This window comes from Adiantum capillus-veneris, chromosome 13 (genome assembly GCF_014529385.1).
Source record: "Adiantum capillus-veneris isolate H3 chromosome 13, ASM1452938v2, whole genome shotgun sequence".
NCBI classification, from domain to species: domain Eukaryota; kingdom Viridiplantae; phylum Streptophyta; class Polypodiopsida; order Polypodiales; family Pteridaceae; genus Adiantum; species Adiantum capillus-veneris.
Window position 1 is genome coordinate 128,990,960 of NC_140943.1, and position 72,089 is coordinate 129,063,048.

The 72,089-nt window shown below is 41.7% G+C and overlaps 2 protein-coding genes across 2 annotated transcripts; both read right to left on the reverse strand.

Annotated features, from left to right (window-relative positions):
- Positions 1-27,890: 27,890 nt before the first annotated feature.
- LOC147444859 (uncharacterized) lies at positions 27,891-35,012 on the reverse strand. Its single transcript, XM_086527950.1, has 2 exons — positions 34,651-35,012; positions 27,891-28,002 (listed from the first exon to the last, which is right to left on the reverse strand). The coding sequence occupies exons 1-2, from the start codon at positions 35,010-35,012 to the stop codon at positions 27,891-27,893; spliced, it is 474 nt and encodes a 157-aa protein (XP_086384076.1).
- A 14,286-nt stretch (positions 35,013-49,298) lies between these two features.
- LOC147444860 (putative inorganic phosphate transporter 1-3) lies at positions 49,299-51,324 on the reverse strand. The gene has a single exon (XM_086527951.1). The coding sequence runs from the start codon at positions 51,094-51,096 to the stop codon at positions 49,462-49,464; it is 1,635 nt and encodes a 544-aa protein (XP_086384077.1). The 5' UTR covers positions 51,097-51,324; the 3' UTR covers positions 49,299-49,461.
- Between the last annotated feature and the right edge of the window lie 20,765 nt (positions 51,325-72,089).

Here is a 72,089-nt window from a genome sequence, read left to right on the forward strand (position 1 = left end):
ATTACCTTGTCTCTCAAGGAAGGTCAAGAGTGGAGAAAAAATGTACCGTCAACAAGCGTCAAAATTGGCCCTACTCAAGACACTTGGAGCATTAACCTTGTAAGAAATCCACCTTTTCTTACCTCTTAAGAGTTTTTCTTCCTTATTTGTATCCTACATGGATACTCCCATTGTAAATATCCAATTCCATTTGTAAATTAATACTAACTCTACTAACACTAATCTATCACCTCCATTTCTCTCCTCTCTCTTTCCCCACCAACTTCTTGATAATTCCAAGCAAAAGAAATTAGATAAATTGCTGAAAATCTAACCCAACCATGGTTAGAGGAGTAACCCTAGCCTTCAAAATTTCTATAAAAGGAGGGTGTAGCTAGCACAAAAAGGGGGGAGCCATAAGCAAGAGCACTATGCTATAGCTTGAGAAGCCAAGCTCAACCTCTCTAGAAGGAGCTCTTGAGTGGAAGCTCATTGTCTTATGCATGTGCATGTGTTGTAATAGGGGATTAGCAAAGGAACTCTATGCCATTGTAAGAGAGAGAGTGATCATTCAATTGAGAGTAGGAAATCTATCGTTTCTCCTACTAGTGTAAGCCCAACATTTGCTGAATCAAGGAGGGTGGATTTGGACTAAGCTTGGATACTTTGTCTCCCTTCCAACGTGAAGTAATGGACAACAATGATGCGTAAGTGTCTTGGTGTTTTTTGTTAAGTTCTTGATAGCTTGTCTCTGGTGTTGTCATCAATCTAGCCATAAATCCCACATACTGTAAGAGGGCGACAGGGTGGAGAGGACTCCCCTGGCCTTAAGACAGTGATTGGGGTGGCTTTTCTTGTGATGTGCTGTGGTGAAATTAACGCAAGCTATGTTGAACAAATACTAATCTCACTTTGATTTGTCATGACAGATTTGTAAGAAGGTATTAATGCAACAAGCACCCCCTCCCCCTTTCTCTCTCTTTCTTAAATATATAGTTGTGTTTGCTTGATCATTGCCGATACGTTTCAAAGCAGCCCGAGCACTATCTCTCTCTCTCTCTCTCTCTCTCTCTCTCTACGCGTCCTAGTTCGCATCCAAAACTAGGTGGTGCCCCTTGTGTAGTTGGGATTTGGATGTGGGTTTGTTGTTTTGGTTTGTGTTGTGTTGTGCCCCAGCCCCATTGAGCAGCACAGGAGCCTTGAAGGGTGTCTAGAGGTTGCTCTTCTTGTTGCCCGCCCCGGACCGCTTCACTAGATACAGCCAAAGCATAACAATCTGATGCATAAGATGCATGGCGAGAGCCTGAACGAGTACGACTAGACAAAGGTGCATCCAATTTACTGTCACGCAAAGTGTGCACCAGCCATTTTGGCATACCTCTAGCCTGCTCATTTTCAGCCCTTTCCTCATCAAGTACATCATGTACATCTACATCAATAATAGGCTGATCTAGAGCATTTACAAAAAACCCCATAGGCTATACATTTGCCTCATTGGAACTTACATTCGTATTTCCACCACTGAAAAGAGGCAACAGAGTGTCATAAATGTCCTGTGAGCTTACATTACTGTCTCTAGTACATGACAGCAAGGGCTGACAGGAATCTTCCACAAACACTACATCCCGAGAAACCAGAATACGTTTTGTTTGCGGATGATACAACCTGTAAACTTTTCTTTCAGCACTATAACCAACAAAAATACATTTGACAGCCTTATCATCCAATTTTCTACACTGCACTTGTGGCACCAAAGCATATGCCAAACAGCCAAAAACACGCATGTGCTCAATAAAAGGTTTTTTATCATGCCATGCTTCATATGGAGTAATAGAATGGAAAGCTTTCGTAGGACACCTGCTAAGTACATAAGTGGCACACATAATGGCCTCAAGACAAAAAGAATGCGGCAAAGCTTGACTTCGTGCCATTTCCGTCAGCGACCTGTTTTTCCTCTAAGCAACACCATTTTGTTGAGGTGTATAAGGCATTGTACATTGGTGTTTTATCCCACGACTAGCCAGAAATGCATTAAATTCATGAGACATATACTCCCCCCCTCGATCGGAACGGAGGGTGCCCATAGTACATTTCGAGACATTTTCAGCCATAGCGAGAAATTGTTTGAAGCACATAAAAACTTCGGACTTCGCTTTAAGCGGAAATACCCATGCATGCCTGGAGTAACCATCAATGAAAGTCATGAAGTATAGGTAATTGCCCAAGGACGGAGTTTGCATGGGCCCACAAACATCACTATGCACAAGCTGCAACCTGCATGTGGCCCAAACTGAACCATCCTTTGGAAATTTAGAACGCTGCATCTTACCCAAAATACAGCCTTCACAAACATGTTTGAGAGGTGCTTCAAGAGGCGGCAAAGAAGCAACCATATCAGATTTCTGCAAACGCAGCAAACTGGCAAAATTCAGATGACCAAAACGTGCATGCCAAAGTTTTGCATTTGAAATAGCCCATGAATCTGCAACAACATTTGCAAAATTTTGTCCACACTTGTCATACAAAGTGAGGTTATATAGCCCACGGCACAAAAGCCCAGATGCAACAATTTCATCACCAAAACTGAGATCATGAACTGTACATCTGTCATCCACAAATTTGACTACAAGTCCAAGTCTAGCAAGTGCGGATACAGACAAGAGATTCTTCTTGATCCCAGGTACATAAAGTGCATCAACAAGTGTGAAGGAACTGCCATTAGCAGCAGTGAGCACAATCTTTCCAACTCCTTGAACTGGATAAGAGGCGTTGTTGGCACAAGTGACTAAATTCCCATGAGGAACTGACTCGAGAGAGGTAAACAATTCACGATGTGAGGTAATGTGCTTTGTAGCACCACTGTCAAAATACCACACATGTGAATCTGCAGCAACTGACAAGCATGCATCATAGACAGCAAGATTGTAAGTGCACTCTGCGCTAAAAGCCCATTCTGCATCAACATCAACAACATAGTCTCCTTTCACAGAAGACTCAACAATGGATGCATTTGTTGTGGAACCAGCATTTGCAGTGGAACCACCCTCTTTCTTCTTAGCCTCTTTCGACTTCAACTTAGGACACGACTTGATCAAGTGATCATTGGCTTTACAATAATGGCAACGCATCTTCTTTTTTCCCTTATCACTAGAATTGCTAGATGAAGTACTGCCAGGAGAAGCATTAGGAACATAATTTTTGCCACTCACAACAGAACCATAAGAAGTGGTTGCATTACTGTTACCACCCTTTCTTTGAGAAGCAATAAAAGCCTATTCAACTGCACGCTACCTAGTCCTGTTTTTTCTGGAAAGTGACTCTTGCAACAGTATTGTGCATAATGCATCAAACTTGACAACTTCAGGATTTCCTTGGGTCATAAGTCTCCAAGTACTAGCAAAAGTCTGGTAAGAATCTGGTAAGGCATCAAGAACAGTCTGCACAAGGGAACTGTCTGAAATGACTTCACCTGCAGAAATAAGTTGCTCATTGATATCCTTGACACTAGCAAGGAAAGTGTCCATGTCATCTTTCTCATGCATAATCTTCGACTCCAGCTCTTTACGCAGCAAAGAAATTTTAGCCTCATTGCGGCTTGCATAAAGACCTGCTAAAATATCCCAAGCCTGTTTTGCTGATTTTGCTGAACGGATGTGAGGAACAATGGTGCGATTCACAGACAACTCAATCAATGCATGAGCCTGCGCATCCTTAACATCCCAACGAGCTTGTTCTGCCATAGGCAAAACAACTCTTACAGCTGCAATCCTTGCAGCAAGACCTGCAACATCCTCAACATCACCTACATCCTCAGAACCAGGACGTACATCAATGCCTTGCACAATGTTCCAGACACCCTTTGACACAAGAACATGTTGCATCATATAAGCCCACATAGGGTAGTTATCCCCATCCAACCTGTCCTCAACAGCAAACATCTTGAACACATCTGTGTTGTTGTTGTCAGCCATGGTAAATGTTGCACCTGATGTGAAAACTGCCTGAAAATACGAGAAACGGAGCGGGAACAACCTGTGCTATATAGCACAAACCGTAGAAGACTATAAGGCACCTGTAATGCAGAAAACGGCACTAACAGAAATTCTGCACAAAATGACGAAATAGCATGTGCAGTACTGTCTCTAGTGGAAACGGAGGCCGAAATGAGCCCAAATCAAAATTCTGAGCAGACCGAGCTCTTTGAGGTTGCCCAGAATATTTGTCGACCTGCAAACGCTCGCCAAAGCTCGCTGAAGTCGGAGAAAGTGAGCAGGCGTGTGCAGGAGCAGCTGGCGACTAAGCCCGGGAGGATGTGACCTGCTCTGATACCAATTGTTGGAATTAGTGTTGCAAAGAAACACACACAGCTTGGAGAAGACGAAGGAAGCTCAAGGCACACAATAGAGAGTGTGTTACTTAGTGTGCAATGGAAAGATAGATAGCCCTAGAGTGATGGGCGTATATACAATGCACGGGGGAAAAAACCTCCTAAAGAGGGAAAAAATGCTCCGACAGTCCTAGTGTATTCACACACATCACTACCACATGTATATGGTAACACATTTGCATTGTCTTTATTTCCCTCCTTGAGGACTGGAAAAGAAATCTTTGCATCATTAGAGCGTTCATGATGACTGGTTCTAGTTTTTTGAACTGGTTTTCTATCCTTGGACCGTCTCTTACTATAATGATTTGTGTCAGCTTCCCAATGGCTGTTGTCATCAATCTTAATCATTGTATCAATTTTATGCTTCTTCATTGTCTTATGTCTTGCTGATCTATTTCTCTTGCTACCCTCACTGTATCAGTATGCTTCTTCCTTCAACAAGATTCGTTAGATCAAGATGGTTGCACTACAAAAGGTTCTTTATATTAGAGATGCTAGCAGTGCGATGCTCAAATGTTAAAATCCATGGCGTCCCTATGCTCATCTCTATACTATTTGTTGCATAACGACGCCGACAGGGGTAAAAAATAAATCGAGCGTGCCAGAAACTTAGATCCCAGGTCTGAGTTTCGGCGCTCTAGCGAAACAGGAAAACCCGTGCTCTCCCTCTCTCTCTCTCTCTCTCTCCCCCCCCCCCCCCCCCCCCCTTACACACACACACACACACACACACACACACACACACACACACACACACACACACACACATTGTGTCTGAGAGAGAGAGAGAGAGAGAGAGAGAGAGAGAGAGAGAGAGAGAGAGAGAGAGAGAGAGAGAGAGAGAGAGAGAGAGAGAGAGAGAGAGAGAGAGAGAGAAGACGAAAAGAGAGAGGTAAGGGGAGAAAATAATGTTAGACAAGGGAAACCAGAACCTAGGAGTCCAGATCCCAACCACCCACTATATAGCATGGCTCCTAGCCCTTTGCCCTAGTTGGACTCCCTTTCCACACTGCCTAGCTCGGCCTTGCCCTGTGTCTAGTCCATCCTTGCCATTGTCCTGACATTACTCCCCCCTTAAGAAGAGTTTTTGTCCTTGAAAACAAAAGTGGGAAACTTCTTCTTAAGAACACTAATGTTTTCCCAAGTGGCACCTTCCTCAGGTCGATCTTTCCACTTGATTAAGGCTTGTTGATGTACATGATGATGAGTACGTAACTCATGATAATCGAGAACACGTTCAGGTTCATGCGGTAAGGTAGGAGGTTCAATGAAATCTACCAAAATCTATTGGTCAATGACATTGTTGTCCCCATGTAACCGCTTACGTAAACGGCTTACATCAAACATCGGATGAATACGAAAATGTGTAGGTAGCAATAATTTGTAGGCACGATCACCTACTCGCTTGAGTATTCTGAAAGGCCCACAATATCGGGGAGATAATTTAGGTGTTGGCCCAATTTTCAGACTTTCTGAATGTTCTGGCACATGTAAAAATACTTCCTCCCCTTCCTCCAAGGTAACTTGCCGACGTTTCTCATCAGCATACTTCTTATACCAATCCTGCGTTTGTCGGACATTCTGACGAGCGAGTTTCAGCATATCCATGTGGTCTTGGAGAAAATCCTTAACCTGTTGGAGCTTTTTGGTTGCCAAACCCACTGTAACAGGTGACCTAGGTTGAAACCCATACATGAGCATGAAAGGACTAAATCCAGTTGTGAAATGCCTAGCACTGTTGTAGGCAAACTTGAGAATAGGTAAGTATTCTTCCTAGTCTGACTGTCTTTCGCTGATGTATGCTCTTAACATATCCTCTAGCACTTGGCTAACTCGTTCAGTCTAACCATGTATTCTTGGATGATCGGCTGCATTGAGCCTTCATTTGTGTACCCAATCGTTTAAACACAACACTCCAAAAGTGACTATTAAACTTGGGATCACGATCATTGACAATGTTACTTGGCAAACCATACAACTTATATAGATTGTCCATAAATAACTTGACTAATTCTGTGTCTTAACCGTTGATTTGGTTGGAATAAACTTACATAGTTTAGTCAACCTGTCTAGGACCACCCATGCTGAGTCATGACCTCGTACAGTGGTTGGTAAACCCACAATAAAGTCCATAGAGATACTTTCCCATTTTCCATTGGGAATCTCCAAAGGATGTAAGAGTCCTCCTGCTTTCAGGCACTTTGCTTTGTTATCTTGACATTTTTGGCAATGCAAGACATAAGCTTGAACAAAGTCATGTATACCTAGCGAGTAAAACTATCGTCGTACGAGAGCATAAATTTTTCTAATACCCGAGTGCCCTACACTTGGACTATCATGACATTCATTAAGAATTTGATGCCGGATGTCTGTGTCTGTCAGTACACAAACACTCCCCTTATGGAGTAGGTACCCATTGTCGATGGTGAAATGCTTCCATCGCTACAGTTCATCACTCGATAGAGGAGAACTAGGTGTGGAGGTTAATGTTACACTACCATCATTGGAGTGAGAAGGATCCCTCATTTGTACATGGCTTCATCATGCTCATATTTGCCTTTGAGAGAATCCAAAAATTCACTACGAAGTTCCGTGAACAAGAGAGAATTGATCTCCGGCATACGACTTAGAGCGCCAGCCACCACATTGTATCAACCTTTACGATACCTGAGCTTGGCGTCAAAGTTCCTGAAGAATCTCAGCCCACCTGGCTTTCTGACCCTTCAAATCCGTTTGTTGTGTAAACCATTTGATGCTTTCATGGTCAAACACAATCTCAAACTGATCACCATACAGATAATGCCGCCATGTTTTTAAGGCAGACACTATTGCATAGAGTTTGTGCTCATAAGCAGAGTAGTTCTGTTGAGCTGCATCAAGCTTCTTGCTTTCAAATGCAATTGACCATCCGTCTTGTAACAGGACTGCTCCAATAGCACGGTCATTGGCATCCGTTTCCAAAAAGAATGGTTTCAAAGGATCTACAATAGCTAGTATGGGAGCTGTAGCTAATGCATCCTTGAGCGTATCAAAACTGTGCTATTCAGCGGATCCACACTAAAAAGCTTCGCCTTTTCCTTTCAGTTGATCCGTCATGGGAACAACAATATTAGCATAGTTTTTAACGAACCTTCGATAAAAACCTACAAATCCCAAAAAAATCTGTAACTCTTTCAAATTTTTAGGAGAAGGCCATTTCCGAATGGTATCCACTTTGGATTGATCCATATATAGCCCATTATTTGAAATAACATGCCCTAGATAGTGAATTTATTCTTTCAAAAAATCACACTTAGATTCCTTGGCATATAATTTATTTGTTCATAACAACTCGAACACCTGCCTGAGATGTTGTAAGTGTTCTTCTTCAGAAGCACTGTAGACTAGAATTTCATAGAGAAAAACGATGACAAATTTGCCCAAGTACGGCTTCAAGACACTATCCATAAGTGTCATGAATGTTGCGGGTGCATTGGTTAACCCAAAGGGCATCACCAAAAACTCGTAGTGTCCAAACCTTGTTCAAAATGCAGTTTTGGGTATATCACCAAGTCAAATATGGACTTGGTGATAACCTGACCGAAAGTCTATTTTCATAAAAATACGAGCATGACTGAGTTTGTTGAACAACTCATCCATTCGTGGCAATGGGTACTTGTTCTTAACCGTAACCGCATTTAAGCCACGGTAGTCTACGCACATGCTCATACTACCATCTTTTTTCTTAACCAATAGGATAGGAGAAGCCCATGGTGAAGAACTAGGTTGTATAAACCCTCTGCTAAGGTAGTCAGCAAGCTGACGTTCCACCTCAGCAGCTTCAGAGTAACTCATACGGTAGAGCGGTTTACTGACAGGTTTACAGCCTGCAACCACATCGATGCTAGGTTGCACCAATCGTGTTGGCAGTAATCCTGGTAGCAAATCACTAGGAAAAACATCTTGGAAGTCCTTTAATAATTTCTGTAACTCACTAGCAACTTTTGCTTGTTTGAAAGTAGCCATTGGTCCAAGAGATGAGAGAGAAGCATGCGGCGTTGAGGAATGTTCAACAGATTCAATGTTAGAGAGAAAATGAGACAGAGAGTAACACAAGAAAACTTGAGTATCCCAGATTTTGGTATCATGTCCATTCATCATTGCTACCTTGTAGAGGTGGGTACTCGGAGTGTGAGGCAATTTGAGTTTTTTCACCAATCCATAATTGATGAAATTGTGAGTAGCACCGTCATCTACCAAGATGCGCACCTTGTGTCCTTGCAGAGATCCGTGCATACGTACTAACTCATGTGGTCCAAAGGTTTGTTGCCACATAAAAATTTGTGAGACAACATTCATGCACCACCTCGATGGGTGTTACTTCCACTGTAGAGAATCGTAAGGAAGACTCAAGAGGAAGCAGTTGCACCTTGTGCACTGCTTTCTCCTTGCCATGAGTACCAGATTTCCACTTGGGACAATCCTTTTTTCCATGACCGCTTCCTAAACATTGAAAATATAATTTCTCCTGATTAGCTTTATCAAAGTCCTCATGAGAAACAGGACCTCTGGACCCCTTGGGTTTTTTAGATACTTCTGAATTGGCTACTATAAATTTCCTTTTATTGTTCCCATACTGTGTGCGTGTATTACCATGTGTATTAGCAGGCATGTGAATATTATGTGCTTTCTTTTCATTTGGATCATCGTGAATATGTGCTTTCACTATGGCTTCCTCAAGTGTTTTAGGGTCTTGGGTCTTGACGTGCTTCTTAAGCTCTGGTGTCAGACTACGTAAAAATCCCCCCTGTACTTGTTGAAAGTTATCTAAGACTTCAAACTTGAGGATAACATCCCGATAGTGAGATATATATTCAAGTAATGATGGGTATTGGCACATGGAACACGTGTCCCAAGCCGTCCAATTCCGATCTGCCTCATTACTAGGCAAAAATTCTTTGCAAAACATAGCTTCAAAAGCTGCCCAACTCTGTGGTATGATATTCTTCTCCTTGAGAGACATCCACCATTTGTAGGCCTTGCCTTTCAGAGTTAAGGTCATTTATAGAGCTCTGATTGCGTTCGGAGTATGCCGTAAGACGTGAATCCCATCCCACTTGCTGAGAAAGATATTCACTGCATCATTATTGCGGTCTCGGTCTTCTCTCTTAAAAGTTGGTGGTTTGGTGTTTTTCAACATCTCATCCACCTCTTTTGCAGTTACAGTGTGCAAAGTATCAACAATTGGGCCTTGCCCTTGATTAGAAGGGCCTTGCCCTTGTGTAGCAACGTGCTCATGCATGTGTATGTCAGCAGGACCCTTGGACTGTTGTTGCATTAATTGAATCACTAATGTGGATAGTTTAGTGACATTTTCATTTAAAGCCTTAAAATTTTCATCCATGACTGACATGCGTGTCTGAAGTGCACAAAATTCTTGAATGCCAATCAATTCATAAGTTTCATCACCTGCCGTAGCGTGGCAGGCACTCTCCGTGAGAGCATCCAGCCGTGAGCCATCATTGGCAGGATAAGGCGTATTTTGCTCGAAATCAAAAGTCATATTGATATCGGAATCCATGGCAACACAGTGCGGTGTAAGGAATAGTCATAAAAATACCTGAGATTGAGCACTTGCAAAGTGTAATTAGCCTTGCTAATCCCGTCGAAGTCGATATCATCCAAGTGTTAATCAATCCAAAATGTCCGCAGTGTAGGGAATTCCTTAATCCCTTGTAGCCGAATCGATTATGCGTTCGACCGTAATCGATTTTGAATAATAACGTCACTTGAGATGGTTTTATTAAATTTTCGGTTTGCTGCAGCTCATACATAGAGAATTGGTGTGGGTGTGTGTGTTTGTCGGCCCTGCCTTTGATTCTCTTGGATAGATGCTTAGTGCTTACCAACTCCCGAAATCGGAGCTCCTTGCTTGAGGCGGGGTGTGTATCACCCCTTGTATTAATAAAGTCCTAAGGCCAAAGGCCTTTTAAAAAAAAAAAATGTGAACTCAACACCTCACAGGCGCCATGGCCGACTGCAGTAGCGTGCGAGGAGATTGTGAGTGATATGGCGGTCGCTGTAGGGTGAATTGGGCTTCGGCCCTGGGTCGAGTTGTGCTCCCTAGCCCGGCGCGATGCCGTAGAGCCCGCAAGGGTGCCGTTTGGTGCAGGTCCAACCTCGGCAGCTTCTCCTTGCAAGGGCAGTTGCCCACGCCTTCGGGCCTGTCGTCCTCCTCACAGGAGGTGAGTTCCACGCTCCCTTGATCCCGACATGCAAAAAAGCATGCAAATTTGTGTGGCTCCCCTCCTCCACGGCTGTGCCTTTCCCAAAAAAGGAACCTTGCTCTTGATACCAATGTTAGACAAGGGGAACTAGAACGTAGGAGTCCACCTCCCAACCACCCAGTATATAGCATGGCTCCTAGCCCTTTGCCCTTGCCCTTGTCTAGTCCGGCCTTGCCGTTGTCCTGACAAACAAAGAGAGAGAGAGAGAGAGAGAGAGAGAGAGAGAGAGAGAGAGAGAGAGAGAGAGAGAGAGAGAGAGAGAGAGAGAGAGATAAAGTAGAGAAAATATAAAATGAAATGTTATATTAAGATTAGGGTTAGGTAAGATTTAAAATTACATTTAAGATTAGGTTAGATTAAGATCTAAGATTAGGTTAGATTACATTTAACTTATTTAAAATTAGGTTAGACTTAAAATTAGGTTAAGATTTAAATTAGACTTAAGACTAGGTTAGATTACATTTAAGCTAGATTACATTTAGGTTTAGGTTAGATTTAAGATTAGATTAGATTTAGGTTTATGTTTAGTTTAAGATTGGCTTAAATTTAGATTTATGTTAGATTTAAGATTAGCTAGGTTAGATTTAAGATTAGATTAGATTTAGATTTAGGTAAGATTTTAGGGCATGTCAATGAAGGGGGAGTTCCAGCTAAAGCTCAAGGCTTTGCCCAAAGAGCAAACACTAGGTACACAACAATATGCATATTCCCATGAGAATTTGACACCTATTAACTCACCCACTAACCATGTTCATTTAGCTCAGAATCACCATGTGTTCAATCAGGTTAGTTTTGGATTTAATTTTTATATTAAAGTCTACCTTCGAGATTACAAAAAAAAATTAGAGTTAGGCGAACAGTGATCCCTCTCTTCCTCTAAACGGATGCAACCTTAAGTTGGAAAGCTTTCAATGACATGATACTCAGATTGGAGGCCAACATGTAATGTGCTAAGTAATCCCTCGAACAAGGATCTGTTGTGAAGAGATGTTAAGATGCTGTGAATTGCTTTAGCTAAAGTAGAGGTAAATGGGTTTTGTCCACTACATGCACTGTCATGTAGACGTGGGTGTGTAGATTTCTCATACCCACAAATATAGGAATTGAACGATAAAGAGGAGATTATAACCCGGTGGTTCTGATCTTCGTGCAGCTCTAGACCGAGGTGTGCGGGGATCGGACATGACTAGAGAATGTGAGGTAGTTTACAGTGTGATCAGAGAGAGAGAGAGAGAGAGAGAGAGAGAGAGAGAGAGAGAGAGAGAGAGAGAGAGAGAGAGAGAGAGAGAGAGAGAGAGAGAGAGAGAGAGAGAGAGAGAGAGAGAGAGAGAGATGTCCAGGCTATAAGGTTTTTACATTCATTACGAGTAGTGACGACAATTGGGGGCCATCAAACCGAAACACCTACCTCTCAACAAGGATCTTATGTCCTTATAATCAATGCAAACATGCTGTGCGACGAACAAGACATGTTTCTTTGCAGCACGTTCACAAATTTGGTGAGTTTGATCCATCTATTAGACATCGAGTTGTTGCCAATTATAACTCGCGGACTCTAACGCTGCCCAACAGGCAGCAATCTTGCAACCCAATAGACATGTTTGCAAGCGCTTTGGTCAAGCAGCACGTGAGGCCACAAGATGTAGCCTCTGAGAGCCTGGAGGATGATCATGCAGACCATATTCCCAACGAGGCTATGTTTGAGCTTAAGATTGATGAAATGATCAAGACGATCATGGATTCAGAAAGGCTTATCTATGACGACATGAAAAGTGAAACCGATACGCCATTGTATGATGGAGCACGTGTGTCTAGATTGAAGGCGCTCCTAGTTCTCCTCAACATGCAGACAAAAGTTTGGATGGAGTGACACTAGCGTCACAATGCTTTTCAGGTGATCTATTACAATGTGTTTACTTCAATAAAAAACACTAGATGTATAATGATATAATAGATTACTTACACAAGTGTACCGCATTTGTTTTGCTGTGTAGATTGCTCAAAGAGCACATACTGCCAGCTGATAATGTGATGCCAGATTCCAGAGAGGAAGTAAGAAAGATGTTGTCAAACTTGGGGATGGATTACAATTCGATTCACGCTTGTCCTAATGACTGTATTCTTTTGAAAGGGAATACATAGACATGGAGAAGTGTCTAAAATGTGATTCCGAGAGATATTGAGTAGATCTGCACAGACAAAAAGTTCCACAAAAGGTTTTGCAATATTTTCCTCTGCTTCCTCGCATCAAGCATTTCTTCGAATGTAAGTCCATGGCCACCCTAGCATCATGGCATGAGGAGAATATATCTTTGGATTGTATGCTATGGATTCTTGCAAATTGCGCAGTCTGGATTTTGCCAGGGAAGCTCAAAATTTGCACATAAGACTGTCTATGGATGGCGTAAATCCATTTGGTTAGAGTTCAACATCTTACAGTGTATGGCCCGTTGTCATCGTCAACTACAACATTCCCCCGTGGTTGACTAAGAAGAAGGGGCACCTATTTCTAAGCTTGATTGTGCCGGGGCGGTATAAAGTGAAGAATATGGATGTGTATCTTCGTCCACTATTGGAAGAGCTACAACAATTGTGGATTGACATAGAAGTGGTGGATATGAGCCGACACACAGGTCGATGGAATGCTTTGATCAGAGGCATTCTAATGTGGACCATGCATGACTATCCTAGACTAACAGAATGTTCAGGTGATTTATACTCAAACTCAAACACTATAAATCTTGTTTTTTCTCAAGCTTATCTATTGTCATGTGTATACATGCAGGGCTTCAAACAAGCGGATATAGAGCATGTGCCACATGTGGACCTAGACTTAATGCACGTCGGGCACCCTCACTGAAGAAGAAAATCTATGAAGGTCACCAAGCACATCTTCCAGAGAATCATGAGTTATGTGATGCTTTTTTGGGAAGAGAGCCACCAAGGATGTCTACACAACCATGGTTAGAGCAGAAGGAGATGTGTGAGAATAGTTTGCTCCCAGGGATGAAGAGACTCTCTCTATGGTACGAGTTATCATATTGGCCCAGACTCATGATCAATCACTTGCTCAATCCAATGCACATATTCAAGGATGTCGTTAATGTGTTGTGGGACTATCTGACCGGCAAGAAAGATACTTTGGGAACCAGATTTGACCTTAGAAATGTGGATCGTATGGAGTAAAAATGGCCGCAGACAGCACTCGATGGATCGATAAAACTCCCTAAAGCACCATGGATTTTGATAGGAGGCCAAGAATGCAAAGTAAAAGAGACCATTCGATCTGTGCGGACCCCCACTAGCGTAATGCACTCACTCCGAATGTGTTTCACTAAAGAAGGGAAGCTTACTGGTTTGAAGTCACACAGCTGGCATAAAATGTGTCAGGTATGTTTGAAGTGGAACATATCATAGTGGGAATTATGTAACAAATTCGTGTGTGGACTTTAATATCATTGCTATACGTGTTTTGCAGTTTATTTTACCGGTGGTCATTGAGGGATGTTTGTCTCCTGACTCCGTACCACAATCTACAAACTTGCGAAGTTGGTGCATCTCACAAAAGGAGATCAATGTAGACTCCATACCATTCACCAAACTAAACACTGCGGAGGTTGTGTGCATGTTTGAGAAACAATTTCCTACTACCATGCTAACCATTCAAGTGTATCTTCTTGTTCACATAGTTGATGAGGTGGAAATAGCTGGCACAGTACATTCCAGATGGATGTTCTTTTTAGAACGTTTCATGAAAACGCTCAAGGGATATGTGCATCAGAAGGCACGTCCGAAGGGTAGCATGGCAGAAGGTTGGCTGGTATTAGAGTCCCTAGTTTACATTGGAGAGTGGCTAGACGGTTTTGATAAAGCCTGATACATGCTATGGCAAACCATAGATGATGAGCGCATATCTGGGATTGTCATGTGCAATCTCGGTGTTGAGAAGAAGATGACGGAATATCTAGAGGCTAAAACCAATCGATTTTTCATGCTTCACAATCCAGTGATGCAAAAGTGGATTTCACAATACGAGGATACAAAGCAAGAGCAACAAAGGGCACGAATCGAGTGGATACGGGGAAGATGACCACCGATGCATTATCGGGCGGGTCTGGAGAGCCTACAAACATTCATGAGCTTAAGATGGTTGCACAACCAATTGAAATGCACACAACAGTGCGGTGAAGAAGTGACTGAGGAGGAGTGGAAGTACTCTCGAGGTTGCGCGACCAAGGTAAGTTTTCAATGTACGACTCGCGACTTTCTAGATGTTTGAATAGACACTCATAATCTTTGTTAGTTGTAGTATAAGTCATACATAGCAACATGGTGTAAAGGTTGACATTTTAGGATGGAACGGATCGACAAAAAGCATTTTACACAAGATTGTGGAATCATGGAAAAATGTGAACATCCTAGTCGAGACGACGGTCCTCTGATGCAGATCCTGTGATTGCGGAACTCACTTACTTTGGCACTCTACAAGAGATTTTGAGGATCAATTATAGAGGATTTTTTTTGGACATGTTCGACGTGAAATGGTTCAAGATAAACATGGAGGGTCACAATGCTACTGTGCACAGGGGAGAGTCTGGTTTCCTTGAGGTGGATTCAACTAAAAAATGGACCGACCTAAGAGACACTTTCGTACTATCCGAGCATTGCGAACAAGTAAGTCTGTAAATATTTAACATCCAATTTCAGAAGTTATGTGCCTGGAAGCACTCTTGTAAGCTATGTGGCTCTGGTAGGTGACATTTCATCCTACAAAGTCTGCATCAAACTAGTGGTACGTCATAGAGGTAGCCCCTCATAGTGCATGGATGCATGAGGGCTACCATGTGCCAATCACATCGACATCAATGGAGGAGATCGAAGAGGATGCTTAGTCAGAATCCGCTGAGGTGGTGCCAGACGAGCATCAAGCTGCTACTCATTAGGAAATTTTGGAGGTCATTTGGAGGGCCTTCTAAGAAAAATAGAATTTTGAATTTCTCTCTCTAGAAAATAGGTGTGGTAAAAGAAAATGTAAAGATGGAATAACCATTCAAAAAGTGTACTTACAAGTAGATTCTTGCCACAATGTCATAACGGCCGTAACGATTGAAGAATAAATCGTTTTCAGTTGCATTTAGTGAACGTCCTAGAATTGGAGGGAGTTTCCTGTACATGAAATGTATGATTAAAGGAAATATCCTTCCAAACCTCCTCTCTCCTTACTCTCGCAATGTTTGTGCACTGACCTTAAAGAAATCCTCCCTTTCTTGCCCTATTGCACACATGGCTTATTCTTCCAGCCCGAAAATGTCCTCCTTAAGAGACCCTTCTATCATCTACACATTGACCTGGATCCCCAATATACGCCACTGTGTAAGCGAGGCAAAACTAACATCAAAGTAACATAGATCATCACAGAGAGACTCAAAGCAGAGGGAGCAAAACACTTAGATATTTGTACAAAATTCTCCTCTATCCATTGAATCCCATGACAAATGCTTTCCCAGCATTTTCAAATCCCACTAACTTATTGAGCTTTGCAGGTAATGGAGAGAATGGATTGCTTGGCTACTGTAAAGCTCTAAACAACAAATCAGAAACTTATAAAGACATGGTGAAGCACCAAGCAAATGAGATTCAAAGACTTTCAAACTTGCATCATGAGGACCAAAAGACTGTAATGCAGCACACACAAGAATCACAGGTCTTGTGAACAAAGGTACGGTCATTACAAAACAAAGAGACAATGTTAGGCACTCATGTGCGAAAGAAGAAACTACGGAATCTTGAAACGTTGAAGGTAGTCTCTGGCAGCCTTAAGAAAAGAATCCAAGCATTGAGGTGAGCATTGTAAACTGTCTAATTAATATAAAATAATCTAAGTGTTTGTTTATGTTAGTTATGCTTTCTTTGTAGAGATTCCATCTATCCAGGCAAAGAAAACATAGACCCGAAGGCCAATGTAGGAAAGCACTTAAAGCCATTGATAACTAGTGATCTTGAAAAGGATATCATGCATGAAAAAAAGTTTAAGGTTTTGCAACAAGATGTCGTTGATAGATTCATTTGAAAGAATGCAATGCCTGCCAAGCATATATAGGGTACATTGGACTCCCTTGGAGTTAGTAAAAGAGGTTAATCAACTATTCAATAGTCTATCTCTTCCATGTTTGTGAAGAACGGAATAAAGTCTAAGCTTTTACCAACAATTGCAAGTGTTTGGAAGGAAAGACTACAACTCAATAATGAAGAGACGGTCTTCATTGGATGTCCATTTCATATTCAAGATATTTATAGCTCACAGGGAACTATTGTCACTTATGATGAGTACAACAATATCTTCATGGACCTCACTTTGCTGCAAACTAGAATGGTAGAGTTCTACAATATCACATTTGAAGAGACAGGTGGCGTTCTAGATTTTGTTTTGAAGCTAGATGAGTGTGAGATTCTTAAAGAGAAGAAGCTAGAGCGAGTTACAATCACATTAATGAATAGGGCCCTTTCCAAATGTCCCACTGATGACCCTTCATACTTTAGTGTTTAATCAGAAACAAACATATGGTGGCTTGGTACATTTCAGGTAATCCAGTTATCTCCAATTTTGCAGCTCTAGCAAGCCGTCTATTGTACCTAAATTTTATACTTAATTTTTGTATCTCATAAGGATTGATCTTGCAGGTAAAGAAAGAAGACCATGACATTTTATTTTGGGTGTTCCATCAAACCCCTATTCCAGATATCATCGATAGGCAAATGAATCGAGGAGAGGTATTGACTGTAGATGGGAGAGGAGACTTTCAAGTTCAATGGCATTTTGCAGGTGACCTCAAAACACTAAAGTGTATGCATAATTGTGGAATGGGTGCCATGGAAAAGTCTCCATGCTTGTATTGCATGGAACCTGCAAAAAGTGATGGACCCAAAGTGGTGGTGAAAGGCTCCTACTCATCACAATCAAGACTCTAATTTACGACCAGTTCTGAATATACCACTTGTTAATGTCTATATTTGTACAATGTATGCTCTCTGCCGAATTGTAGAGAAGTTGGTATATCAGTACATTGGGTTTGCTTGGAAAATCAAAAAGTCATCTGAACGACAAGTCGCTCCAGAGGCTTTGGAACTAGTTTTGTCAGATATTGGTCTACATGGGGGCAATGTGAAAATATAGCGGGACGAAGAAAGGTCAACTAATGAGAAAGATGTACCTTGCAAACCATCCATAGGTGGGGTCAAGGCACGCCGTTTTCTATCTAAACCTCAAGGTATGAAAGATGTGAGCTAACAAAGCGAGGGTGAGTATATCACTCTACCTACATTAGCAAAGTTGAGTATATGCACTGGAAAAAACTTCATTTAGCAGTGAAAGACCAAGAGCCAACAACTCGCAACGCAAAGGGTGATGTGTGGCCTTCCATTAAAATATTATTTCAAATGTGTGAGAATGATGATTGGTCGCAGGATAATCTCAACAAGTTTAATTACAAACTTTAGCTACTGAAAAAATCCTTCAAAAAGCATGGACTGACACTCAAATCACTCATTACATGGTAAATTCAAAGTGCCTCATATAGTCTTAGTACTAAGTGTGTATTTAAATTTCTAAATAAATTTCTTCTTTTGCAACACATTATTTTTAATCATTGGCCATACTTCATCCAAAAGTATGGGAATTTAGGTATATGGAACACCCAGGGCCTGGAGAAGTCTCATTACATGGCTAGAAATGCCTACTTCAGACACACACAACATGGAGGCTCTCAAAATAAGGCAAACAGTCTAAAGGAGTTATTTCAGTGGTTTTATTGCAGAATCATTCATCGCATGCAACAAAAGAAAGAATTGGGCTCTTTAGCAACCGTACAGGCAATCAAACATTTGCAAATTCAAAAAAGAAAGCGAATAGACGCATTCAACAACTCAAGTGCTCTTGAAAGTCAAATCTGGTGGAGAGAGACAATGCAATATGCCAATGATCGGTGGAACAAGAGAGTTAGAGTTTAGACGATCGATGTACCCCAAATTCCTGTAGAATTAAATTCAATATGTACCACAATTATTTCAACATTTTGATGATTTGAAAATATCATTTGGAACCTCGCCCTTGTATTTGATCATTAAATGTTTGCCATACTCTAAGAGTTTAGTAGGGTTTTATTTCCCTAAAGATAATGCCATTGCCGCGTATGTGTAGTAATATGCTGCACGGCCCCCAATATATCCTGACAAGTAACCAAAACATTCTCTCCTAAAAACCTTGTCGACGAGGATTACTTTGTCAGCATTTTGTGGCAGCATTGGACCACCTAAGAAGCGAGATAATGTCTTGAAAGCATAGGTTGAAATATTCCCCTTTTGTGACATTCCGTTGTGGAAGATTAGGATGGGTGCCTCGCATAAACTAGGAAGATATTGTCCTAGAGCTGCATCCCTACCACGGAACTCTCTTCTTCGATGACGAATAAAGTCATCCTTTTCAGCAATCCATGACTGTAAACAAAAGAAGTGTTTGTGTATGTGAGAAAGAGAGAGACAGACATAGATGGGGGGGGGGGGGGGGGGGGGGGGGGGGCAGGAATTTATACCATTAAACTCTAATCTTGCAAAAAAAGATCATCCTTCCATAGGTTAATTGATCCGGTTGACTCCTGCACTGGTCGCTTAAACCAATCTTCCATATCATGTTTACTAGTTGATGGCTTAAGATTATTTTGAATAGCTTGAAATGTGGCTTCATCAGGAAGGGTTTCTTTATACTTTTTTGCCTTTTCAAAGCAGAGTTTAAGGCAGTCCAGTGGGTTATTGGAGATCTCCATTGCCTCGTCATCACTACTGTCATCTGAAACAAATCCATTCCTCTCCTCCTGATACTTGGAAATAATGGCCAGTGCAAAGTCCTCCCGCAAACAAAAAATACTTTGTATATCATGGAGGAAAATGTATGACCTATCTCCAAATTTAAACTCTGGCACTCCTGGTAGCATTAAGGTGGCTTACCGCTCATTGAAACCTGACGCATCTAGAGGTAGCTTGATATCTGAGGTTTTCACTGAGAGAAGATTGCTGCATTTCACCTCTTTTGCTTCTTCTTCAAGATCAATGGACTCCTCTATCTCCGTCACTTCAATATATTCCTCATTCTTTTCCTCTTTTCCTCTGCTGCTGGTAAATCTTGTTCCTCCATGACCTCCTTAGGATCTTTCATAAGACTTGTAAATAATCCATTTAAAAATATTAGAAATCCAAAGGACTGTTGAATCAGCTTGCACTCCCGATCATGTAAGTTGCACCAATGGGGCCTGTACATAAGAGGCAACTGATTATACTTCTTGTAAGACTGTCTTTTAGGATCACATTCCTTTAAATGGACTACCACCATTTCACCAACAATAACCCTGCCCTCTTGAGTGTGAAGATCAAACTTTTCTCGTTCCAACTTCAAGTGTTCACTCTGTTCAGCTATAAAAACATCAAGATTAAATGGATCATTAAACATGCAGGAGACCAAATCAAACTTATAACCAGCCCCAGAAGTAACTGCAAAATCTAAAAGCCTTTTATCAATCACTATAGGGTCTTCATAAATAACTGTCTCTTTTTTCTTTTGGATTGTTGCAATACATTGGGCACTCTGCAAAGTAGGTGTTGAAAAATCCACTTCTCTCTTAAGTGAGTTGGGTACAGTAAATTTTGGAGTAGAAGGGGACTCCAATTCTACAGACAGGTCAGTATCAGGCTCCTCCAAACCTAGAGCTGGCTCCTCCAAACTACTGGCAGGCTCTACAGCAGTTATATCAATGGGTTTTGTGAAGTCTACATTCCTCTTCATTGATGTTTTTAACAGCTCCGACAGTCTTCTTGGAAAGTTTCCTTGGCCAGCAATGCAATCGGGATCAATTTTCTGCCTCTTCCTCCTATGTGATCTTAAACTTGCCATTTATTTCATAATCACAAATATAAGTTTCAGTGAGTATATAGAAAAAGAAGAGCACCAAATGATCATATAAGTTTTGAACAAACTATAATTAGGTTTCTCACAATTGTTACCAACTATTCATGTAGTCAATAAAATAAGATGATTACTATGGATTAAATGCCAAAACTAAGCAAAACTGGGTTATATATGTGAGGAGTAAAAGCCATACAAGTGGATCACGGCGCGAAGAGTACATAAAAAAATATCCATAGATCTATAGGCGCTCCATGATCCACTTAGTTGGCTTTCATAAAATAGAATAGCTACAAATACATCAAAGCAATCGTACTTTCAGAAGATTACTATGTACAAAGTCAAAAGAGGATCACGGTACGCGGAGTATGTAAATTAATGCTAAAAACACTGTTGGCACGCCGTGATCCACTTTGCAGGTGTTGATGCATTGAAATACCTACAATATTATTATACAAAAAATCCCTTTGTAAATATTAGAAAAAGATAACGGTGCGCGGAGTATGTAAACTCATCTTCATAACGTAACTGGCGCGCCGTGATTCAATTATGGAATTTGAAAGGTGAAATGATCTTTTACATTTTGAAGCACACTCACAGAACACAACTAAACTAAGGACATAGTAAAACTGAAGGGATTGGCTTTATCTTTGCTAGGACTAGATATTGTTGTTGCAGTAGAGGTTTTGGACTGGGAATGTAGTTTGGAGTCTTCAAGCTTCTGATTTCTGCACCTTGAAGGAGGCAGAGGCCTTCTTAGGTGTCTCTTTTTCCCTTCCTCACTTTCTCTCTCTGTCTCTCAAGGCTTTATCTCCGTCTCTTTTAAGGTCTGTAATTAGCTTGTCCACACCAGTTAATCTCTCTTTCTCTCCCTCCTTCTCTCTATCTCTCCCTCTCTCTCTCTCTCTCTCTCTCTCTCGTTATTCTCTCTCTCTCTCTCTCTCTCTCTCTCTCTCTCTCCTCTTTCTTTTTCATGAAATAAAAGATATTACCGTTGGCGTTTTTAACAATGCGAGCCGCATATATTGAACACGTGTTACAAGGACATGCATTTAATGGGCGGTACGACCAAAAAAGTGATTTTCAACTACCCGAAAATACGTGTACATTGATAGTAACAAATGCACACTTGATTTCATGATAAGAGAGAGAGAGAGAGAGAGAGAGAGAGAGAGAGAGAGAGAGAGAGAGAGAGAGAGAGAGAGAGAGAGAGAGAGAAAGCTTGCATAGACGACCTCTGCGAGAAGGAGAAGGAGATAGCTAACTGAAAAGTCGACCTCTGCGAGAGATAGAAAGAGACAGAGAGACACCTGCAGCCGAGATATCCTCTGCAACCAAGTTGCAAGGCTCCTACACGCATTTTCTTCCATTATAATTCCACATAGAAAGGTATTTCCATAGTGATTTTTGTAGATGAAGAGTCAAAAAGATATATATATATATATATATATATATATATATATATATATATATATATATATATATATATATATATATATACTCTCTTATATATATATATATATAAAGAGAGAGAGAGAGAGAGAGAGAGAGAGAGAGAGAGAGAGCTAGATTTGCTGATAGTATGTTAGGTTTGGAAGCTAAAGACTGAGAGAAATCGATGGAGAGAGTGTTAGAGAAGTATGTTTGAAATTTTGCTTGGTTTGAAAGAAGAAGAGGCAAAGACAGAGAAAGACAAAGAGAGGGATTTCATAAAGTGGATCACGGCACGCGGTAGAGTGTTCTCTTTGCTTGCATTTGTGTACGCACGCCATGATCCATACAAAGAGAGAGAGAGTATCCTACAAATTTTTCTCGATCCTCTTGTGGATCATGACACGTGGACAGCTACAAGCCTGGCTTAAAGACGAACCCGCGCGCAGTGATCCACAAAAAAGGGGTGTTGGGGGGAGGGAGAGAGAGAGAGAGAGAGAGAGAGAGAGAGAGAGAGAGAGAGAGAGAGAGAGAGAGAGAGAGAGAGAGAGAGAGATTCTCTGCATTTTTCTCTTTCAATGTAATGGCAAGAACCAAGGCAACAGCAAGGAAGGTAGAGAAAGGACTAGGGCTTGCAAAGAAAGCATGTGGAAGGTCTGCTAGTAAGAAGAAAACTTCAGGTAAACCAATGAAGATATTGAAGGGCCCAAGAATGAAGAATATTCAAAGAAACATGGGTTTATGTAGGGAGATTAGGAAAGCTCAGAAATGTATTGAGCTATGTGTCCCTAAACTTCCTTTTCAAAGAGCAGTGAGACAAATCTGTGAGGAAGCATGTGTTGGTACAATGAGGTGGAAGGCAGTTGCCCTGCTGTGTCTTCAAGAAGCAACATAAGACTTTTTCGGAGTATTTTAATGATATTACTATTGTTGTTGCTCATGCTCACCGTTTGACAATAATGGACAAGGACAGTGAGACTCTTAAGAGAGTGTGCTGGAGATACAATAAGCTCCTTATCCCTAATGAGTTTATTGATCCCAAAATGAAAGATATATTGCTAATACCACCAGGCCGCCGAGTTCGAGGGGTTAAGATTCATGAGGTTACTCATGAGGTGAACACAAGAGCCAGAGTTGAGCAAGAAGAAAGACGACACTTTGAAGCAGAGAAGTTAAAGAGTATACAGTCTGCTGAAGAGGCCTAGAGGAGAACTTATGGGCAAGTTACCACAGAGCCAAATGAAAGAAACAATGATGTATTACACTCCATGACAGAGGGAATTTAGCAAGAATTCCCCTTGCTGATGGCAGTAGGAAATTAGCATTGGACTGTGCTGATATTGGGATATTGAAAGATCCAAATGCACAAATTACCGACTCTATTGTTTATGTATGCCTAAAGTAAGTGCTCATCTCTACCTTTAAGATCTTTCTTTGTTGGTACTTGGCCTCTAATTAAATTCTTGTTTGTGATTCTAGCTTAATAAAGAGCCAGCTCCCTCAAGAAACCCAAAATGATATTTATATTTTAGATCCACAAATGTCTGTGCCACTCCGAATAAAGAACACCCCACATGGCACATTAGAGAGATGGTACACTGTCCAATGCTCTAGGTGACAACACTGGTGTTGCCATATGAATCAACAAATCATTGGAGCCTTGTATGTATAGAATTGGACAAACAAGTGGTATGGACTATAAACTCCATACAAGCAACACATTCAGAGATAAGAATGTAAGTGTTGATAAAACCTTTAGTGTTTATTTGGGGAATGGTTGATGACATGAATATTGTTAATAATAAATAACCTTCATTGTTTACAGATGTACAAAAAGATTACTTCATGTCTATGGAAAACTGTGTGGAAATCATGAACTGTACAAGTCCACCTTTAAAGGTGTCAAAGTGCCTAATCAGATAGATCCAAATTCCCGGTTGGAGATGTCTTCTCCATGTAGAGTATATACTCCAGAGTTTTTTTGCTCTTCATCCATTTATGTCAAAGGTATTTCCTTGTAATGGTATGATCCAACATTAGTGCTATTATTAATTAAAGTATTGGCCACAAGTTAACCTAATTTTGTAGAATGCTCTGGAAAATTATACATTAGAATATCTACAAAGGTACCACACTTCAATGATTCAACATCTACTATCTCTTTCAACCCCAAGAATTTTAGATGTAGAAGACAGTTTTGTCGACGACCATATTATTGCTTTAACAATGACCGATGAAGAGATAGTCAAGCCAGTTTCCAACACCCTAAACCAAATTCCTCAAACTGATCCCATAATAGAGGAAAAGACACCGGTAAACTTTGCAGTTGGAGCGGCTGAATTTGAAGTTGGGGTTGAGCAATGTGAAGTAGACCAAGCCCCTGAAAATACAGATGTAAAATGCTCCTCAGAGACGAAGAATGCAACAGAGGTTCTAGGCGAAGCAGAGGAGGATAAGGGAGTGCTAGGGGAGGAGGCCAATATTGCAGATCAAGGCCAGGAACAAACCACAGAACAGGTTAACCATTCGGCCATGGAAACACAAGAGTCATGTACTGCACAAGCACAAGAGGTGGATACCCTTGGCAATACACAAAGAAACATTGACACTCAACAACAAAATGTCAACATTAGAAATGACCAATATAGACTCTTGCTTCAAGTAGATATGGTTGTTCCGGTAATATCCATTGTACTTAAATAATAAATGATTTTTTTTTCTAACTACTTATATGTATGCACACAATGATTGCAGTGGATCTCAATGGATTCCTACTGCTACGACAGCCGTACAGTGTACATACAGAGTTCTCCAATTTATGTAGTTTCCGCTTGGGAAATGTCAGAGTATTAATTCAACTAGGCACAAAGGAATTTTTGAATTTTTTGATTCCAAGGTTTAGGGTGGCTATCTGGTATTCAATGCAGGCCCATAACCTGAATTTCCTTGTTTCCATAGTTTGTAATTTGGCTGAATTCAGCACAATCGGCTTTTTATTTTGTGTATAGTCAAAGAAATTGTAATACCATTGCGGGACATTTCCACCCAACTAAAGCTAATGTACCACTTTTCTACCAGCCCTTTGAGAAGATCAATGTACCTTATGATGCTTTCAACATTTTGTTGATTGATGCCACACCACATAAGGGTTTACTTAATCCATCCGGCACTACTATATCCCCACCTTTGTTTGAAGGGAATCTTCACGATTTTTACCTAGAGGACATTTTGGTCCCATACCTGCAAGCAATGTACTTAAGCCCATTGAGCACATCAGAATTTGTACTTACAAATGTACTTAGTAATTGGGTGATAGCATAAAAAGGTGGTCAGTTTTTGAGGAGAAAATGGTGGATCACTTTGGTACTTTCACGTTGGGTGAGGGTCTAGATTAACTTGATTAAGTGTACCAAGATTTGGGAGGTTCATTTCAAGAATTCATCATTTTTTGAAATGCAAGCATACTGGCACTTGGGAAGTCCAGTGTGACCGTCGAGGAGTCTTCCATGCAAAGAGTCCGTGAGCTTCGTACAACTTGTTGGAACAAATTCAGCGCTACTCTCTGTTGTGCAACACTGCCACGATATTCTTCATCCAGTAGGCAAGCCATTTACTACTCAAGGCTGGTCAAAAAAGTGTGTGTGTGTGTGTGTGCGTGAGAGAGAGAGAGAAAGAGAGAGATGCTGCTTGATGGCTGCCCAGGTTTCTTTGTGCATGCCTCTCTCTCTAGTCCTTGTGTGTGTGTGTGTGTGTGTGTGTGTGTGTGTGAGAGAGAGAGAGAGAGAGAGAGAGAGAGAGAGAGAGAGAGAGAGAGAGAGAGAGAGAGAGAGAGAGAGAGAGAGAGAGAGAGAGAGAGAGAGAGAAATGTTGCTTGTCAACTGCCCAATGTTGGGCCATATTTCTTTGTGTGTGTGTGAAATGTTTCTTGATGGCTGCCCAAGTTTCTATGCACATGCCTCTCTCCCTCCCCGTGTGTGTGTGTGTGTGTGTTTGAGAGAGAGAGAGAGAGATTGAGAGAGATGCTGCTTTTCAGCTGCAACAATGCTACGTCATTGCAAATTATGCTCTCTCTCTCTCTCTCTCTCTTGAATGGTGTTGCATACATTTTTGAAGATTTGATGTTTTTTAATGGGTACACCAGAAATGAAGACGCCCCCACAAAAATTCACCTTACCAAACAAATCGCCTGCTGAGGTGTCATCCACCAACTTGCATTCTAGCAGCAACAAGCCCAAGAGTGGGGCAAGTATGTCGTCAAAGGACACCTTTCTTGTCTCTCATAAGAGCAATGGTAATCACCCGTTTCCTTCTCATAAATGGCTCACCCTGTCATGATAGTACTTTGTGGTAAAAATTGTGCCTGGTTGTTTTACATGCACGTTTGTTGTTTTTCTAATCCAATGGTAGCATCTTGGAAGGTGCAATATCCCAAGCAGGCCAGATTCTGCTTTACACGACATTACCTACATGAGGAGTACGGTTTGAGCTTGGAAGGCAAGCTATACCAGCATTTGTCTGACAAGGATGTGACAGATGAGGATTGGCTGTTAGTCTTCACAAAGAAAAGGGAGAAAGGTGGCAGGCTCTTCTTGCATCAAGTGTGGCCAGAATATGCAGAAGAATGCAAGTGTATCAAGCCATTCCAACCAACAAAGAAATCACGCACAAGTTTTCAACCCTTTTTGTATATGAGAGATGTCCAGCTGCCTGCAGAGTCCAAAGGGTCAGCGGAAGGTTGCATGGGCTGTTTTTGGTGAGCAGGTCCTAGACCATTGTAAGAAGCTCTCGGGTGGGATGGAAAAAAAGCTCAAGAATTGGGCTGATTGCAATGAGGGCAGTGAGCAGGTGACTCAAACCACACAGTTCACTCCAAAGTCTCGCATTGACCATGGGAGGATGATAGGGAAAGGCTCTATTTCTTGCAGTTTGGGCCCTCAGTCTAATCTGAATTGCAGCTTTGTTAACCTCCAGACTTTGGAAGAACTGGAGCAGCTGTTGACTGCAAGAAAGACAGAACTAGAGTGTGTGAAAAGCACAATAGGTGCAGCCCAAGTCCAACTACAAGAGAAAAGCCAAAGCATGTGGAAGATAGAGGGAACATTATCAACTGCAGCCGTGCTTCAAGGGCAATTGAGTGAGCTGCAAACACTACAGGCAAACATGAAGGGAGCAGGTGGTAACTCTGATTCTTGTATTTTAAAGGATAGTGTAAGTACCATGTTGACAAGATCAACTCTCAATATTCACCACTTGACTGGGATTGTGGTTCACATGGTACTTTCTACAAGTGCCAATGGAGTCTTATTGGTACTTAACAAGGCACTATAAGTAGATAGAACTACTTAAAATCCACCATTTCACAAGGGTTAAATATGACATGGTACTTTATATAAGTACAAATGGATCCTTATAGATGTTTCACTCAAGCTTAGGGATGGTAAAAAAGAGGTAGAACTATCAAATTTCACCGCGTGAATGCGATAATATACACCATGGTACTTTTTGTAGTACCCAATGAGACATTATTGGTGCTTTGTAGAGCTTAGGTGTGGTAGCAAATAGGTCATGCTCTGAAAATTTACCATTTGACAATGATTGAATAGATCATGGTACTTTTTGTATGCACCAATGGAAGTTTACTGTCCACTGCTTCACAAAGCTGAGGGATACTGGTGGAAATCACAAAGTCCATGTATGTGACTATGATTTAAGGTACTTTTTGGAGCTAATTAATACGGAAGATTTTTGTATGGTAGTTCAAATTGAAGGTGCAACCATGAGTAACACATAGGCACTTGTACATATTGTTGTATTACTTGGTAGAATTTACAGTACCTGTCATAGGTCTATTTAAGAAATCATATGCATTTATCTTTCAAAGTACATATTTCTTGGGCCCAAAGCACATATGCCTCTTTTTCAAAGTACCATGCATGTGTTTGTACATTGTGAAATTACATATGACTTTTTTCAAAGTACCATCCATGTGTCTGTACATTTTGAAAGTACATATATGCCTTTTTGCAAAGCACCATGCATGTACACTATCAAAGTACCTATTCCTTTTTTGCAAGTTCCATGAGTTCCACATAGGTTCTTTGTACATAATGTTGTATTACTTGGTAGATTTTAAAGTACTTGTCATAGTTTTATTGATAAATCATATGCATTTATCTTTCAAAGTACATATTTATTGTTTCCAAAGTACCATGCATGTGGTTGTACATTGTGAAAGTACATATACCTTTTTCCAAAGTACCATGCATGTTTTTGTACATTGTGAAAGTACATATGCCTTTTTTCCAAAGTACCATGCATGTGTTTGTACATTGTAAAAGTACATATCTTCCTTTTTTGCAAAGCACCATGCATGTGTTGTACATTGTGAAAGTACCTATTACTTTTTTGCAAAGTACCTTCAATGGTAAGTTCTTTTGATTGGTACTTTGAGCCTATCCTTGGTACTGTCATAAGTCCCTACAGTGTATCCTTGCTACTTTTTTGACAATAGTTGCAATTGGTGGTTTCAACATACTCTTGCTATCCCTTGGTACTATATGTATAAGTAATCATGACTTCATTTAATCTTGGACAGATGGACTAATATTTACTTCCCCTTCGTGGTGTAGAAAGAACTGCTTGACCTGGTAGAATCAGAAGCCACATGTGCTACTCAAGTCATATTTTGTGAGAGCTTGCTAGTGCAAGTGAAGAGAGGTGATTCAATGTTGCTATGTCCCACAGCTGGCGAGCATGGGAGTCAACTGCAAGCCAAAGTGACTGTTGCAAGAGCTTGTGCTCCATGTGGTTTAGATTTTGTGGGTTACGACGTCCTGTGTGTGTATACACTAGCATGTGGTGATACATACCATGCTTTGTGTTTTGTTGGATGGGCTGCGTCAGAGAAAGTATGTGCCAACCCCTCCTGTAAGCAGAGTGTTCCGGAATCGGCAAAGTCAATGCTTGTGCATAATGGTTGGTTTTTTATTCTCCATGTCTGCCTTGATTACTAGAGTTGTTAACACTAGGTTGGTAATGGGACACTTTTATGTCCTGTGAAGTGACCATTTTTCTTGAATTATGTCAAGAGTTTCAAAATGGATTTTGAGGTTCTATCTATCTAGAAAGTTGTCTCATGAGTTGAAAAAAACTTGACATTTTTTTGGAATATCAATTCCATCTTTAACATTGTCCTTGCACAACATTTCACAACCTAAACTGTGTGAAAAAACGGGTCCTATTTTTGGCTTTTTTTCAACTTTTTGCAACTATACCACTCTAGAATTCATGTTTGTGAGGTCTATAATGCTAGAGAACTATCTTTAGTAGTCCTCAACATGTCCTGATGCTTCTAGGGAGAAATAAATATTAAAGTTGAAGTTACGACCAAATTACAAAAATTGTCAAATCTTGTTTTTTAGCCAATTTTAGCTCTTCTATGATTTTTTTGGTGGATTTCATGATATCCAAATTCATTTTTGATTTTCTATGTCGCATATTGTAACATAAAGCTAACATTCCTTGAGTTTTAGGGCACCTAATACCCTATTTTTCATAGTACACAACGATGGTTGATTTTTTCAATTATGGAAGAAAACGAAACATTCTAGTATATCAAGTATTGCTTTTTCAATATTATTAGTTTCTTGTGACAACTACATGCATTTTGTAGGTAGTATTCATATCTAGTCATAAGGATCAAATTTGGCTAGATATTGAATAATTTCTATGGGATTCTACAACTCATAATGTTCAAACCAGTTTTTTCATGTTTGCTGTATTTAACACTTCATCTTTGTCCCCAAGATTCCCCTTGGTAAGAGATGTATTATTATTTTGACATGCTCCATGGCTCCTTATGAACCTAAAGGACAATAGGGAACTAAGAAAACATGCAAATATTATTTGTATTGAGCGTGGCTATAGAAACTTTGATGATAGGTTTGCAGAATGGTAAAAATTCAACTTTTTTGTACCTATTTATTTTGGCAAAACGAAAAATAGTGAGTGAGAAGAAATCATATGTTCTGATCACCAACCCATTGAAGTTAACTAGGGAATTTATCTCAAGTCCTATAAAAATCCCTAATCTTATTTTTATGCAACAAAACGTAAGAAATGACTGTTTTGATGAAAATTCACTGGTCCATCAACTTTGGAGGCTTGGTGTGACCAAAAGATGAGAAATTTTACAAGTTTCTTATTTTTTCCATGTTTAGTAGGCCTTGAACTATAACCTCATGAAAGGATTTTACAAAATGAGTGGATCTAGTATGGTTTTGGAGGTTTGTTTCAAAAAACTGAAAGGACACTTTTATGTTCTGTTAGGTTACCAACCTAGTGTTAAGAATGCTTTTAACTTATTTTGCACACTTTTGTGGTGCAGTGGTAGGTTCCAGTCATATGCCTTATGCAACAACATTACCAAGTGAGGTGCCAATACGGAATGTTGATGCAACTCCCGACGCCCCCACTGTGGACACAGACATGCAGTTTGTTGATCAGTCAACTCCAGCTGGCAGGGAAGGCTCATCCTTGGTAGGTGACAAAACTCTGGCTGGCGAGGAAGGCTCGCATGTGGCAAGTGACAAGATCCCAGCTGTTAAGGTGGAGCCCTCTGAACAGATAGAAGGTGAACCAGAACAAAAGGTAAATGAACCAATGGAAAATGCTGATGGTACTTTGACGGATGTTGTAGCGCAAGAGGGAGTGGAAGCCGTGCAAAAAATGGTTCACGGTGATGCAAATCCATATTCCCTTGTCTTCCTTAGTGATATGGTGAAGATCTCAAAGAAGCAAAAGAAACATGATGATGGTAAGTTGTTTTGGCCAGAGGACTTGGATCCCTATAGGCATTGAATGATTTTTATTGTCCCCCCTTTATGGTGCAGCTGGACAGTCCAAAAAGGCGCGAGCAGCAGATATCACCCATTCACAGCAGGAATCTAACAAAGCAGAGGATGAGAGTGATGGTGAGACCTCCTTTACGCATGAATTGTTCAGGAAAATAATCTTAGCACATAGAGGAAGTTTGTAGGTTCAAGCTCATTGATAGTGTCATTTCTGTAACTTATGTTCATGCTCAACTGCGTGCGAGTGGGTCTTGGTTTCAGATGGAGATGGAAAAGTGACGAGCAAGGAAGTTCCGGAGTCACTACCTCCCCTGAAGAAGTCCCCCATGAAAAGTAATCCCCTCCAACATCCCAATAATATTTCCCACCCCCCAAAGCCTCGTGTTTGCAAGAAACTGTGACATTTGTCACTTAGTGTCTTCACTCTCTTGTAATGTCAAGAATCTTTGATTCTTGCTTTTGGAATACAAATGAGAATTTTATGTTGGCCTCCATTTGTCTTTTTTGCTTTATTGCAACGGTCACGTTTGTACAGTGTTCGAAAGGTGCTTAGTCTATTCCTTTTCAATTTGCAACCATGTCTTTTACAGAGATACCAAAAGAAAAGGGGACTCTCAAACTGCCTGTCGAGGAAATAATAATCATTAGAGATCCACCGCCCTATGTTCCAAGCACAATCACATCGTTTCCATTCGATAACCCTACACGACCAGCATTAGTGTTTGATCTTAATGATGTTCTCTGCGCTTCATGGTTTAAATCTAACCCTCCTGATCTGGAAACTACTGCATTCGACCTCATCCAAGAGGTGAGGGACAGGTTGATTGAGCCTTTTTCAGAATTTTTGCTATATGAATGATGTATGCATGCCCACCGAGCGGGAATTGTTGTAGTTTTTAGGTACCTCTTCGTTCCCAAGGATGCAAAACAGTTCTTAGCTTGGGCTGTGGGCTGGGCAAATATTTACATCTGGATTTTAGCAATGCTAGAAAGAGTGGACAGAATAGTCTCTACATGTTTTAAGGAGATTTGTGACTACTTCAACGGATGGTCAGGACAACAGCTATGTGATGTAGCCACATTCTCCATGGCAGGTGGAAAACCAGTTTTTTTCAAGAATTTGAAAAATTTTCTGAAGGTGGTTCGACGATACGATGTGAGCAATGTGCTATTGATTGACAACAGTTTTTATAAATGCCATTATAATCCTCCCTATTCCTACATCATTGTACCTAGCCTAGAGGAGCGGCGTAGTGACTTCTTGTCTAGGGTCATGAAGGAGGCTCTTGTGAAATGGCGTGATGCTACAGATCGGTCAGCCAAAGCTATCACCTTCAATAATGGGAAGCCTACATCGGAGGACGACTATGTTAAAGCTGTACTCCGGCGTGGTGGAAAGATGACCAGTTATGAACAATACTTGAAAGGGCCACAATTGATGCCAATGCTCTTTAAGCGCTAGTGTCTCTACATTGTCATGTAGTGGTGTATTTGTAAAGAACTTATGTAATTTTGTGAAGCCAAGTTTTGTAGCAACCCCTTGTATAAGCAGACTTGTCATTACAGCTACCTATTTGTAAGCTAACACTCTCCACAAAGCCATGTATATGCCTACTTCCCATGAGGGATGTTTTCTCTGGCAACATTTAGAATGCCTCTCTACTGACTGCCTAACATGTAACTGGTTGGCAACATGAAAATTGAATTTATAATTATTCCATTATGTCACCATTGTCGTTTTGCACTCAATTTATTTTGTGGGTAGTGTGTGCTTGGTTGTGGTTGTGGATAGTGTGTGAGACAGGCAAATGAAGGCTTCTACTACCATGCTATGTTTCAAGATTGGAGACCTCTTGTCACTACAATCATGTTGTTTTAGCATTCTACCATTGGAAAGTAGCACTACAAGTACCAACCATGGTACTTGGTGTACCCAATGTGCAAACAAGTATTTTAAAAAGGAACTGTGTAACAACCCACAATGGTACACTATCTTCAGACAAATACATGTGACAATGCTGGGAGACTACCAGCAATGGTACTTAGAGTACCAAATTTACAGATATGGTGCATTCATGATACTTAAAGTACCTAATATGCACACTTCTACAATGAAGAACATGCACTTAGAACCTGTGAATTGGTACTTTAAGACTACCTAGATACCCCCTATAAGTACCTGAACAAGCAGTAAAGTGCTTGAAACCTGAACTATAGTACTTAAAGTACCAAATTTAATGATATGTTGAAAAAAGATAAAAGTAAAATCAGGAGGCTACAATTGTGATTATGTGTTTTTGGAGGACTCAAATACAACGAACAGTAATTGCAGCAAAACAATTGTTTATCAGGCTCCAATATAGAAAGACCTACAAGACCATTGGCATGCTATTGTACACATTTTCATAAACTTCTGCAGATAATCTGAACTTATGTGGCTCACCATGTAAGGGTTCCAAGGGTATCTTGATGGATCAAACCAAGTGTGATGCCAACAACACTTTTGGCTGTTCAGGAGGGATGTAATAAACATCCTCGGTACCATCAACTAGCTCATAGTAGTATCCCTCAACCAGATATGAATTTGGAAAAATACAATTGTCCCAAGAATCTCTTAGCGCTCGTGCTGTTTTGTATTTCTCCTTTGAGCACCTCAAAGGTAGAAGTCTGCTCCATCTTCGTTCGCATTCGTGGCAAAGTTGTCACCTACACACAGAGCGTCACTGATTGCATCGTGATGTCCACCATACATAGGCAAATCTGATCCATCATCGTCACTTGATTGATCGCTTTCTCCATCACTACCATCCAAGGATTCGATGCTGATGTACTTCCAGTTCTCGACATGTGTGTTGTTAAGGCATCGTCTCTAGCGTTGTGACATACAAAACAAACAAAAACATGAGAGAGCTCTGTAGCGCAGTGCGCACTTGTCATTCCTAGAGTTTCCATTCACACAATGCAATGAGTGTGACCCTTCCACTCACTTGCAATTCCATTTCCTCTCCCTAGGTACATCAGCCGCTTCGACATCCCAAAATTTTTGAGTCACCTCTGACTGAGTGTTTTCATCATGAAATTTATGTTTCACGAAATTGACCACATCCTTGGCACACTTCATGTGCCAAGCGTCAGGTTTCAATTGCTCATGTGTCAGAGCCCTTTTGACGATAGCACCAGCCCCATCATGCTCTCCTTTGCCATGGCCCGATGCAAAGAAACTCCATAGCATCTCAATGCCAGTCAAAGAGTAGTACCTAGATCAATCAGACGTCTCAAAGACTAGGCAAGAACACAAAACTCGCACACTTGTTTAAGAGTCAAAGGAAGCTAGCATACCTTGACACAAAGAAAATGGTCTAGATGCCTTGAATTGAGAAACACATCCGTCTGTGCCGCTTCAAGAAGTTGAAACCTTGCTCCTGTAGCCACACACTATGAACTTGCATACAATGCTGTACAAACAATGTGTCATGTTCTTTGTCATCAGATATGTAAAAATGTATATATTTTAAGACCCTGTCAGCCTCGTCCCGAACATAAGTGATGTGCACCAAGATGGTGACTTGTGAAGAGTACCAATGCATTGATTGGATTTCATTTTGCTCCTTGAAAGAGTAATCTTTAGCAAAGTCTATAACAGAGACTACCACGTCTCTAGGAAACCTTTGAATGCAGTCTTTGAATTGTTGAGATTTCCACCTGGCAATAAAATTGTGTTTGATGTAGATGGTTAGATGATTTTCAAGAAAGGATGTAAAGTCCTTGCATCCCATCTCCTTGACCAGTAGATCCTTGCACTTCTTGCCTTCTTGATGGGCTGACGCAACGTCTTCAAACACCTTTATTGAAATCTGGAATGCATTTTTAGATTTTTCTTTTGGACAGAGCACTAACCTCTTTGATCCACGTTGATCACATTCTCCCTTCAAGCAAGACAGCTTATGAAACGTAGACTCATCCGGCTTTGGACATAATACCATCTTAGCCAAGCTGTTGATGCTACTGTGCGTGTACGCAGCAGATCCACACTTTCCTAGGACCTCTTTTGTGAAGCATATATCACAACTGCAGCCACACCCTTCACTGTGCACTCCTGTCTTGTTTTGTCTCATCTTGTTGAATGCTTCCTTGATGTATATCATCTGTATGTGAGCAATACATCAGTAAGTGTACCTATCCTTCAACTTGCGAACAAACCAAGGCTTCAATCCTTCAAAACATCTAAGAGAGATCTTGATGTGTGAATACTGCATTTGGAATCTCCTATAGAGCTCCACCTGTCCAATGAAAAGTAAATCTCATCAAAACCTGTAGTCAAAACAAGGTCAAAGTCATTGTAACTTGAATTTGCTACCTAACATGGTACTTTCCTAGACCTTTCATTAGGTACTAAAGTACCTTAGACACTGTACATGGTACTTTAAGAAGTATCAATTTCTCCAAAGTACCTAAGCCTCTGCAATTGGTACTTTAATAAGCACCACAAAGACTACCTCTAAAGTACCTATATACCTAGATTTGGTATTTTGGAAGTACATGCTTGGTCTCATGCTAGATTTAAGAAGTATCAATTTTTGCAAAGTACCTAAGCCCCTGCAATTGGTACTTTAATAAGCACCACAAAGACTACCTCTAAAGTACCTATACCTAGATTTGGTATTTTGGAAGTACATTTTTGGTCTCATGGTAGCTTCTACCTAATCTCAAGGTACCTTTGAAGCTTCCAAGTACCCTAAGAGGACCTAATAGTATACATGCATGGCTATAAAGGACCTATGAGTTCACAAAGGTTGTTTTAAACTACCATTGAATGTACATTGGTCATTCAAAAGTACCCAAATAGGACTTATGAGTTTACATTGGTGCTTTTGAGCACCACAGGAAAGTATTACTACCATCTACATGTAGGTACTCAAGGTAATCTTCAAGCTAATATACACCTACAAAGTAACATATAGAAAATTTGGTAGTATTGAAGAGTCTATGCATCTTGCCCCAAAGCACCTTTGATTGCTTTTATGTATACTTGAGGTACTTGACTCCCCTCATGAATGATAGTCCTCCAGAAGTACCAAAAGATTACCTTTTGGAGCCTACACACCTCTCAAGCTTGTTAGACAGCATTATACTTGATGTAATACTACCTATATGCAGTTACTACCTATGTACGCATGGTACCTATACTATTGCATACAAGAGAACAAAATAATTCAATCATTTTTAGAGCATACCTGTGACTCTTCAAGCAAATGTATTGGATGCTTAATGTAAGATTTTTGTCCGAGACGTTTCCGGCACAAATCCTTTTTGTTTGGAGACACTTGCGTCTCCGTTTGCCAAAAAGAAAAAACATTGTCTCTTATCTCCTGTGTAATGCAATGGCTTTGAGGCTGTTGGCGTCGGCATAACTGCAATGGAAATGCTCCCGCCTCAGCCTGTTTTAATCGTTCATTAGCTGCTGCAAAATTTCATCGATGCAGCCCTGTGAACCTCGCCATCTCCAAATTGCTTATAGACCTTGATGGATCCCCTTCTCTATTCACCAGCATCATGCATAAAGCCCTTTTAAGTTTCAGCTCCTCTTTAGACAATGATGCTTTGACTTTGGTGATTGTACCCTGTATATTGAAGAGTATAGATTTCTCTGCTCCATGGTGTAACCGTCGAAAAGCTGGCTTCTCTAAAAGTAATCGAAAGGTGGATTTCTTAGCTTCACAATTCATGCCTTTTGTAGCTTCTTGCCAGCAAAGCACCATTGTTGTGCAAACTGTACTCATATCTTCCGGCGTCGACAAGCATGATGTATCACGTTCTCTTTTCCTTTGACAACTCTCTTGTTTTGTCATGTCCCAATACTGTCTCATCCTGCGTGTGGATTCTTGGAAAATTGAAGTTGAGTACTCGGTGCAGCCATGAGGGTGTAGCCCATCATGTATTGGATTGTCTTCTACATGATCTTCAGATGAGTGAGACCACTCCATTGGATTTGAAGCTTGCTCATTGCAACCAAACTCATTATCTGCAATCATGGACTGCCATCCAATGTGATCCACATTTGGATGTTGTTGGTGTCCAATTGCTGCCTCCGTAGATGTGGGATGCATTGCAAGTTGCAAATTGTGTAGATAATGATTCGTGTGCACACTCCCCCCTTCCAAACTGTTCACACCTACACACATGGGCTGGTGCTGAATTTATTCTCCCAACCTATCGGTGCGTGTATTCGTGTGGGGTTTCCAGTGCCTCCGGTGCAACATCCCCTCCTCTTCCAAGCTATTCTCACCCTCACAAACATGTTGGTGCTGAATTTCCTCTCCCAACCTGCTGATGCATCTATTCATGGGTTGCCATACACATTGAGAGTAGAGAGAAGGCTGCTGCTATTCAAATTCTTGCTGCCACATCTGATCAGCCACACCAATACCCTGCTTCTGTAGATTCTCTCCAGCCACACCAATACCTCTCAACTGTAATATGGCTTACATCAAGCCAGGTAGACATTAATGAGGCAGAGGGCTACACAATCCATGCTTGCTTGCTTCAAGAGAAGGCTCCTGAGAGATGGAGGCAGATTGTTGTAGATTGTTGCATGGCATGTAAGCAGAGATAGAGAAAGAGAGCTCAGACTCCAGAGAGAGGCGCTCAGCTACAACAGCACGCGTGAAAGGCAGACGCACAGACAAAAGCCAAGAAATCGTTAAAGTCGTTGGCAAAAATTTTAAAAAAACCTTAAAATTATTAGTCTTCTCAAGAACGTAAAAAAAGTGTGCTAAAGCACCATCCATAAGTGCCACACAAGAAGTGTCAAGAACACTACTTTTTGCATCACCTTTTCATGCTATCACCCAATTCATTGATTATACCTTAAATTGATACTGTCTATGTGTTTAGAATACTCAGAGAGAGAGAGAGAGAGAGAGAGAGAGAGAGAGAGAGAGAGAGAGAGAGAGAGAGAGAGAGAGAGAGAGAGAGAGAGAGAGAGAGAGAGAGAGAGCCTTGAGCAAACACTTGATATTAAGATTAAACTAGTCAAAAATGTTACATTTCGTTGAAGCCATTTAGGGATGATTACATGGACACAATTTGAATATGGCCAGAGAGATCTCCACAGAAAAAATGCTTCTCCCTTCGTTGCATTACTCTTCGTCCGTTCAGCAAGAAAGAAAATTTTACGGAGTCAATGTCGGCAGTCTCCTTTACTATGTCATGTCGAAGTTGCAAAAGATTGCATCGCTGCCTTATTGTAATTACTGTCATAAGATTTAGGTCTTTGTCCACCACTTCTACGTTTATGACAGCATTGTTTGCCAAACTTGCCACCTCTTGATCCATAGGCACATAGCAACCTTCAACAATGTGAGAACGCTTGTACCAAAAGGATATTATTAATGTCTGTGTTACAAGCATATACTTGACAATGAAATTGTGAAGAGCAATCTCGCAACATATGCCCATCTGTTTCTTTCACATACCACCCTCGATCAAGGAGCTTATCACACAAGAGGGAATCAAATGATTTGCAGAGCAACATTGTTTTAGCAACGTGTACTTTGCAGGTATGAAATAACTCAAAAAAGAGACCAATAGAACAAAAATTTGCAAGTTTCACCAATTTAGTGGGTACAGAGTTTCAGAGAGACCTCTAAACATCCCTATAGAGCCTGCTCCTCAATGCCTCACTCATTGTTGTGTCGGGAACGGGCCAATCCACGGAGTTCCAGTTGGTTGGTAGTGAAACCTTCACCAAAACTCCTCTTTGATTCCTTTGATTGAGTTGGTAGAAATGGTCATAGAAGAAAATACCCTCGTCTTCCAGGCTTTTTCTAGTTCTGCCAGCATATATCAAGACTCCAATATGAGCATGGGTCACAGAGATGAGACCTATAATGCACTCCAGTGGCTCCCATTCCTCATATGTCAAAGGATAAACATCTATGAATGTAATAGAATAGAAATAAATACAAACATTTGTATAACCTAATTATATACATGTGAGATAAGAGAAGAAAAAAACAGATTCTCATTTGAAATTAAGATAACATTTATAGAGGCGTGCTAAATAATTAACTTATAATTGCATTGTGGATTATGCACCATGGAGACATCACCGCCATTAGCAATCACATCAGATTGAGTGAAAACATGTTGAACAAAGATTTCTTTCACAGTCTTCTTACCGACCTCGACTTTGAAATCCAAAACTCTTGCTTCCCATGCAAAACAAAATATGTTTGTTGCTTTCGAGCTTTTTCTCCTTCTTGGCTGCATAAGAACCCAAGAACCTTTGCTTATCCTCTGCTCTTGCCACCAATTATTTGTAGTGAGAGAGTTTGAGATTGAGATAGTGCTTATGCTACTGCATGGTCTTCTTGGGCACACTAATGGTGAGGCTGGTTGGGGACAATGTAGAGCAACTTCTAGAACTTCTTGGGTGGGTAGAAGACGAAGCCATAGGTAAAATGGAGGGAGAATGAGGTTTGAAAGCCTTTCATAAAGGTAGTGGATATCTTTTAATGAAGGGAGAGAGCTAGCTATCAATCACTAGTCAGGTGTCATGAACTTGACGGCTACTAGAAGTGGGTCCTACTTTGTGAGAGCAGGAAGTTACCTTATGAAAATGGGACAAAACTCAATATTTTAAAATGTTTTCTTTCATTTTTGTGTTGCTTTCCATATATTTCTACGTTACGTAAGGTTGCTGCTCATTGGCTGCACCTTCTTTTTTCTCTCTTCAATAAGGCCCTTCAAATGACCTTCAAAATTTCCTAATGCTCTATGGGGTGCATGCAGAGGATCTACAAAATGAAACGGAGGACATCTGCCTAAACAGAGAGCTCTATATAGACATAGGGAGTTATGCTAAGCTATGCTAGGATGAGAGAGAGACCTCTTAAAACCGTAAACATTGTATTTGAACAATTTTGCTCCGTTGTACAATATATAATGTATTCATGTGGCTTTTTGTCCATTCTTGTCTATATGCTATACTTGAGAAATTTAAATTGTGTTTAATCATCATTGCTTCCACTCCAAGCCGAAGAAGTCCTCAAAGGGCAGACAGATCTTGCTCTTCTAACGAAGAAGCAGGAAGCGTGCATCACTACTCGCTAAGCCCAAGGAGTCCTCAAAGGGCAGACAGATCTTGCTCTTCTAACAAAGAAGCAGGAAGCGTGCATCGCTACTCGCTAAGGTTTAATTTGAAGCCGTCTTGAACTCCTCATCACAGGAATCCCTCCCCCTTTACGAGTCCTCTCTCTCTCTCTCTCTCTCTCTCTCTCTCTCTCTCTCTCTCTCTCTCTCTCTCTCTCTCTCTCTCTCTCTCTCTCTCTCTCTCTCTCTCTCTACATAGGAATCTTGGATGACGAAGGTAAGAAGGTGATCTCGCGCATGCGTGGTCTTGGCTCTCAGGTGTTTTGACAGTGCATACTAAACACCTGGAGTGAAGTTCCAAATGAATTAAAAGACAGAGTCATCAGCATGGTGCATGACGAGTTTCCCGTGTCAAGTCGGAATGAGCGCTTCAATGAAGACCTGATGAAGGTTCAAATGCGTGAATAATGCAAGCACAAGCGTTTTGAAGTACAAAAAGCAATAAAGCATAGGTGGAACATACCAGATTGGTTGGCCAAAGAATATTGGAAGAATACGAAGCGAGCAGCGTGCAAGAATCCTGACAAGTGGAAGCAATAAAAGGAGGTAGCCAAAGCGCGAGTAGAGGCATGGAGCTCTCACCACTTGGGGAGCGGTGGGTCGGCATCATTTGAGACTGATTTTTAAGTGTTTTTGCATTTCTCTTTAGGTTTGGTAGTTACATCTGTTTGTACTTTTAAATTCTAACATAATGTATGCTTTATATGTTTTGAACAGTGTTGATGACAGGACGTGACCCAACACCGTACGAGTGCGAGTACGTAGGTAGAAGGGGCTTAAACGCCCTGATGGACATTCTCAATTCTCGTGGCGGCATGGTTAGTATTTCACTTTACTCTTTTATATTTGTTGTATTTTATTGATAAGATAAGAAAATAGATTGTTTTGTAGTTATATGTTTATACTTAAAGAAAGTCTTATTGTTTTTTCTACAGAATCCGACAGATACGCCGCTTCGACGCAATGAGATGTCTGATTAGACGATGTCAGTCTGGCCGTAGCCAGATAGCACTAGTTTTCTTTTGTCATAGCATGTATAATGAGATGACGTGTGTACGTATTTTTGTAACTATAGAAAAACGATGTATTTTCTCAATAATGACAATTGTGTTGTAACTATTACATTTGCAAAAACAATATTCAAGTGATTTTCTATACTATAGATAAAAGGGGAAGGGTTTCAGACTACCACGTGGCGCTACCTCCTTCATCCGGCCAGTCCCAATGGTGTGCACTGCAGCCGGTGCGATCAGCGAGAGGTTTGCCAAGTTTTTGGAAAAACGTTTTCTTCGAGCATTGCTGCACGCAGAGGTGGGCAGAGAGAGAGAGAGAGAGAGAGAGAGAGAGAGAGAGAGAGAGAGAGAGAGAGAGAGAGAGAGAGAGAGAGAGAGAGAGAGAGAGAGAGAGAGAGAGAGAGAGAGAGAGAGAGAGAGAGAGAGATCAGTGCTACATTAGAGAGAGAGACTCCTCAGTGCTGATCTAGAGAGAGAGAGCTGATCTAGAGAGAGAGAGAGAGAGAGAGAGAGAGAGAGAGAGAGAGAGAGAGAGAGAGAGAGAGAGAGACTCCTCAGAAGACCCTTCCCTGCCAGTGCTTCTCTCTCCGTGTTGAACTGGCCATTGGCCATAGGGGACTTCATCCTCACCACCTCTCCTCATCCCGCCAACCCTCTGGCCGGCCACCGTATGATGCTTCCCCCCTGGCAACATAGCTGCAGCTACTTCTCGGATCCTTCAAAATCCTGTACACTCCCCAGCTCTACAGCACGCTCCTAACCAGCTAATGAAGGGTTGTTGCACTAGATATGTGCAGGAGACAATCCCCACTCAACCTGCTCTTCTCTGCCTGAGGCGACCTTCCCCTCATATTACCCCTTCTTCTGCGCTTTGGTGGGGGATACTCAACGTAATATTCAACACCTAATAGGTTGTTCCTGAAACATCCATGCACCTTTGTTTCCAATGCGAGGTGGTGGAGGGGGAAGGCCGACAGTTGTGAGTGAGGCACACAGGCAAGACATCAGGTGGTGTGTGTGTGTGTGTGTGTGTGTGTTTGTTTTGGGGAGGTGGGGCAATGGCCACACAGGGCGATGGGCTCGATCAGACGGGTAGTGTGATCAACTGCAGGCCGCGAAGGTGCAGTTTTGTAAGGCAAGGCACTGCGACGTTCAGATGGGGTTGGGGGGCGCCTCTGCTGTGGACTGTGTAGCATGCTCAAACAAGCAACTGGTATCAGTGCTCTGGACACGATCTAGAGAAGGCAGCAGGCGAGGTGGCGCAGGCAAGGCATCAAGTGTGCGTGTGTGTGTGTGTGTGGAAGCAGCAACGCCACTCAGGAAGATTGAATGAGGTGACAGTTTGGGCAGTAGCACAGAGAAAGTGTACAGAGGCCAAGTTGGAATGGCTTTTGCAAGGCGAGAGTATATCAGCCGTGTACCTCAATTGCAAACGATGCCACAGTTGTGCAAGGCAAGGCACATTCGCTCTGGGGGCATGGCGTTTTCACCTCTGTTGTGGCAGCAGGGTCTTCATGACCACAACATGGAGCTCACAATGGGGTGAGAGATTCCTGGCTAAAAGAGCGAGTTGCATTGAAGAGGTGCGCACATGGAGCTCATCTTGAACCGCAGCGGCAAGAGAGAAGAATGTGGCAAGAATCTTCATCCCACTACGACAAACCCGTCAAAGTAGGGCTTGGGACGTAGTTAGCCGCTGTGGCCCACCAATCTCGCAAAAAGCAAAGGGGAGGGAGAGCGTATTCCATGGAGATGAGTAGATTGTGTGCGCGAAGAGGGCTTGGCAGCAGTGCGCTAAATTTTCAGCTGTAGAGAATTCCTGGCTGGTAAATATTCATGTGTGCACCCTTTGAGGAATTGAGCAGTTTGGACAATGAAATGAAATGAATCTGGAGACCAAATAGAGAGAGAGAGAGAGAGAGAGAGAGAGAGAGAGAGAGAGAGAGAGAGAGAGAGAGAGAGAGAGAGAGAGAGAGGTCAACACCATCGTCAACAACAGCCAAAGAGAGCCATATTTTAAGCTTGGTACAGGAAGAAGACAATTGTGAGAGCATCCTATAAGGACATGGACGCAGTGGGTTACAGGTGATGCTCCAACGGAGGAGGCTGTCGGGCCCTCGATTATCGCCAATGTCAAGGATGGGGGAGAGCTTGAAGGTGCTTACATAGGCCCGTGTCACACTAGGACGCCCACCCCACCCTTTTTTTGAAGTTGGCCCTTGACGTTGCTGTCACACTGAGCCTTTCAAAAAATGATGCGCCGACTTGAAAACGAATTAAAGCAGCGCAAGTGGTTCGACGCCCGCCTTTCACGTTAGTAGACAGGGTTCAAAGCTTGCAATATTGCTTCCCGCGTGCACTTTTCGCAGATGGCCGCTGCTAAGTGAACTTGGACGAGGGTGCGAGGCCGTCTCTCTGACAAGCTCCGCAGGCCAAATTTTCCTTTTTCATCTACGAATGGTTGGTCGCCACTTCGGATTGGCCAACCTTTGCCTTCCCCAGTGTGACACGGGCCATAGTCTCCCATAAGAGAGATGCTTAGGAGGGTGGGATTAAGGATGGTGTAGGGGTAGCAATGATGGAGTTGTCCCATTTATAGAAGCTTCTTGGCTATAAACGGGGAGGGTGTGATTGTGGAGGTCATGGTCTCCTTTCCCTCTCAACCCATTTTCTTGGGCTAGATGTCCACAAGCTTGCAACTTTGAACTCTCGATTGTAGCCAATATTTGTGGATGCCCACGAAGTCGCCCTTCACGGCCCACACTTGCTCCATGTTTGATTGTCCACTCAAATTCCTTGCCACATGTATTAATGGTGCCATTACCCTCCTCTATTGCTTGCAGGTATATGCACATTCTCTGTTGTGGTAGTTGTCGGCTAAATGCCCGCCAAAGAACCCCAAAGAGATTTTCATCTTGCCCCATGTATGAGCGTGACTTCAGAGAGGCTATAGAAGTGTACAGAGAAAGAAGAAGAGGGAGAAGATGCTATGGAGAGAGAGAGAGAGAGAGAGAGAGAGAGAGAATGAAGGGTGGTCATGGTCTCCTTTCCCTCTCAACCCATTTTCTTGGGCTAGCTGTCCACAAGCTTGCAGCTTTGAACTCTCGATTGTAGCCAATATCTGTGGATGCCCACGAAGTCGCCGTCATGGCCCACACTTGCTCCATGTTTGATTGTCCACTCAAATGCCTTGCCACATGTATTGATGGTGCCATTACCCTCCTCTATTGCTTGCAGGTAGAGAGAGAGAGAGAGAGAGAGAGAGAGAGAGAGAGAGAGAGAGAGAGAGAGAGAGAGAGAGAGACTCCTCAGACGGCCCTTCCCTCCAGTGCTTCTCTCTCCGTGTTGAGCTGGCCATTGGCCATAGGGGACTTCATTCTCACCACCTCTCCCCATCCCGCTAACCCTTTGGCCGACCGCCGTATGATGCTTCCCCCCTGGCAACATAGCTGCAGCTACTTCTCGGGTCCTTCAAAATTCTGTGCACTCCCCAGCTCTATAGCACGCTCCTAACCAGCTAATGAAGGGTTGCTGCACTAGATATGTGCAGGAGACAATCCCCACTCAACCCGCTCTTCTCTGCCTGAGGAGGCCTTGCCCTCATATTACCCCTTCTTATGCTCTTTGGTGGGGGATACTCAACGTAATATTCAGCACCTAATAGGTTTTTCCTGCAACGTCCATGCACCTTTGTTTTCAATGTGAGCTGGTGGAGGGGGAAGGCCAACAGTTGTGAGTGAGGCACACAGGCAAGACATCAGGTGGTGTGTGTGTGTGTATGTGTGTGTGTGTGTGTGTGTGTGTGTGTGTGTGTGTGTGTGTGTGTGTGTGTGTGTTTGTTTTGGGGGGGTGGGGCAACGACCACACAGGGCGATGGGCTCGATCAGACAGGTAGTGTGATCAACTGCAGGCCGCGAAGGTGCAATTTTGTAAGGTAAGGCACTGCGACTTCAGACGGGGTCGGGGGGCGCCTCTGCTGTGGATTGTGCAGCATGCTCGAACAATCAACTGGTAGCAGTGCTCTGGACACGTTCTAGAGAAGGCAGTAGGCGAGGTGGCGCAGGCAAGGCATCAAGTGTGTGTGTGTGTGTGTGTGTGTGGAAGCAGCAACGCCACTTAGGAAGGTTGAATGAGGTGACGGTTTGGGCAGTAGCACAAAGAAAGTGTACAGAGGCCAAGCTGGAATGGTTTTGGCAAGGCGAGAGCATATCAGCCTTGTACCTCAATTGCAAACAATGCCACAGTTGTGCAAGGCAAGGCACATTCGCTCTGGGGGCATGGCGTTTTCACCTCTGTTGTTGCAGCAGGGTCTTCATGACCACAACATGGAGCTCACAATGGGGTGAGAGATTCCCGGCTAAAAGAGCGAGTTGCATTGAGGAATTGAGCAGTTTGGACAATGAAATTAAATGAATTTGGAGACCAGAGAGAGAGAGAGAGAGAGAGAGAGAGAGAGAGAGAGAGAGAGAGAGAGAGAGAGAGAGAGAGAGAGAGAGAGAGAGAGAGAGAGAGAGAGAGAGAGAGAGAGAGAGAGAGAGAGAGAGAGAGAGAGAGAGAGAGAGAGAGAGAGAGAGAGGTCAACACCATCGTCAACAACAGCCAAAGAGAGCCATACTTTGAGCTTGGTACAGGAAGAAGACAATTGTGAGAGAATCCTATAAGGACATGGACGCAGTGGGTTACAGCTGACGCTCCAACGGAGGAGGCTATCAGGCCCTGGATTACAGGCCTTGGATTATCGCCAATGTCAGGGATGGGGGAGAGATTGAAGGTGCTTACATAGGCCCGTGTCACACTGGGACGCCCACTCCACCCTTTTTTTGAAGTTGGACCTTGAAGTTGCTATCACACTAAGCCTTTCAAAAAATGTTGCGCTGAGTTGAAAACGAATTAGAGCAGCGCAAGCGGTTCGACGCCTGCCATTCACGTTGGCAGACAGGGTTCAAAGCTTGCAATATTGCTTCCTGCGTGCACTTTTTGCAGATGGCCGCTGCTAAGTGAACTTGGCCGAGGGTGCGAGGCCGTCCCTCTGACAAGCTCTGCAGGCCAGCTTTTCCTTTTTCATCTACAAATGGTTGGTCTCCACCTCGGATTGGCCAACCTTTGCCTTCCCCAGTGTGACATGGGCCATAGTCGCCCATAAGAGAGATGCTTAGGAGGGTGGGATTAAGGATGGTGTAGGGGTAGCAATGATGGAGTTTTCCCATTTATAGAAGCTTCTTGGCTAGAAACGGGGAGGGTGTGATTGTGGAGGTCATGGTCTCCTTTCCCTCTCAACCCATTTTCTTGGGCTAGCTATCCACAAGCTTGCAGCTTTGAACTCTCGATTGTAGCCAATATTTGTGGATGCCCACGAAGTCGCCCTTCACGGCCCACACTTTCTCCATGTTTGATTGTCCACTCAACTGCCTTGCCACATGTATTAATGGTGCCATTACCCTCCTCTATTGCTTGCAGGTATATGCACATTCTCTGTTGTGGTAGCTATCTGCTAAATGCCCGCCAAAGAACCCCAAAGAGATTTTCGTCTTGCCCCTCTTCAACACATCGTTCAAAGCTGACATTAAATGTTTTTCATCAGATAGCACTTCATCTCGATGTTGGGTGCTACTCTCGCACAGGGAGCCATAAGTACATGTATGAGTGTGACTTCAGAGAGGCTATAGAAGTGTACAGAGAAAGAAGAAGAAGGAGAAGATGCTATGGAGAGAGAGAGAGAGAGAGAGAGAGAGAGAGAGAGAGAGAGAGAGAGAGAGAGAGAGAGAGAGAGAGAGAGAGAGAGAGAGAGAGAGAGAGAGAGAGAGAGAGAGAGAATTAAGGGTGGTCATGGTCTCCTTTCCCTCTCAACCCATGTTCTTGGGCTAGCTGTCCACAAGCTTGCAGCTTTGAACTCTCGATTGTAGCCAATATTTGTGGATGCCCACGAAGTCGCCCGTCACGGCCCACACTTGCTTCATGTTTGATTGTCCACTCAAATGCCTTGCCACATGTATTGATGGTGCCATTACCCTCCTCTATTGCTTGCAGGTATGTGCACATTCTCTGTTGTGGTAGCTGTCGACTAAATGTCTGCCAAAGAACCCCAAAGAGATTTTCGTCTTGCTCCTCTTCAACACATCATTCAAAGCTGACATTGAATGTTGTTCATCAGATAGCACTTCATCTCGATGTTGGGTGCTACTCTCGCGCACGCAGCCATAAGTACATGTATGAGTGTGACTTCACAGAGGCTATAGAAGTGTACAGAGAAAGAGAGAAGAAGAAGAATAAGATTCTAGCATCATAGGATCGTTCCAAAGAGATGTGAAAGATTTATGTGACAAGAGTTGAGCTCACAGATGCTATGGAGAGAGAGAGAGAGAGAGAGAGAGAGAGAGAGAGAGAGAGAGAGAGAGAGAGAGAGAGAGAGAGAGAGAGAGAGAGAGAGAATGAAGGGTGGAAAAATCAATGTAGCATAGAGGATTGCTTTTGAATTTGTGACCTTTGATCATCTAATGACCCAAATTCGTGTAGAATAGATGCAAAATCGTCACAAATTGATGGCCAAACAAAGGCGAGATAAGTTTAAGTTAAGAAATGTAGGGCTCTCTCTCTCTCTCTCTCTCTCTCTCTCTCTCTCTCTCTCTCAATGTAGATAGTGTTGGCATGCCTAAGGTAAGAAAATTTGAATAGCATTGCCGGAGGCGGCGACGTTGTACTAGTGTCTATAATGTGTATAAATATTGTCATTGATTTACTTTCGTCAATTCACTTTTGTCCAATTACTTTTTTCAGTTTTGTATCTTTATTCTGCAAACAATACTATGCATGATGGAGTTAATGGTTATATTGTCTTGTGGGTGACTACTTTGGCTCTATACCTTGCACTTTCTTTCAAAGGTGAATTTGTGCTTATCTTGGATTCATTTAGGTACACTTTATTCTGGAAACATTCAATATGGTTGATGGGTGAATGCCTTGCCACCCAAATTTTTTTACTCTCGGGCGTCGCTATAAGAGTCTCTATATAAGGTTCTGCAACGTCGCTATAAGGGTCACTACAAAAGGACTGCAATCGTCGCTATAGGTGTCGCTATACGCGTCGCTAAATAGAGACGCGTATAGCGATGCCTATAGCCACGCCTACAACGACGATTATAGTGATGTTCCCATAGCGACGCTTTTAGCTACTGTCCTAGCGACGTTGGGGAGTAAAAAAACCCAATGTATTTTCGTCGCTAAAAGCGTCACAAGTGCACATAACCTCTTGTAGTGTTGGTTTGCTCTCTTCGCCTACCTTCTCCTAGAATGAGTGGAGTGCCGAGAATTCCATAATTCATCAATTGCCTCTGGCACTGAAAGAATTTCTGTCTCATTCCAGGTTCTCTCTCAGTAGTAGAGCCCCACTTTGACTCTTCCTCCACAGTATTGACAAGATCGAGATCATCCACGAATCTGGTCGCTTGGTGTTTATTTCATGAAACTCGTATAGGTAGCATGGTGAATTTCAGATGGCTCTAACACGCAAATGAGAGATAGTTTGTCTATCAAGAGAAACTTAGCTCAAACCACCGTGATTGTCAAAATGGAATGAGATGATCACTTACGATGGCTATTCCATGCGGTCAGTTACAGTTAGTTCATATCAGATAAGACTTTAGATATCATCTCAGATAAAGACTAAACTGAAATACAAAGACTTGAACTCAAATAGAGATTGGAATCGAAAACTAGAACTGGAATATATTTAGATTAGTGTAAACAAATTACAATAGTATGAGCCAAGTCTGCTCTGAGCTTAATGATTAGAGTTACAAGAGTACAAGAGCCTCAACTTTGGAAGGGGGGGGGGGGGGGGGGGGAGGGGGGGGCTTAATAATTATGTGACTATCACGTTAGTGCAGCAAAAAGGTTTATAAAAGTTTATTTTTTCTCACATTTTCGCATACAGAAGGGTACCATCTCAGGGGGTTCACTATATAGAGATCTTGTATAGCACGTGCATTCAATAGGTATTTATAAAATCCCGTATTCTACATTTTTTGAGGTATATAGAGACCCCTTCTGTATCATTTTTCTCAATAGAAAGATCTCCTATGTACCAAAATTTACACTTTTTCAATATAAAACACCTTTTTTTATGTATATTTTTTGTAAGTCAATAAGAGAAATTATCCTTTTCTTTTGAACTAATTCTATATATTTTTGAGTGAACCCCCCGAGGGTACTATAAAATGGCATTGGAAAAAAACTTTACAGATTGAATAAGGAAAAGGTATATATCATTTGTAAAAAAATCAGAGATAAAGAGTTTTAGAAATAGTCCTTGAATGTCCGTAATATACACAATTTATACATAGTGACCTCTCTGAAACAAAAACATGAAGAACTCGAAGACACTAAAGTGTGTCATGATGTATAAGTTTTACATTTAGTGACCCTTCTGAGATCACGGTGGGTCGGCACCATCTTGACTGACAAGCTCCACATTGTTTTCCCCAGAGAGATCTTCCAAGGAAAGGCCCTTGGTCTCAGGCACGAGAAAAGTGCAAAGAAAGCCTAGGCCATTGATGATGCCGAGTAAGATAAGGGCCGTTCTTACTCCCAATCCCGGAGGGTAGCCAACCTCTTGACTGCCTTCTTTGCTACTTTGTGCAGCATATAAGAAGCCAAATGCACCGACAATGGCACCCGCTTTCCCGGCTGCTGCTGAAATCCCATGACATGTCGACCTAAGTCGCGCTGGAAAGAGCTCTGCTGGTATTATGAAGGTGGTGGTGTTGGGCCCGAAATTAGCAAAAAAGAAGGTGAATGCATAAAGCACAAGTAGTGGCAGGTAATGACCCTCCCTCAATGTGTAGTAGGGTATGGACAATGCAAACATGAAGGCAGTCATCATGGCAAAACCCATGAACTGGATCGGGCGTCGGCCTATCCGGTCAATGGTGAAGACCGTAAACCAATAACCCGGCACCGTAGAGCAAAGCGCAATGAGCGCCTGTGCGCGGCTTATCCGAAAGACTTCCTCAAGAGCACTCATGGTTTCTGCTTGGGGTAGCCACTCCATTTCTGTAAAGATATCCTTTTGGAAGAGGTTTTGGCTGTAAAAGGCGATGTCAAGTAGAAACCATGTGCTTGTCGTGCCCAACAAATGCCGGCCATGCCTCCTTGCAAACTCCCTAGAGAAAAGGCTGTAACTGTCGACCGCCCGTAACCTGTCCACTTTGGCTTGCTCCACCGCAAACTCAACATCCAGCACCTTTGTCATGTCCATTGCCGCCTGCTGCGCATTTCCTTCCACAAGAGCTGTGTAGCGTGCCGTCTCCGGCATTTTCATTCGCCAGTAATACGTAACCAGAGCAGGAATGGCACCCAACATGAATACAAGCCTCCAGACAATGTCTGCTTCCGGAGGAGTGGAAATGTCTTCTCTCGGAGGAGGGGAGGTTATGAGGTTCTGATTGAATGATGGACGGGGGAATGTCCGGTTGAATATGACGGAGACGATAATCGAGACTGTAGCGCCGGCAACAATGCCCGTGCCCTGCATTGCAAACACGGCAGCAATGAAGCTGCCGCGAGTACGCTGGTTGGCATACTCTGCCATGATGGTGGCAGAGAGAGGGTAGTCACCACCAATCCCAAATCCCAGCCAGAAGCGGAAAAAACAGAGGGTTGTCATGACTGACCTCGCTGTGCTGCCGATCGAGAGCCCAGAGGCTACGGAGCATATGACCATTATTTTCAGAGTGGCGCCATAAACTTTTTTCCTGCCCATTTTGTCTCCAAGCCAGCCAAAAAAAAGTTGGCCAACTAAAGTTCCGCAAAGAGCGACGCCATTTACAGCGGCCGACACATTGGGTGGCAGGGTTCCGGGGTGCTTAGTGTCTGGGTTATAGTAATAGAGGCGACCGAGAAGCCTCGAGACTGTCGAGATGCAGAAGAGGTCGTAGGCATCTGTGAAGAAGCCCAAGCCTGCAATAACAATGGCAGTAAAGTGATACCATTGGACCTTGGCTTTATCCAAAGCGGATAAGACCTCAAGATATGGACTGCGCCCAGCGTCAATGCCGATGCGCGCCATAGCGATGCTCAATGAAAGCGGGTTTACAGTGCGGCGGTGAAAGAAAAGAGGAGTTCCATCACTCGGAACACAGCCTCAGATGTCTTCCTTACACAGACCTGAGGCTGAGGCTTCCCTCGTCTTCCCTCGTCAAGAATGCTCCGGGAATATTCGTAGAATACCAGTGAATATGCTAGCTTACGCTTACGTCTAGAGTGACTCTATAGCAGAAACGGTCAAGACTCAAGACGGCCGCGACTCTCTCATGAATCGTAAGGAATAAAAGTCTACCACACTTTAGAGAAGGTGCGCACATGGGCGAAGTTCGTTCGAATCGTCGAGTGCGTTGAACGCCCTCAAACGAACGGGATATCTTGCACAAAGCTTCTCGTTGAAAGCTCTGTAGATGGCAGGCACTTGAAACAGCTTTTACAGAGGCCCGTGCAGACTGCTCGCAACCAGTGAGATCCTCACCCGCCAATTCGAGCGGAGGCGTTCGGAATGAATGATTAATTTGGGGGGCTCAGGATGTATGCACTGTAAGAGATAGAACTAGTCATGCTTGGTTGCGCTAAATAGTTCTCTACTTCTTAATTGTATGGGCTTATTAGGTTGGATACACACCAAAGCTTTGCTTGCCATATAGGCATTACACATTGAAAATTTATATTTACAATAAAACGCTTCATTTTTGTCAGCACACCTCCATAGTGTATTGGTTGGAGACTCAGCTTTCTCCTCGTTGTTAGGAGATCCATCCCCCGCCCAAGCTTGGGCAAAAAGTCACGGCTATCCACACTAATATCCTCTGCCCATCTCACATGACCAATTCTCTTTTGTCGTCTGCCTTCCACGTATGTGTGTCCAAGCTTGGGCATGCAATTTGTAAGCAGCCTTAAGGTTCTCATTTGTATAAACTAATTGGTTATCTTTGTTGAGGAATGGAAAATTGCAATAACGACCCTGGCAGCAGTTGAGTAGGTATTTTGTTTGAGTGTGCAAGATGGAGAATGTTGTTTTATCAAGCTACAAGAAAACCATGCGACTAGCTAAACTCTTTGTCATACAATGAAGAAGTGAAACAAATGAAGAAGTAAAACAAACTACAGACCATATAGTGCACATCATACAAAAATGCCATACAAAAGTATGTTTGAAGAGTTGGCATAATTTCTCCCCAAAAATTATAAGCAACAAAAGCTATGTTCCGCTTCAAAGTTTTGTTTTGTGGTCCTAAAAATAAATACACATGGAGATAATGAACCTTTATGACTTGTTGGTGCACTATAAAACTCTCAAAATGTTTATCGTGGCCCTTCCTCCCGTTTTGCAAAGAGAGATAGAGAAAAATGGGATGGCCAAAAAAGAGATATATACACATGGCGATAATGTGCACTATAAAACTTTCAAAACGTTTACCGCGGCCTTTTATCGCATTTTCTAGAGAGAGAAAAATGGGACGGCCAAAGAGGAGAGAGGGAAGCAGGAATGATTTTTTTGTAAATTAATATTATCGCATATATTACCGTGTTTATTACCACACATATTACTGTGTATATTAACTCACAAATTTCAAAAATGAAAAGAGAAAGATATGCTGCTTTTTTTGTAGCATACCTTGCTCTTTTGCTCCTACCACAATCATACTTATAGCCGTATTCTCTCGTTCTCTCCTTTTCAAAGCTCACACCCTTCTCTCTCATTCTCTTCCTCTCAAAGCTCACCCCTCTCTCTCTCTCTCTCTCTCTCTCACACACACACACACACACACACACACACACACACACACACACACACACACACACAAAAGCAATCTTTGGTGGAGTGCTCCATCACTCGACAACTGTTGGAGAGGAGAGGGCAGATCGCAAGAGGGTTGTACACAAGAGGACCGCAAGAATATCCGACCGTTAGAGGAAGACAAGAGGTAAGCTTCTACACAATCCTCCCCTCTCCCATTATATTAAAAACATACACATTAGAAAAGTTATATTCAAATTTTTTTAATATCTCTTGCATGTTTGGTGTAGATTCTTGTTTGCTTGCTTGGTTGACCTCACTTTGCTTGTTTGATTGTTTGTTGTAAGATGTTTGTGTTAAATTAGAGAGAGAAAAATAGAGAGACAAAAAGAAAAAAAAAGTCAAAGATTAGGTATTAAACATTAGAAAAAGAAAACTAGAAAAAGTGATAAGTTAGAGTATGATAAATTGAACATTAAAAAATGAATATAGAGAAAAATGTCAATTTATTGTATGTTAAATTAGAGAGAGAAAGAGAGGAAAAGAGAGAGGGGGAAGAAAAGAGTGAGAGAAAGAGATATTAGAGGGAGAAAAAGAGTTAAAAGAGTGTAGATTAGATTTGAGAGAGAGAGAGAGAGAGAGAGAGAGAGAGAGAGAGAGAGAGTAGAAATGCGGATTGTGTGGACAGAGGGTCCAGATTAGGAGATAGAGAGAGTAGAGGGAGGGTAGAGATAGAGATTAGATAGAGAGTAGATAGATAAGGTTATGATTTAAAATGATATTAGGATGTAGAGAGGTGTCATAAAAACTAATATCTAATTCTCCTAAATGATTTTCTCATGTTAAACTGATCATTTAATATGGGGAAGTGCTAGGGGAGAAAAAGCTAGAATATTGGTTAAGCTGGCATACTGGCCACAATAGGGATCCAAAGGAGGGAAAATAGGGATCCAAAGGGGGGGACCATCTGCCAAAGAGCAATGTGCAACAATGAGATTAAAAGACCCTAAGGTTCAACCCATTAAGACTAAAAATGCTAAGGTTCCAAAATTTAAAGGTTGTGTCCAAAGGTCAAACATTAGGAAAATTGGATGCTTTGTCTGTGTCCCAAAAGTCTTCATGCATCCCTACATAGGAGGGGGCGAGCCCTAGTTGTAAGAGATGAGAGAGAAACTCTCTCTCTCTCTCTCTCACACACACACACACACACAATCTCCCTTTACACAAAGAGAATGAGGGACACATGTTAGCTCCCTAGCCCAGATGCCCACAAGGTGTACTCAAATCCTATTGGATGACCTTGGAGGTGGACCAATGAGAATTAGGCTAGAGTAAATCTAGTTTAATCAATTTAAAAACACTTAATAAAAGAACCAATAAGAAGCTCTCTAGAAGACTATTGGACAGTCTCCCAAGGGGTCCAATGAGCATTCAACAACCCAATGGCTTGCCTGATTCCTATTGGCCAGGAGACAAAGGGGTCCAATGAGAGTTTAGTTGCATTTATTAATTACCTAAAGCTCTCACAAAAGGGGAAAGGGGGACACATGTTAGAAGGCTATCACTGATGCTGCTTAATTTCCATTGGATGAGGCTGGGGAGGTCCAATAGGATGTGAGCATGAGAAAATAGCAAGGGGGGGCGACCAAGAGAGAGAGGGGGCTGATTTTTCAAAGGCATTATGGACTTACACACTCACAATCTATGTGTGAAGCAAGAAGACTCTCTCTCTCTCTCTCCTTCTCAAGCTTTAATGGAAAGCTTACCACCTACTCCAAGCTTGTGAGAAGGGAGGCCTACACCAACAACTCTTGGCTTTGTAATGCAAATCCAACCAAGAGCCAAGATTCAATGCATGCTCACCTCCTCTACATGCTAATTACTAAGCTAAGATATGCTAATATGAGTGATTATGTGAGGAGATGTACATATTTCTCGTAAGAATACTCCTTCTTCCTCTCAATCTACTCTCATACCCCGCTAGTTCTCACCATCTTCGAAGGTGTGTGTGGTCTTGGGTCTGAGACCATGAAGGAACTGATGTTGTGTTTAATAAGTGTTGTGCTTAGTGCTTGAATTTTCCATCTTCATAGCACTAGCTAGAATTGAAGGAACACGAAGAATTGTATTGTAAAATGTCTCTCTTGATGGGAGAAACCATAATACAAAGCCTTTTGGAGGGGGGACCATCCATGCAAATCCGGTCCTCAACTGTTGTCAATTTCTTAATTTCTCTCTCTTTTGAAGTATTGTTCATGCTATCTAGCTAGGTGTTATACTTTTTGTTGTTCTCTCCACCCAAGCACTCTTGTTATTCTCATTAGGAATCTATTCTAATGAAATGGTCACTATGTTCATGTTATTTTCCGCTACACACAAGTTGCTAGGCCATTAAAATGTTACATTGGTATCAAAGCACAAGGTTTCTCTTTTCTTGCTCAAGAAGGGAGGTCCTCAAGCTAGCTATAAATGGTTGGTATTATTAATTGCATGTGAGTAAGTAGAATAGGGATTTTTCAGCCTTGCAGTGCGCCTGCCTTCGTGAAGATAACGGGGCATCACCGTCCAGAGCTATGGTCTTAATAGTGGAGTCCTACGGGGCTTGCCTACGTCTTAACCACTATTGAGCTATAAGAAGCTTGACAGGAGCCGGTGCTGTTTTGGCGTTGAACGACCCTCTCTTCTATTCCTTGCAATTAATGGTATTTGAGCCACGGATACAGTAACTTGATTGCTTTTCCTAAAGGGGTAAAGAGGAGTAGCAACTAGGTCTTGAAGTGCCAAAGTACACCTAAAAAGTTTACACCTAAAAGTTGTTAGAATGACTGACAATAGTAAAGAGAGTGAAATTAATGTTGATAACTTTGATTTTGCTAATGGTCAGGCTACTAATGATGCCCCTATATTTGTTAACTACCTTGTTTCTAGGCTTCAAAAAGCTATGGGTAATCCATCCCTCCAAAGTGAAGTGCAACTGCAGCTTTGTGCTCATTGAATTCTCCAAGCTCCCCACCGTGACGAGAGAGCACCTAGGAAGCCTCCTTGTGAGACTTCCAAAAGAGGCTCTCTCCGATTTGGGAAGAAGAAAAGGATCCATACGAAGGGCTCAAAAATTTACTCATTGATGATGCATCTCCTTCTCAAAGGAGAAATCAAGAGCCTCCACCGAAGGAATGAGAAAGAAGTGAGTCTCCCACCACCTCGGTGGAGATGGCTCTACGAAGATGGTGAGCTAAATGCTCTCCATCACCTCCAAAACGGAGAAGACCATCTCACACTTCTCCACACCATAGTTCAAAGAGGGATGATAAAAAGCAAGAGAAGAAAAAGGCAAGAAAGAGGACACCCTCTTCTCCATCTTCTTCATATTCTCCCTCTTATGAAAGTGATGGTGAAGACCAACAAGACCAAGGCAAGAAAAAGGCGAGAAAGAGGTCAGCCTCTTCTCAACCTTCCTCAAATTCTTCATCTTCTGAAGAAAGTGATGGTGCAACTTTTGAACCAAGAGGCCATAGGAAATCCTATGCCGCGTGGAAGAGGTCATCCAAGCTCAAGAAGTTCAAAGAGGGAGGGAAGAGCATCTCTTTCCTTACCTATGATGGCACCTTTGGTGCTAGGGTCAAAGTCTTGGCCTTTATCCAACAATTCGATGAGACGTTTGGAGATGAGGGATTCACGTAGTTCTCTAAGCTATGCCATGTAGCTATGCACTCTAAAAAGTCCTCCAGGCAATGGTGGTCTAGCCTACGGGCCAATGGTGAAGCTCCACAAACATGGAAAGATTTAAGAGCTTCCATTATGAAGCAGTTTTTGGCCACTGATGCCAAAGACAAACTACTCACCGAATGGAGAAGCTTGAAGCTCTCTCCCTACGAATCTATTCAAAAATATGTAGACAAGTTTTGGGACTTACAACTCAAAGCCACTATCTTCAAGAAGTTGGATTTTGGAGAGCAAAAGCAAATTTTGTGGGGGCTTAACTGAAGAAATGGCGGAGTATGTCAACTCCCAAAGGCCATGCACCATATCGGCGGTTATACACCATACTATGGTGGCTTCTCGAATCAATTTCCAAACGGGGGCTAAAAGAAATTCTAAGCCCATGGAAAACAAGAGTTCCAATGAGCCTAAGGGGAAGGACAATGTCCAAAAGTCTCCTAAGGGCAACTCCAACAAAGCTAAAGAGAAGGGAGTTTACAAAGGCAAAAATAAACTCTCTCCTGAAGAGCTTGAGCGTTATCCCAAGGATAACCACTGTTTCAAGTGCGGCGGGCAAGGGCATGTGTACCGCGCTTGTCCCCAAAAGAACACCTGCCATGAACCTCCTAGAGCTACCTTGTTCAAAATCCAAGAGGAGGAAATTCACCACAAAGGATCTCCTCTATGCCATGCTTGGGGAAAGGTAAGAGAACATGATGTTTTCTTCTCTTTGACCCTAGTTCTACTCACAATTTTATATCCATAGAGTTGGCCACCAAGCTAGGCATACAAGCCTACGAGAGGGGAGATGTCCTACCCGCATGCGGTGCTTTCAAGGGGCAAGGAGCTTTAGTCACTCCCTTCATCAGGAAATTGAGGCTCCATGTCCAAAGCTATGTGGACAAAGAGGACTTCTTTATCTCTCCTCTCAAGCACGAGGATGTAATCCTAGGGGCACCATGGTTTGATTGCATTGCTGCCAATGTTAAATTCCCTGAAAGGAGAATCTCCTTTAAGTTCAGGGAAAAAGATATATACATAGATGCTAAGGAAATGGGTAACACCATACCCATTGTGCATACACAAGCTTTCAACAAGTCAATAAAGAGATCTATTGCCGTGTACATGATTTTTGTTAGAGATTCTAAAAAAGAACCTAATGTTTTAGCAAAAGAAAATATACACAACTAAAAGGAATTAGAGTTATACAATTTTCTGAAGGGGTTTCAAGATGTCTTTATTGACGACATCCCTTGTGAGCTACCTCCTAAATGAGGTAATGATGACCATGCAATTGAACTTCTTCCAGGAAGTTCACCGCCTAACAAACCTCTTTATAGAGGTTCTCAAGCTCAACAAGAGGAGATTATGCGGCAAGTGCATGAGTTAGTTGAGAAGGGCATGGTTAGGCCTAGATCATCTCCATTTTTCTCACTTGTGCTATTAATGAAAAACAAAAGGCACATATCATATGTGTGTCGACTATAGAGCACTAAATAGTATCACTATCAAGAATAGGTTTCCAGTTCCACGGGTAGAAGACCTATTTGATAAGCTACAAGGATCGACCTACTTCAATAGGGGTGACCTAAAAAGTGGCTATCATCAAATAAGGATAGTTGATCAAGAAATTGTAAAGACCGCATTTCACACTACGTTTGGTCTTTACGAATACATTGTCATGCCTTTTGGCTTGACCAATGCACCAACCACATTCAACCGCTTGATGGAGAAGTTCTTCAGGCCTCACCGAACCTTTACTGGAGTGTTCTTTGATGATATCATCATCTACTCTAATTCATTAGACGAACACAAGCAACACCTCTAGGTAATATTTTAAGTTTTAAGAGAGAATAAACTTTATATTAATCGAAACAAAAGTGAATTTTTCTTGCAAGAGATTCAATATTTAGGTCATATTATCTCTCAAGATGGCATTGAAATGGATCCATCAAAGTTAGGGGTAATAAAAGGATGGCCTAAACCAAGGAATCTTTATGAACTAAGAAGCTTTATAGGTATGTGTGCATACTATAGACGCTTCATAGAAAAGTTCTCACTAATAGCAGGACCATTACATGACCTAACAAAGAAAAACGTTAGGTATACATGGTCTGCCAAGGAGAACAATGCTTTTGAAAAGCTTAAACAAAAGCTTATCTCTCAACCTGTGCTTACACTACCGGATCTCTCAAAGCCATTTGAGGTCCAATGTGACCCTTGTGGTGATTTCCTTGGAGATATTTTGCTTCAAGAAGGGCACACCATAGGCTATGAAAGTCGAAGGCTCTCCTCGTAGTTCTACATGCCCTAGACTCATGGAAGCACTATTTATTGGGGACTCCTTTCATTCTGCAAACAGATCACCAAAGTCTAAAGTACTTCATGACGCAGACCAAGCTCTCCGGCTGACAGACAAATGAGGTGGGAAAATTTATTTTGGCAATTTCATTTTCATATTGCTCACATTGCTGGCAAGCATAATCAAGTAGCCGATGCACTCTCAAGACGGCTGAGAGTGAATGCGGTTTCCATAGCAACTCACAATGATCTATCTTCTATGATTGATGAGTATGCTATTGATCCCGATTTTAGAGATGTTATTTCAGCCCTTGCATTAGGGAAGAAAGAGGAACCATTTACCTTACAAGATGTTTATCTTCTCTATGGCAATAGACTATGTGTTACTAGCTCACTACGTAAGAAAGTAATGTATGAATCCCATGCTCCTCCTTATGCGGGGCATAGAGGGATTCAGTCTACGTTAAAGGGGATTGAAACATATTTCTATTGGCCTACCATGAAAGAAAACATACAAGAGTATGTTTCTAAATGTGTGGTATGTGAAAAGACGAAGTTTGATAGAGGGAAGAAACCTGGATTTCTTCAACCTTTGCCAATCCCTAATTCACCATGGGAGAACATATCCATGGATTTTATCTTTGGATTGCCTAAGTCTATCCATGGGAATACGGGAATATGGATGATAGTGGACAGATTTAGTAAACAAGTTCATTTTATATATGTCAAAAGACTATCAAAGCCCATCAAATGGCAACCCTCTTCATTTCACAAATCTTCAAGTACCATGGCTTTGCCAATGTCCATAATGTCGGATAGAGATCCTAGAATGACCAGTAATTTCTAGAAGGGTCTCTTTGAGAATTTAGGGACAAGTCTAAATTTCTCTTCGGCCTATCACCCGCAAACGGATGGCCAAAGTGAAATAGCTAACCTAACAATTCTCTATACTAAAAGCCTATGTAATGGAAGTAGATCAAAGATCCCAATGGGAGAAGTAATTACCCTTAGTGGAGTATGCCTACAATAATACTGTACATACTTCCACGGGAAAAGCACCTTTTGAGGTAATTGAGGGAAGATAAAAAAGTCCCCTGCTACTTAAGGTACACGGGAAGATCTTCGCTACAGATGAGTATAGCTGAGACCTACAAGAATCTTTCCAAAAGATTAAGGATGCTATCTCTATCTCACAACAAAGGCAAAAGGTTGCTGCTAACAAGCACAGAAGAGCCCAATCCTTTAAAGAAAATGATTGGGTCTATTTAAAATTTTCCAAGGCTCGATTAAGGCACACGACGGGCAAGAATCCTACGGGACACCAAAAGTACTATGCTAAGTTAGCAAAAAGGTACTATGGTCCCTTCCAGATTCTTAGGCCAATGAATGAGATGTCCTATCAACTCAAGTTGCCCAACCATTGGCTCATACACAATGATTTCCGTGTGAGCCTATTAAAGCCTTACAAAGGAGAGCCACCTCAAGAATCAACTATTGAAGACCCACCGGAGATCGAGGACCAAGAAGAGGTGCTGCAGCCCGAGTCCATTCTCCGACATGAAGACAAGGTACTAAGAGGCGGTAAGACTATCCGACGATATCTTATTAAGTTTAAAAATTATCCTTTTGAATATGCTAGATGGATGCAAGGCATACAATTAAAGCATAACCTAAACCTTGTCAATGCTTACAATGCTTCCCTAGAGTAAGCAAATGTACAAATGTTAAAAATGAACAAAGTTTTTGTCTTATAAGACTCTCTTTTTCTTTATTGTGCACAAAAATGAAGTAGTATGCATGCTTAGATCAAGTTTGCGCAGACGACGTCTCCCAAACACCAAGCAGAGCTTGTCACTCTACTATGGAAGATTGATAGGACTAATGTGCAGACATGATTGTGGCAGCTTAGGCTCTCAAACACCAAATGGACTAGTCATCCATTTTGGAACGATGTCGTAGGGTAACATATGGATCCTCTACCTGCTAGAAAAAGGACTAACCAATATGCTTTATCTTCTCTACCCCATAGTCGAGGATGACTATGATTTCAAGAGAGAGGTAATGTCATAAAAACTAATATCTAATTCTCCTAAATGATTTTCTCATGTTAAACCGATCATTAATATGGGGAAGTGTCAGGGGAGAAAAAGCTAGAATATTGGTTAAGCTGGCAGACAGGCCACATTAGGGATCCAAAGGAGGGAAAATAGGGATCCAAAGGGGGGGCCATCTGTAAAAGAGCAATGTGCAACAATGGGCTTAAAAGACCCTAAGGTTCAGCCCATTAAGACTTCCAAAATGCTAAGGTTCCAAAATTCAAAGGTTGTGTCCAAAGGTCAAACATTAGGGAAATTGGATGCTTTGTGTGTATCCCAAAAGTCTTCATGCATCCCTACATAGGAGGGGGAGAGCCCTAGTTGTAGGAGATGAGAGAGAAACTCACACACACATACACAAGCTCCCTTTACACAATGTTAGCGGCTGAGCACACTCAAAGGAGGATGATTGCCCTGCGGGATACTAATTTCCTTTGTAACTATTCCTTAATTGAGAAGAAACCGTCATTTCACCTTTGTAAATAGTGGGGCTTGCAGAAGCTTCCAAATTGTATCCCATTTTTTACATTTAGACTGAGTAAATGGTTAAATTGGAACATTAGGGTTTGAGATTGTAAGGGATTTATAACACTTTTGACCTTAATGCAAGGAACCTTTGTCATTTTTATAAGTTTTTGTCTGTGTGAGTTGAGTGTACTCTGTGTACGAGAGAGAGTGAGAGTTTTATTTTGACGCTACGGGCGCACTGGTGGTCGGAATCGAGTGCGGAGAAGTGCAGTGTGTTGCCCCCGAAGAGAGCTACGCGTCAACACCTACATTGCAGGTGTACGGCCCGGCTTCGCGAGATCGACCCACGAGCTATATCTGGTGATTCGGTGAGCATACGTTGTCTGTTTTTGCATTTCATCATATCCACGCGTTAGCAATGAGTAGAGCTACACATTAGGCACTTTAGTTTTCAGAAACGTCGACCTGCAAATTTTGACTAGACATCCTACGTGATTTTGCACCGGATGTTTAGGGTTGGAGTTTTGGTTCTTGGACCTTAGGGACAGTGACCTATTGGTGTTAATAGGATTTCCCTCAAGTTCTGTAGCGTTTCGAGAACGTTTGATGGGTATTTGGCTCTTGAAAGCGTTGTAGGAAATCTCCTCTTGTGTACTCTTGAAGGCTGTAGCTTAGACATTGGGTAGAGATCTCTGTAGGAAGTAGTCAATAGTCGGTCGAGTGTAGGTTAACACCCTATGCTTACTTCCACGCGCCTGCGGGTCGAGCTTCGTCCTTAGCTGAAAAATCTTGTTAGGTGAGTTCTCGCTGTGCTGACGTCCGTCGCGGCGTATCCGCCAACATTGTTGCCGCTGCCGGGGATGAGGGCCCTAAGTAGGTGACCGAGACTAGTCCTTGAGGATAGGGATTCTCTGGCTTGACAGAGTCTTGTTTTACATTTAGATAGGATCAGAGGGTGGGGGACTCTCTAGGTCTTAGGAGGAGTCTAGGGAGAGAATGTCTGGCCTAGATCCTTCGACTCAGGTAGTTTTAGGTATTAGTTAAGTTGTGGTGTAGAGAGTAGGAGTTGGAGTGGTAGAGGTGGTGAAAGGATAGCTTGAGAGTCCGGAGAGGCCAGGAAGCAATCGAGACACCAAAATCACCATCTCACATGATGAATAGGAGTAGGGTAAGTAGGACATCATGATTTATGATCTGGAGCACTTCATGCATGTTATATTTGCTGTTAGGCTCATCAAAGAGCTGTAAAAGACGGAAAAGAGTGTTTAGAAGCTGATCGAATTGAAGTTCAAAAGTTTTTGTGAGTATTTCTGAGAGAGATGCAGAGCATAGGGAGTACTTCTGTAAAAAAAAAGTTAAATTTTAAGACAGTAGACATCCTACGCGTAGGATGTCTATAGCGTGTTCTAGTGAGAATTTTGAAAATATGAGTTGACTAGTGTGTTTAGAAGGTAGCAATTACCCTATTTTCACATGGAAAGTGGAAGTTTGACCATATCTTGACAGGATAAGGTCAAAATAAAGGAAATTGCTAGACATCCTACCCAAATTGTGCCAAGGCATTATTTTAAGACCAAAACCATAGGATGGCTTCATGAGCATGATCTACATGGTTTATTGAGTGCATGAGAAAGGTTTCATCTCAATTGGGAGAGAAAATTGGGTTTTGAGCAGACTTTAGCATTTTTGACTGAAAAAAGACTAGGATAGCTAAAATTGGGGTCTTTTGAAATCCAAACTAAAATCTGAGCATAGAATTAGGTTGCTGACATCAAGGGGAAGCTGTGGCTCAAGTTTGGGGTCAAACAGATCACTTAGACATCCTATGCGTAGGATGTGTTCACAGTGATTTAGCACTCCAAATCCAATTGTGAGCATACCAGAGTGATCGGCACCTTAAGAGGAGTCTGTAGTTTGCATTTGGAGCAATTTTGAGCAGTTCGACATGCTACGTGTAGGATGTCTACTGCATGATATTGAAGTCAAAATCTGACTGTAGGCATAGCAGGGTGTTGTATAGCTTGAGGCAAGTCTCCTAGTCAATTTTGGTCCAAATTGGAGTTGATTTGACTGGTCAGGCCAACATCAGGCTGCTGGAACAGATTTATGATCAGTTAACCAGCTTATAGGTGTCCAAATCAAAAAGTGAGAATAGCTGTGGACTCAGCACATCAAGGGGAATCTATAGTGTAAATTTCAGTCAAAACAGAGCAGGTAGACATCCTACGCGTAGGATGTCTACAGGAGCTTATTGAAGTCAAAATCTGACTGTGGACATAGAGTGATGTTCCAATTGACTTAAGAGTTCCAGAACTTCTTTCAGAAGACCTTGTTTGACCTTTTGACGGAGCAAAGACGGAATGGAGACTTTCCCTCTAAACTGACAAACATTCGAGTAAAGTACAATTCTAGATTAGCAGACCTAATAAAAAGCATCCGAAGTGTATAAAGTACAGTAGTGGTTGAGGTTAACCCTCCAATTATACCAATCATTACTAAGACCACCTCTAGCGGTTAAATGCTTTGATTAGATTGCCGAAATTAAACGCTTGTGTACAGGTATATTCAGCGGCAAGGCAAGAAGTTGTGCGAAAACTGATCCCTTGCCAGGTGAGTGGTTGGATCTGTGATAAATTGCATTGCTAAGTTTGATGAATTTAAGATCAGGAAGACACATTCCTAGAGACCAAAAAGTGGCAGGTGATCAGGGTAGCTTAGTGTCTACTAAGGAGAGTGTAACTCAGGCAAGGCTAGACCCATTAGCACCAATCATTGAGGAGGGCAGTGATACTGACACTTCATCAGATAAATCCTTCTTCATGATGGGTAGTCAATAGCCAGGACATTTCTCCGGTGAAGGACCAATGCTAGGAAGAAGTACCTCCCAAAACCCTTTGAAGGATGCCAAGTTCACTATAATCTTCTTAGAAGAAACAAACTCTAGGGGATCCCTAGTTTATTCTGACTATCGGGGACGCAAGTGTATTTGTATATAAGAAAGACCTTCTCAGAGGCTGGAGATAATTCGAGTCTATGATGATGGAGATAGATTTCGGGACGAAAAGGAAAACCACTATCTGATAGTTAGTAACCCTGAGGATTACAACAGATATGGAGATAATGTGGCAAAAGGAAAAATGGTCTCAGAGGCTCAAGAGCCGCCTCCAAAAATTGATCGACTTGGAGCTCTTTTTATGTATGATAAAAAAAAAACCAGGGTCTCTACCTATAATGAGAATGTGGGAATTTACAAGCATGAGAGCGAGGGAGTAGTCTCTTATTTTCGATAAAGAACCCTACCTAAGTGAATTAAGCAAAGACAAGGTTCTTTACTTATTCTCTTATGAAATTGCTATGGGGAAGGATATCATTTTTGTTGATAGGTACGGGCGAGAATACAAACGGAGAAGTACCAAGGTCCACCTATACCCCTAGCAAGTCAACAAACCCATTTTCAGAAGAGTACGAGGCAACATCACATTCTAACCGACAACAGACGTTCAACTACCAGAATCAACAAGCAACCCAACCATCATTGCAGGGATGGCTTCGACAAAGTGCAACATTAGAACAAGACCGAAATAGAGACAGTTATCTAGCTGCACGAGGGCTAAGATATTTACAAGAACCACCACTCTATTCACAGTATCAAGGCGAGAGTAAGCCAAAAACTCAAGAGTCGGCACAGCATGGAAGACAACCCATAGAACGAGTTCGAAGAGATGAACCACCTCTTGCAAGAACCATCAGAAATTATGGCTTAGGGGCACCTCTGGGAGAGAAACCCTCCCACTACCGAAGGCCAGAGGAGGTATATCGAGTAGGACGAGGAGAACCAATGATGAGATTTGTAGACCATCGTAGAATTAGACCTTCCCAGGTGCAAAAATGGGTAAACAAGAAATACACGGGAAACAGAGATCTGAAGGATCATGTAGCAGTCTTCGTGCATGTCATTAGAGCTGAAGAAGTGTTGGACTTCCCTACACAATTTGCAGGGTTTGGATTTACCCTAGAAGAGGATGCTGCTACTTGGTTTGACTCTGTGGAGCGTAGAGACTTTGAGTCTATGGAGGAGGTGTTTGACGAGTTTATTGAGGAATTCTCACAAAGGGGGATAGCTCATAATACACTCTCACAAATCCATAAATTCAAACAGAAAGAGGGGGAATCTATGCAAAAGAAAGCCCTACGACTAAAAAGATATGTGAAGTTCTTCCATGTGGAAGAACTGCCAACTCAGTCCAGACTTATGCTTATATTTATTCAAGGACTAATAAACGAAGATCTCCAGAAGGACTTACATATGAAGAGGAGCACGACGTTCAATGAGTTAACTAAGGAGGCTCTTTACCTTGTAGACAATTGTGCGGTCTACAAGGAGGGTGAATTCAACGATCTTGATGACGATTCATCCTCACAACAAAGTGAAAGCAAGTCCGCTAAGACAACACCGAAAGGAGAAGTAGCTGTAAACCAGGAGCAGCTTGTAGAGGAAGTGCTAAAAAAAATTAATATGTATGCCAAGCCTCAGGCTAAACAGCCAAAGTGGTGTGCTATTGAACAAAAATGGACAAACCATGTGACGGAGGAATGCTATTATAACAAAGGATATGTGAGAGAGCGACCATATGCTCCCCAAGTTCAGGTAGCATCTCCTCCACTTCCACCGATGCATAGGTATCAAGCAGGCAACCTACCAGGACCTGTAGGTGTAGAAAGACCACAACCAATATTGGGGCAACAACCACCCCTACCAGGATTACGACCAGTCATAAGATACACACCAACGGTAAACGAACTAGAAGAGAAGGCTTTGGTACCTATGCATGCATATTACGAAGATTCCAATGGATATGCTATAAATCCTGTCTATTCTCCACCTGAAGAACCCCCAACGCCAAAACCTTGGAGCATGATTGGAAGTACAGGACCACCAACAGGGAGCAGGAGAGGGAAGATACAGTTTGGATGAACGAACACTGTTGTTCATAGCCAACAGAGGCATGGGCGGACAGAGGCATGCATACCAACAAAGAGGAGCTCAAGGAGCACCTCAACAGCCTAAGGGACCCTGCTACAAGTGTGGTGGAGACCATTGGCTAAGAGACTGTCCTCATGATGAAATCATTAGAGTCAACGCATATTGCACCGAGTGTGGAATTACTCACTTGATTCCTGATTGCCCTAAGAACCCGAGCAAAGGAGCAAAAACTACTTTGAACATGCTGGAAGCAGTGCCTTCTAGTGGAGGATCAGAAAACGAGACAGTAATACCTATTCAGGAAGTGACACGAGCACAAGCGCAAAGAATGACAAACGAACCCATAATTGAAGAGCCAAAGACCGATGCCCCAAGTGCAAAAATAAAAAACCAGAGAAGCACTTGGAAAGCTAGAAAGACACATATGAAAGACAGGAGATAACGAGATCAAACGGCTCTATCCGAGTAGTTAAAACACACAAAGGATAGATTAGAGCGCTTAGAGGATCTAACTAGTTTAAGCTCACACACTGTGGCAACAATAAGGCCCAAGAAAATAGTAGAACCCAAAAGTGCAGGATCATTAGGAAAAATATGAACCCTCTAGGGGCCCTTTGGGATTAAGTTTAATTAGAGGTCAGCCAATAGGAAGAGGGTGGTGGACACACTCTATACCCTCAAAAAAGTAGGGGGACAAGGTAGCCTTACACCTCTTAATTGTCTCTTACCTAGTGAGAAGGTAAGGGAGGTGGCTAGGGGAAAGAGGGGGGGGGGGGCGGACCACTTTGACCTCTTTTCCCCCACTTTTTAGCCCGGATTTAAAAATACACTAAAAATTTTAAATTTTCAAAAAATTTCAAATTTCAAGTTTTCCTTCCTTAAAAGGTCCCCAAACCTATTTCATGGTCAAAAAAGTATTTTTTGACCTTCAAAAGTTAAAAACGTGTACTAAAAAATCCAAAAAATTGTTTTTAAAAAAAAACAAATCAAAAAATCATTTTTACCCTCCAAAGTCTTTCCAAACCTATTCTATAGCTAAAAAGTGTTTTTCTCTCTCTACAAACCCTTTTCCAAGCTCTCCATTGTTGCAACAACCACATGCACCCCCTATAGTCCATCATTATCTCTCTGCTAGCTTTCTCCCACCTCCATTGTAGCACCAAGCAAGCTCCTCCTCCATCTCTTCCCCTTGCCCACCACATAGTTTCACACCAAGCTAGCTCCTCTCCCTTCTCTCATCTCCATTACAACATGAAACAAGATTCTACTCCTTCTACTTTCATTCACTCACACTACATGGAAACCTCTACTCCCGAAGGTGGCAAAAGTATGAACTCACATGAGTTGCATACCACAACAATAGGAGGTGTGAATATCGAGTGGGCATTGCAAGGGTTCATCTCCAACATAAAGATAGAATGGTAAGAAAACTACCCTTGTAGCTTACATTCAGAGCTTAATATCATCTCCATCTTTAAGTTTATCATGCTGGAGAGAATTAACCTCTTTATGGATTTTAGTGTTTAGGCTTCACACCTCATAACACTGGGTGGTGCTATTTTGTTGATGACTTTGGTGCGCCATCTATAGTTGTGTAGCATGTGATTTGAGTCTCACAATGTGAGTAAGTTGTGTTATCTATGGAGAGTCGTCAAAGATTTTTCTTGTAATTTATTCTTCGTATAATTGTCATTAGATAATTGGAATGATATCATTTTGTACTTTATAACTTTGTGCTCACATAATCTTTTGTTTACTTACAGATTCAACTTGTTTTAAGAGGACATGAGCAAGCAACCATGTGCAGAGATGGAAATCACTCTGTTTTTGTTCCTTGAGGAACCTTTCACTACCATGTTAAAAGATTTTGATAAGAATAGTAGGTGTTTTTTAGAATCTTGAACCAATAGGGACTCTCTAGGAGCTCTCATAGAAGCCATCCATATAGTACTACTATCTTCCCTAGTGTCATAGACACACAAATACTCAAGTTTATATGAATCTCTAGATGAGGAAGTCAAATACTTGTAAGATAAGCCTAACAACAACAACATTGTCTCCATTTGTAATTATTTTTCATGAGGCTGGATTCCTCTATAAATGCAATATAAATATGTTTTTTTGTTAATTGGTGTCGCATTGAGTGAGAGTATTTAATTTAGATTACTGAAGTTTCATACAGATCTGAGAAATATTGTTTACTTTTATGGATATTTTGATTTGCATGTACGATGATTCAAGTCGCAAGTCTTAATCACTCCACCTTGAAGAAATTCAAGCAATATTTTGATTTCAGTTTAATCATTAATGGTTATTCTTATTAACACTAGGTTGGTAATGGGACACTTTTATATCCTGGGACACTTTTATGTCCTGTTAAGTGACCATTTTCCTTGAATTATATCAAGAGTTTCAAAATGAATTTTGAGGTGCTATCTATCTAGAAAGTTGTCTCATGAGCTGAAAAAAACTCGACATTTTTTTGGAATATCAATTCCATCTTTAACCTTGTCCTTGCACAACATTTCACAACCTAAACTGTGTGAAAAAATGGGTCTTGTTTTTGTCTTTTTTTAGCTTTTTGCAACTATACCACTCTAGAATTCATGTTTGTGAGGTCTATAATGCTAGAAAACTATCTTTAGTAGTCCTTAACATGTCCTGATGCTTCTAGGGAGAAATAAATGTTAAAGTTGTAAGTTATGACCAAATTACAAAAATTGTAAAATCCTGTTTTTTAGCCAATTTTAGCTCTTCTATGATTTTTTTGGTGGCTTTCATGATATCCAAATGCAGTTTTGATTTTCTATGTCAAATATTGTAACATAAAGCTAATATTCCTTGAGTTTTGGGGCACCTAATATCCGATTTTGCATAGTGGACAACGATGGTTGATTTTTTGATCAATTATAGAAGAAAACGAAACATTCTAGTATATCAAGTATAGCTTTTTCAATATTATTAGTTTCTTGTGACAACTACATGCATTTTGTAGGTAGTAACCATATCTAGTCATTAGGATCAAATTTGGCTAGATATTGAATAGTTTCTATGGGATTCTATAACTCATAATGTTGAACCCAGTTTTTTCATGTTTGCTGTATTTAGCACTTCATCTTTGTCCCCAAGATTCCCCTTGGTAAGAGATGTATTATTCTTTTGACATGCTCCATGGCTCCTTATGAACCTAAAGGATAATAGGGAACTAAGAAAACATGCATATATTATTTGTATTGAGCGTGGCTATAGAAACTTTGATGATAGGTTTGCAGAATGGTGAAAATTCAACTTTTTTGTAACTATTTCTTTTGGCAAAACAAAAAATAGTGAGTGAGAAGCAATCATATGTTCTGATCACCAACCCATTGAAGTTAACTAGGGAATTTATCTCAAGTCCTACAAAAATCCCTAATCTTATTTTTATGCAACAAAACGTAAGAAATGACTGTTTTGATGAAAATGTACTGGTCCATCAACTTTGGAGGCTTGGTGTGACCAAAAGATGAGAAATTTTAGAAGTTTCTTATTTTTTCCATGTGTAGTAGGCCTTGAACTATAACCTCATGAAAGGATTTTACAAAATGAGTGGATCTACTATGGTTTTGGAGGTTTTTTTCAAAACCCTGAAAGGACACTTTTATGTCCTGTTAGGTTACCAACCTAGTGTTAAAGTGGATCATAAACTTTGTCAAGATGTCCTCATTTGGGGATGTTGAATATATATCATTAGCAATGTTTCACAAGAACACTAGGTGGACACAAGGAAGTAAAAATTGGCTCCTTGTTTGGTCGATTTCTAGTGTTTAATATTTAGTGCACAGGATTTGTGAGGCCGTTGACATAGGGAGTTCACTAAAGTATATGTAACATAGCACATGTGCTCAAAAGAAGGGATTTTATATTCTTGTAAAGTTGCAGAAACATGTGTAGATAAGGCCTACAAGGGGTACTTTTAATCCATTCTAGTGAACGCACGTGATATAGGAAAATTTTACTTAGTGAATGCTCCGGACGTTTGAACACAAAGAAAGGGGGGGGGGGAGGGGGGGAGCTCTAATTACATCTAAGTGAAAAGAAGTGGAATTTGTACTGTCATGTTGCATAAAGATTTGCTTTCACTTAATCTAAAAAAAAATTGGTATCCTGGGGTGCAGACAAGGCCATATAATGCAAAAAAAGGGGTGGCCACAAGGGCGCGTAGTGAGCCATCCAAAACTGCTGGATGGGCCATATGTGGGCCCTTGTGGCCACCCTTTTTTTGCATAATTAGGCTATTGCTGCACTCCAGAACCCTGGAAAAGATGAGATGAACCTAAAATTGAACTTTTCAAGCACATTATACCTTCCTTCAACTCAACTTACTAGTTCCCTGCACCAAAAGGGCAAATCACATTGGACAGTATAAAAATCTAGTCTGATGTTGCATAAACATCTGGTTTCATCAAATATTAACATTCTTGCTATTATAAGGGGCAGACAAGGCCATATAATGCAAAAAAAAGGGTGGCCACAAGGGCGCGCAGGTGAGCCATCCAAAACTGTTGGATGGGCCATCTGCGCGCCCTTGTGGCCACCCTTTTTTTTTGCATAATTAGGCTATTGTTGCACTCCAGGACCTTGGAAAAGGTGTGATGAATGTAAAATTTAACTTTTCAAGCACATTATGCCTTCCTTCAACTCAACTTACTAGTTCCCTGCACCAAAAGGCCAAATCACATTGGACAATATAAAAATCTAGTCTCATGCTACATAAACATCTGGTTTCATCAGCTATTAACATTTTTGCTATCCTAAGGGGCAAACAAAGCTAGAAAATGCAAAAAAAAAGGGTGGCCACAAGGGCGCGCAGATGAGCCATCCAAAACTGCTGGATGGGCCATCTGCGCGCCCTTGTGGCCACCCTTTTTTTTGCATTGTCTAGCTTTGTTTGCCCCTTAGGATGGCAAAAATGTTAATATTTGATTTAAATTTAACTCTTCATGGCCAAAACCACATAACTTAAAACACATGGATAAACCGAAAAGCCAAATCACTATGGAGACAGTAGACACAACTCTTAATCATTTTGTCATTGCAAAGTCATCTGAAATTATGTGAGCCTCTACAATTTCTTGAATAGCCTCCAACGCTATTGCTTGCATTTTATACTGATTTCCATAGCGTTGAAGCACCTCCTTCACCGTGTGAGCATATTTTTTATGCATGACCATGATTCAAGTGTTAAGTTTTTTTTTTCAAATTTTTTTTAAGTGTTGAACTTTTCGGTTGTTTTCAACAGCTTCTAGATTTCAATCGGCTCCGAATCTGTCTGGGCTTGTCTCACATGAATTTGTTTATCTCATCGCGTTCTTCGACCATCATGTGATGAGAAAAAATCATATCTTGCTCGCATTCTCCAAAAATCAACGTGCAAGTTGACAATTTATTTAAAAGTGATGTAAAACATACATTTTTTACTTTTTTCTTAATCTACGGGCTCCAACGAGCATTAAAACCATGGAATTTGAAAATAATCAAAGAACCATTGTTTTTTATTATGTTAAGGACTGTATTTCCTACATACAAAACTTTCCCAAAATCTTGCCCTAACACCTTCAAAAGTGGCTTCCAAGGAGTGTACTCGGTCAAAATTTGAAACTGAAGAAAAACAATCAGAATGAACTCCTAAACTGTATATAAACTTTAGAATAACCAAACTTTTCTTCAAAAAAAAGTTATGCTAAAAA

Excerpts from the sequence above, each read along its gene's own strand:
- LOC147444859 (XM_086527950.1), bottom strand. The coding sequence starts at position 35,012 with ATGATATACATCAAGGAAGCATTCAACAAGATGAGACAAAACAAGACA. Across the intron at positions 28,003-34,650 it reads AAGTGCAAGGATCTACTGGT|CATGGATGGTACTTTGAAAA; the intron begins CAAGGAGATGGG and ends AATGTACAGACA.
- LOC147444860 (XM_086527951.1), bottom strand. The coding sequence starts at position 51,096 with ATGGCGCGCATCGGCATTGACGCTGGGCGCAGTCCATATCTTGAGGTC.